At 41.5% G+C, this 72,089-nt stretch overlaps 2 protein-coding genes, 1 long non-coding RNA gene and 1 pseudogene across 3 annotated transcripts; 2 read left to right on the plus strand and 2 right to left on the minus strand.

Annotated features, from left to right (window-relative positions):
* Positions 1-10,433: 10,433 nt before the first annotated feature.
* LOC120592436 (uncharacterized) lies at positions 10,434-15,462 on the plus strand. The gene is made up of 2 exons (XR_005650117.1): positions 10,434-10,571; positions 13,793-15,462. It is a non-coding gene; the product is annotated as an uncharacterized LOC120592436 (long non-coding RNA).
* Positions 15,463-29,552: 14,090 nt separating this feature from the next.
* LOC120592431 (uncharacterized) lies at positions 29,553-33,577 on the minus strand. The gene is made up of 2 exons (XM_039850079.1): positions 32,428-33,577; positions 29,553-29,639 (listed from the first exon to the last, which is right to left on the minus strand). Exons 1-2 carry the CDS (start codon positions 33,136-33,138, stop codon positions 29,622-29,624), a joined length of 729 nt encoding a protein of 242 aa, XP_039706013.1. The 5' UTR covers positions 33,139-33,577; the 3' UTR covers positions 29,553-29,621.
* An 11,868-nt stretch (positions 33,578-45,445) lies between these two features.
* Positions 45,446-52,985, plus strand: LOC120592429 (zinc finger protein 792-like). Its single transcript, XM_039850078.1, is given in 6 exon segments — positions 45,446-45,675; positions 48,132-48,258; positions 48,789-48,911; positions 49,641-50,446; positions 50,448-50,479; positions 50,481-52,985. Coding segments are annotated over 6 exon segments (1,902 nt in total). The 5' UTR covers positions 45,446-45,645; the 3' UTR covers positions 51,265-52,985.
* A 4,923-nt stretch (positions 52,986-57,908) lies between these two features.
* On the minus strand, positions 57,909-58,027 carry LOC120592508 (uncharacterized; annotated as a pseudogene).
* Between the last annotated feature and the right edge of the window lie 14,062 nt (positions 58,028-72,089).

The raw sequence follows: 72,089 nt of genomic DNA on the forward strand, positions 1-72,089 counted from the left end.
TTATGCCCATCTTCTTTTTCCCCAGAGGCAGCTGTGTCCTTCCCATGACTATAACACTTCTTTCTTCTTTACTTTCCTGGCATATACGCCATGGGTTCCAGGGCCAAGCTGTGTGCGCTACTCAGAGCAGTGCATTACTCTATCAGCCCCAACAATTGTACTTTGACTCCTTGCAGGTAAGGGATTGAGAGTCAGGAGACTTGAGGTCAGCCCAGTGGATCCCATCTGGCTTGGCCACTCCCTGCTCGGATGGTTGTCCAGTTCCAGGACAGTTCTGTGATTCAAATTCTGACCTCTCTTTAGGCTGACATTTCCTGGGGTCTGCCTGTGCCGGGAATTAAAGGCACTGACACAGTCACTACTTGGCTGGGACCACTGGATTGTTGGTCCATTGGTGTCCCACTGAAATGAATGTCCTGCAAGACATTCTCCATAGGGATTTTTTACTTGTTTTATTTTGTTTCATTTATGTTTCACCTGTGCAGCTCCACCTGCCAGGCTTTTCCTTTAGGACTTGCATCTTACCTAAGTCTCCAAGTAGAGATAAGGGAAGAGCCCTGTGTGCCTCAATAGAGCAAGCATTGCTACAGTCATGGCAAGAGGTGTCCAGAAGGGATCAGGCCTTGCTAAGTGGGGGGTGGGGGAGGGCATGACATCAAGGACAAGGTTCAAATCATACCAGAACCTGTCCCCTGTTCACCATTGTTTGGGTTCCAAAGCTAATGTCCATAATTCCTCTATATAATTCCTTCCTAATCTTAAAACTTTACCACTTGTCATGTCTACTCTGACATTGGGTCCCTGGCTGTCCCCACCTCCTCCTGGTCCCCACGTCTCTCTTCACTGCTCACTCTGCTTGAGTATTCGTTACTTTTGTTTTGTTTTTTCAAAGCTTTATTGAAGAGAGGGGCAAGATGGTATAGAAGGTAGAGGCTATGCATGCCTCCTCTAGCAACCACACTGAAATTATAACAAAACTACAGAGCAACCAGCATGCAGAGTCATCTGAGGTCTTTCGGAACAGAAGCGCTACAACTAGGTCACCTCAAATAACAGGTCACGTCAAAACGATAGGAGGGGCCCTGATGCGAAACAGCCAGGTCCCACAACCACGTGTGGCAATTGAAAATCAGGAGGGCTATCTGGGCTACAGAGCCACATTCCTCACCTGAGGAGCAAGGAGTCCCAGCCACACACAGGGCTCCCTAGCCCAGCGTTCCAGCGCCAGGAGGAGAAGTCCCCACAACCTCTGCCTTGAAAACCAGTGGAGGTTGCTGCTGAATGACACAGAGGGCTTCAGGAAGCAGAGACTTTCCCACGTTCATCCTTATTTGCTGATCAACTCACTCACTCTGAGCACCGGCACTGGGGTAGCTGCTGGAGGGGTACCAGGGACATATAGGGAGGCACTGAGTTGTCAGGCTTCAGGGCTAGGGCTGCAGGGAAGGCTTCCTCCCAGATAGAAGTGCAGGCAGAAGACAATGTTCCTTTGTTGAGCCCTACCCACTCCCAGCCTGCAGCCGCAGGTGCCATCAACCTGGAGAACACAGGTCGCTTCGTCCAAGGGATTCCCTAAAACTCTAAAGCAGCAAGAAAAAAAGCAGTTCGTTACCTACAAGGGAGTTCCCATAAGACTGGCAGCTGATTTCTCAACAGAAACATTGTAGGCCATAAGGGATTGGCATGAAATATTCAAAGTGATGAAAAGCAAGGTCCTATAACCAAGATTACTTGATCTAGTAAAGCTATCATTTAGAGTTAAAGGACAGATAGTTTCCCAGACCAGAACAGGCTAGAGTTCATCACTACCAAGCCAGTATTACAGGAAATGTTGGAGGACTTCTTTAAGAAGATGAAAAAAGTATGTATCAAAAGTTTAAATAAGTAATGGCAATAACTACATATCTATCGACAAGTGTTTCAGATGGAAAAGAATTAAATGCTCCATTAAAAGATAGGGTCCCTGAATGGATAAGAAAACAACGCCCTTATATATACTGCCTATAAAAGACTCAGTTCAGATTAAAATACCAATAGAGATTAAAAGTAATGGGATGGAAAAAGATATTTATGATGGACCTAGAGGGTAGTGTGCTAAGTGGAGTAAGTCAGATAGAGGAAGACAAATGTCATATGATTGCACAAATATGTGGAATCCAAAGAACTAACAAACAAAATAAACAAAGAAAAATAACAGAAACAAACTCATAGATACAGAGAACATTTGAGGGTTACCAGATGGTAAGGGGTTAGGTGGGTTGGTGAAAAAGGGGAAAGGGATTAAGAAGTACAAACTGGTAGTTACAAAATATTCGTGGAGATACAAAGTATAGCATAAAGAATATAGCCAACAATATTGTAATAACTATGTACAGAGTTAGAGGAGTACTAGATTTTTGGAGTGGTCACTGTGAGTTATATAGATAAATGTCTAATCGCTGTTGTACACCTGAAACTAATAAAATAGTATATGCCAACTATAATTGAAGAATAAAATTATTATTAATGAAAAGCTTTATTGAAGTATAATAATTGACATACATATTAACTACATACAAATTGTGCATTTTGATAAATTTTAATGCATGATTATACCCATGAAACCAAAAATTGCCTTGTACTCTTTGTAAACTGTCTCTCTACCCACTCATCTTCAAGAAACCACTGATTTGCTCACTATAGTTTTGTTTTCCAGAATTTTACATTCATCTGGGAGCAGTTTAGGTAGGCAGTTTGGGTTCAGATCCCCTATGAAATTTCAGTCATGCAGGCAGGTTGGGCTGTAATCTCTGAAGACTTGCCTGAGGCCAGAATTCAGTTCCAAGTTCATTCATACGGCTGTTGTCAGGAGGTTGCAGTTCCTTGCCATATGCATCTCTCCAGAGCTATTATCTACGTATGTCTTTCTTCGAATGCAAGAGATCCAAGAAGAAAGTTTATTCAAGAAAGAAGTCACAGTGTTTTTTATAACGAACCTCAGAATTCTTATGTCCTCACTTCTGCTGTAGTCTAGGGTTCACATAGACCGACACCAGTAAAATATGGGACCGGGCTATAGAGGGCGAAAATCCTAAGAAGTATGAGTTTTGGAGGTGTTTGTTTTTTTATTTCTATTTTTTGCTTTTTAAAAAAATGTATCCAAAACACTGAAAAGAACAAGCCATTTTCAATTTCCTTATTTCAATCGCCCTCTTCTTTTACAGATACTTTTATCATCTCTACAAGGAGTTTAATTCTGCTGTATATCAAGAACACTTTTGGTACACCCCTAGTATCCATAATTTATTTTGAAAAAAAGCTTAATTTAATGTTAAAAAACACGATTAAATTAATGTTAACCCTCCTCTTACCTCACTGAGCATCTAGAAGTTTTCTTCATATAAAAAAAAATGGAGAAGTGGCCATTTTCATGCTATAAGTAATATGTCTTCCAGATAAGGAGTTAGTTCATCAAATTTTATTCTTAACAGGAAGGTAAATATTACCATATCAAAATATCTTTTTCTTCACTAAAATTGTAGCTTAGAAAACTATAAATGAGATCATGTTATTTTTGAATAGTAGACACCTATATTATCAAAGTAAATATCTAATGAATCACACAGCTCACAGAGAAGTATACTGAAAAGCATGATAAACGAAACTGGGCAATATATACAGAGCATTTACCATACCGAGGCAATGTTCTAGATATCACTGAAACATGGACATGATCCATCATTAAGACAACATGGAGTATGATAAGAGTTTAACAGCAAAATACTTGAATAACCATTCAAAACAACTGTAGGAAAGATAGCATTTTAAATGTACAAGTAAATATTGGTTTAAGAAATTATGGAAGGAAATTATCACTTCAGACTAAGGTCATCAAGGACAGGGTCAAGAATTTGAATTTGGTCTAAATTTAGTGCAACTTTGGATTTACACAGGAACCTAAAAAAAAAAAGAACTAGAATTTTAAGAAAAAATACTATATATAACTTTAGCAACAAACAACAATACGATAGATGAAATGAAGTGAAATGATAAAAAGAATACAACTAATTTTAGTATATCATTCCTATGTCTTGCAAATTTGCAGAATTTGTTTATTAGTTAAAATAGTTTTTAGTGGATTCTCTAGAATTTTTCATGTACAAGTTTATATCATCTAAGAACGGAGATAATTTTACTTCTTCCTTTCCAATAATGATGCCTTTAATATCTTTTTCTTGCCTAATTAACTTGGCTAGAACCACCAGTAAAATGTTGCATGAAAGTTTTGAGAGCAGCTATCTTTGACTTTTTCCTGATCTTAGGGAGACAGCATGCTGTCTTTCGCAATTAAGTATGATGTTAGCTCTCGATTGTTCATAGATGTCCTTGGTTAAGTTGAGGAAGTTATCTTTTATTCCTACTTTGCTGAGTTTTTTAACAAGAAAATGTGTTGAAGTTCAGCAAATGCTCTTTCTGCATCAATTGAGATGATCGTGTAGTTTTGTTTCTTATTCTATTGAGATGTTGTATTAAATTAATGAATATGTGGTGTTAAACCAACCTGGCAAGCCTGGAATAAGTCTCACTTGGTCACGGTGTATAATTTTTGTTGTTGTTGTTGCTGTGTCCTGTTTGCTAATATTTTGGTGAGGACTTTTGCATCTGTAGTTTTCTTCTGGTTTTGTTATCAGGGTAATACTGACCTCATGGAGTGAGGTGGGAAGAATTCCCTCATTTACAATTTTATGGAATATTTTGTGAATAACTGGAATTTATTCTTCCTTAAATGTTTGGTAAAATATAGTGGTGAAAACAGTTGGGCCTGAACTTTTCCTTGTGGATAGATTTTGTTTATGAATTCAATCACTTTGTTATTCAGATCGTCTTTGTCTTCTCCAGTTAGTTTCAATATTTTTGTGAGTGAGTTTCTAGAGATTTTTCCATTTCATCTAAGTTATCTACTTTATTAGCACACATTGTCTGCAGTATTCATTTATAATCATTTTTATTTCTCTAAGGTCATTACTAATGTTTCCTCTTTTATTTTTGATTCTAGTCATTTGATTCTTCTCTTGTTCTTGGTCAGTCTAGCTTAGTTTGTCAATTTTGTTGATCTTTTCAAAGAAACAGCTTTTGGTTTCATTGATTTTTTTCTATTATTTTCTATTCATTATTGTGTCAGTTTATGTACTAACTTTTCTTCTTTTCTTCCTTCTGCTTTATGTAGGTTTAGATTGTTGTTTTTCCAGTTTCGTAGGGTGAAATGATGCATTATTTATTTGAAATATTTCCTCTTTTTTATTGCTGGGGTTTACAGTTATAATTTCTCTCTAAGCACATTTTACCTTCATCTCATAAGTTATGGTATGTTGCGTACTTTGTCGTTTTTCTCAAAGCATCTTTAATTTCTCTTTGATTTCTTCTTTCACTTATAGGTTATTTAGGAGTGTGCTGTTTAATTCAATGTATTTTTGAGTAACCCAAATTTCTTTTATTAATTGCTAATTTATTCCATCATGGTTGGAAAATATATTTTATTATATTATTTACAATTAATTGAGCTTGTTTTATAGCCTAGAATGTGGTCTATCCTGAAGAACATTCCACGTGCACTTGAGAAGAATGTGTAGTCTCCTGTTATTGAGTGAAGTATACTATAGGTGTCTATTAGAGCTAATTGGTTTATGTGTTGATCAAGCCTTCTGTTTTATTTTTTATCTTCTGCCTACCTGTCCAATCCATTATTGAATGTGGGGTATTAAAGTCTCCAAAGAATATTATTGAATTGTCTTATTTCTCCCTTATTTCTGTCAGTTTCTGCTCTACGTATTTTGGTGCTCTGTTATTATGAGCTTATATGTATATAATTGTTTTATCTTCCTCATGGATTTACCCTTTTTTCAGTATAAAATGTCCCTCTTTCTTTCTAATAATGCATTTTAAAGCCTATTTTGTCTGATATTAATATAGCCACTCCACTTTTCTTGTGATTGCTGCTTGCTTAACATATCATTTTCCATTTTTCTACTTTCAGTATATTTGTTAGAATCTTAAGTGTCTCTTTTCAACTGCATATAGTTGAATCTTTTTTAAAAGCCAGTCTGATGATTTCTGCCTTTTGATAAGAGTGTTTAATCCAGTCCCATTTAATGTTATATAGTTAGTTTTATGTCTGTTATTTACTTTTTGTTTTCTATAAGTCTCATGTCTTTTTGTTCATCTATTTCCCTTTACTGCTTTCTTTTTCATTAAATATTTCTGTTGCATTTTAATTTCTTTAATATTTTTATTATATTTTTGAGTATTTTTCATAGTGATTTCATAGGGTTTATCTTAGACATCTTAGCTTACCCAAATAAGTTTCAGATTTATATTAACTTAATTCCAGTGAGATATAGAAACGTTCCATGATTGTGTAATTGTGTCTTCATTATGTTTTCTCGTTTCTGCTCCATCCTGGGCATGCCTCTTTGTACTTAATACTTTCAGTCTCACAAACCTCTGGATTTATTGCTCTCTTCTTGTGGACTGCGGGTTCAGGTGATGGGTTGACAGTACCTTGGTGAGAATAAGACTTGGTTAACCTGAGTTGCTGGACATTAGCCTGGGCTGTCTCATGATCATTTGTGCCTGGGACTGGCTAGCCCAAAGGCTGGAGGGGTGGCTGGAAAGGGGTGAGTCCTGCTTCCTATTAATTAGAGATGAATAATGACATGTCATCTTAAGTAACAAACTAGAAACTACGTCAACTCCACTTTCCCTTACTTAGGCCTAGTGATTCTGTTTTGAATCATGTGGTCTGTAAGAAAAGTTACCCTAGGGCAATAGGTCTACCTGTAGTTATGAAACCCTCCTGCAAGTGCTTTAAGTAAATAAAGTCATGTGAAATAACCGGTACGACAGAGTATTATGTAAAAAATTTCAACACTACTTACCACTTAGGAGGCTCCTTATTGAGTCAGAGAGTCAATGCATCTTGTTTTGATAAATATCACCAATGACTCCCCTAGAAAATATATCAGACTTATTCTCTAACCTCAGTGTATGCCAGATCCTTGTGATAACATTGCCAGTAATACGAATATAAAATAATAATAATAATAATGACAGCAATAGCTCTTACATCCTTTTCATTATGTTCCAGGTCTAGTGCTAAGCACTTTTTAGTCATCTCCCACAACGTAGGTAGTTTTATCTCATTTATTCACTGGAATTTAAAGAGTCAGTTCTCAATTGTGTCAGAGCATAGTTGTCAGAGCAAAATCCCCTACAGCGGTCCCCAACCTTTTTGGTACCAGGAACCAGGACACCTATGAGAACTAATGCCTGATGATCTGAGGTGGAGCCAAGGCAGTAATGCTAGCTCTGGGGAGTGGCAGCAAATACAGATGAAGCTTTGCTCTCTCGCTACTCATCTCCTATTGTGCAGCCTTGTTCCTAATGGGCACAGATCCTACCGGTCAGAGGCTCCAAGCGAGGGTTAGAGACCCCTTCACTGGAGGGCTTGTTTAAACACAGATGTTTGGCCCCACCAAAGAGTATCAGATTCAGTTAAATCTGAAGTAGGGCCTGAGAACTTGCATTTGTAACAAATTCCCAAGTAATGATGATGTGGTCTGTGGGATGAAACTACTGATTCCGAGAACATTTAAAATTACTATAGTGAAGAATTATCTTCATTTCTTCACCGCAAATCCTAGCTCAAAGAAGTGAAGTGCTCACGCAGTAGTACACAGGGAAGAAGATCAAGGCATGCGTCATATGTTCAAGGCCTTTATGGTCAAGACATTGCCCAAAGTGGTCCAGATATCTGTGTGCGTCTCCTTTAAGACAAAGCGATGCTACGCCCCCTCTTAGGAACCTTAGGACTCGGGTTCACGGAAAATAAGAAGTGAGCTCCTGGCTTCGACAGGATTGTCAGAAACTACATTACCCAGAAGGTAAGGCGTCACACATCCCAGGCGGGCGCTGGGCCAATGACGGAAAGCAGAATGGGGCGTATCCTATTGTAGTGTGGGCGGGATTTCCCGCGTCTTGGCTTGGGACTCCATTTGGTTGTGGTGGGTGTGTCCATGCGCGCTTTACCATCTGGAACGTACGTGGGCAGAACGTACGTGCTTCCCAGAAGGGTCTTCCAGACCCAACAAAGGACAGTGAGGAGCATAGAAGCCACCTGCACGTCTTCGTATGAACCGTGACCCTGCGTGTAACGGGGTTGTCCTCCGAGCGCTCTCCGGAGCTTCGGCACCAACTATTCGTGTCCGCAGTCCCCGGAGGCGACGTCCTGCGCCTTGTGCGTGGTCTGTACGAAGAACGCTGAGGTCTCAGGTCACTCCGGCCAGCGGTGGTGTGAGGGGGTCGTCCGAGCAGGCTGGACCGGTTTTTGTCGCCGCTTCTCACGGTGTCGCTCGCGATGGCGGCCCCGGCCGCGGCCCCGGCCCCGGCGCCGGCGAGCGGAGGGTTCCGCAGGCCGACCCGCGCTGGGGTCGTTGCTGGCACGGTTCCACCCCCTGTGATAGAGGGTATCCCTGGACTCCATTTTTCCATCTGAATGCTCTTGGTTCTACGGGTCCTCGGGAAATGGGGTGTGGGGGCGGCAGACCTAATCACTTCCGACCCAGGTTTCTGACTTCAGGACGGGGGATACAAGCGATTACCATCATTTCTGACCCAAACCTTGAACTTGTCGCTTCATCGCCCCCCACGCCCCCCCCCCCCCCTCTGCCTCCTTTCCCTCCGGTCTAAAATTGAAATATTAATTTTTCTCTCTCGGTTGAGAAAACTGGATCAGGTATACGTGTGACGTGCGTCCTTCAGTGCTTAGCACGACTCAGACAGCATCACTATGGGTGTGGTTTCTAGAGAGGTACTCCCCTGATCCAGCTGTCATCTGAGGCTCACTCCGCTGAGAGTCTGCCCCTCAGGACTCCCTGCCTCAGGCCTTGACCCAAATGAAAGCCGAGAGAGAGGATGAGATCCTGGAGAGCGGAGGCGAGATGGGAGCAGCGTGTTTGGAATTGCCGCTCCCCTGATAAAAGGTCCGAGGACAGGCTGGAAGACAAGACCATCACTGGATTTATCTTTGCAGATGCCATCCCTGTAGTTCAAGTGAAGTCCGCTTGCCACTTAACAGCAGTGAATCCATTTTCCTGTTTAACACATTACTTATGTTTGAAAAATGAATCCATTACAATAATCATTAATGACGGTGCATAGAAATGTGCCTCTTGGGATGTAAACAGACAACAGGCCCTAAGTTACTCTCCAGCATGCCACCTATTTGCTCTCGTCATAGTTCTGATCAGCTTTGGGACTTATTTATTCATTGTTCTTCAGCTGGCCTGCTTCTTAACTTCATTCTAGCCTCCTTCCAGTGTTGTTCAGAGAGGTCTTTCCCAGTTGTCCTATCTAAATTCCCCCACCCCCACCCCCAATCTTTGTAGTCATCTCACTCTGTTGTTTTCCAAGCCCTTAGGGGTAATATTTAGTTTCTTGTCAGTCTTTCCCCAATGAGCTCCTTTTCTTTACCCTAGCGGGGGGCCTAGAACCTATATCGGGTGTTCATTAAGTGGTTGATGAATGAAGACTACTCGCTAGGGCTCCAGTCATACTTAGGTTAAATCTAAACCCCCCACCATGGCTAGACCAGAGGTACCTAGGTTCAAATTTTGCCCCTTCTCATTAGACATACAACTCTGGGCGACTTGATTTTGAGCTTCTGTTTGCTGATTGTGAAATGGAGACAGTGATTATATTTACTTCATGGGCTGCAGAGTGGTTAATGAAATTCACAAACACATCTAGCAGTGACATGTGCTGGGCACTGCAGTGTTTGCTTTATGAACATTTTCAATTCCCACAACCACCTGGTGAAGTAGAAACTATCATATTTTTTTATTATTATTTTAGAGATATTTTATATTTAGAAGTATCATATTGATGTGGAAGTTGAAACTCAAAGAAATTATCATATGTTGGTTCAAAAGGCTGGATTTAAACCTTGGGAGTCTAGCTCCAGACCTAGAAACTTGAGTAGCTTTAACAGTATCTAAAGCCCTCAGGTACAGGCAAACAGTGTGTACCGGTGAGGCTCAGCTGTTATCATTATTGGAATTATCTAATAATATTATCAGTATTGGAATTATTATTTTTATCCAACTTTTCGAACATCTCAAAGCACTTACTGTCAGCTCGTCACAGTCCACGTGAGATTATTATTTTTTGTGTCACTCTCCATTGGCTTCACATATAGGAGGCTTTTCCCTCCACACCTTTGTATTCTGTCAAAGGCACCATTTACTTCTCTCTTGAGCCCAGCACAGAGCTCATTTCTCAAGACATACTCAGTGATTCTGGCCTTGAGTCTCTCTGGACTTTTGTCACTAATCAAGCTGTAGACTCTACTTTCAGTAGGTGTACGGCCACCCTACCATCTCTGTTTGACTTTCTAGGCATTGGTATCATTTGAAGATGTGGCCGTGACCTTCAGTAGGGAGGAATGGGGACAGCTGGACCTGGACCAGAAGACCTTATACACCTCCTGGTATACCAGGAGGTGATGCTGGAGACTTGTGGCTTCCTGGTCTCACTGGGTAAGGCCTCATCTCTCTCCCATGTTGGACCCACAATCTCACTCATTCCATCCTCTCTCTGTAAGCATGGCTGGTAGAGAAGACTTCAGCAACCCACCTTCCCTTCTCCCTACAGCCTCAGCATGTTCTGATATAACCTCCTCTTGCTTGGTTTCCCTGTGTGTGTGTCAGGGATTATTGTATAAGAAACAGTTCTTCTCCACGCTTTTACCCAAGTGTCCAGCACAAGCGGGCCTCCTTCTGATGTCCTTTTTCCAGATTCCCATAAGAGGAAAATGATTGCTTGAGCTTGATTGGGTCAACTGTCCCCCCAGCCCAGTTAGCAGGACCTGTGGATAATGGGAGGTTCTCCAAGAAAGGGGTGAATCAGTCAGACCAGAAGGTTGGTCATCATTGCTACTGGTTCTAAGAAACACAATCTCAGTTAAAAAACTTCTTTGGCCCCTGGTAGCTGCATAGTTATCCCTTATTTCCCAAGGCCTATGCCTTGTTTCTCTGCTTCTACAGGAGTTAATTTTAGAGGATGCACAGACACATTTTCAAATGGCAGTGATGGGCATCTGAGAAAGCTATTTCTCTTTCCTTTCATGCCTCTTGATTGTTGTTGAGAGAGTCTGGGCTTTGTGCTACATCTTTAACACCCCCGTGGCTGTTGGCTCATTTCCCTTCAGCAGACAGAACAGCAGCAGGGCTCACAAACTTGAGCAGGCAGCAGTAGCTTGCTGGGACTACGATTATTTTGATCTTACCATATTTTTATAGTATTCTTTCATTTAGCTCAACTGAATTAATATCTTTGAACTACTTAGAAATAAAACTGGGAACATAGTAAATGCTACATGTATATTTCTTATATAAAATAAATTAATAAATCTCAAATGTTCTTCCACGTAAATCTTAAACGTCCAGTTTACCCAGAAAGCAGTCTGAATACAAATTGAATGGAAGCCTGAGGTCTCCCTTTTCCCCGATGTCCAAATAGTTACCTCTGACAGGGCTCTCCCAGCATCATATCCATATAGTCTCTCCCAGGAGGTCAGTCATCATGGCAGTAAATACTGCGTTATTTTATCACAATTGTGATTAGTCTTTGAAAAGAAAAATATGGGGAATAGTATTCCGGGTGCAGGGATGAACACAAGCCAAGTGTCTGGTGGGCAGTGAGCTCAGATCCTTAGAGACTTGGTGAAACTCACAGCCTGTGGTTCAAGCAGGAGAACCTGAAGATTCTCCCAGAAAAAAAAAAAAAATGTAAACTGGATTGCGTTTTCGTCATCATGCTGTGAGTTCTCTCTCCACTTGAGGCTCAGCTCCTGGCCACATTCGTTTCCAGTCAGATGAGTTGTCTCCGCCAGGCCTGACTTCAGCAGATTTGATAGATTTGTCTTGACACTAAAATGCCAAGATCAGGTTCTGCTCTTCCACACACCTAAAGCTGAGGGACGGAGAGGAAACTACACCTGGTAGTGAGTTCCGACTGTTGGGGATCTCCTCTCTCCGAACCCTGAGAAAGAAAATACCTACAAAGAAAGAGTCCTGGTGGCTAATTGGGCTGAAATTTCAAAACAGAACCTAGCACCTATTCCTGAACAGGGGTCTCTCACACAGGCCCCATTTCAGGAAAGGCCTGTACTAAACTGTCTGCCAACTGCACTGCACTGAACCGCCTGCCTGCACTGCGTTTCTCCTGGCTGAGCCAACCCCTGTAAAGGAGTTCCTGGAATCCCATTTCAACCAGTAGAACTGAGACTTTCCCCATCCAATCCGAGCTGTGCAGCTATATCCTCCTTAGCATCTTCATTGACCAACCAGAGTGACTCCATTCTAACCAGTCAGGACAGTGCTTTTGAGATCAATCAAACTGTGAGATTTGGAGTCCTCAGGGACTAGGGGTGGGGACTTCTCTTTATATTAGTCAGCTCCCCCAGCTCTGTGATTCCCCTGTTGGAGCTATAACCCAGGTGCTGTCTTGGCTAAGCGGAAGGCCAAAACAGACCAGTGCTGTTCTGTGTGACTGGAGCCGTCTAGCTAGAGAGGAGCTGAGCTGCCTCATCCCCAGAGCACCTTGTCCCCGAGGCTGCTTCACAGCCATGCTGTTCCACAGCTCTGTTGTATCATAATTAAGCTGTATCACAACAGCTATTTGCACTGAATAAAGTCTCCCCCTTTACTGCACCCCAAACTGGGGACTCCTTTTGGCCTTGAGTTGGTGCCAATAACCATCAGTAGATACCCATGACAGAAGAAAGGGGAGCAGGAAGACGCTGATGGAAAGAGTCAACATCCGGAGGTTCACGGATTTCTTTAAAGAACAATACAGCATTTCATTTGAGCAGGAAATATATCTAGACTTTAACTTCCTTTGTCTGCACCATAAAAAGGAGCAGGAAAGGGAATGGGGTACAGGAGAACTGGCCATTATTTGAGAAGATAAAAACCATCTTCCTCCATAGTGCTGACAGTATTTCTACATACCCCATCTTTCTCAGCTCTTGGTTCAGAGGTTAGAACTGTGCCCACCACATCACCTGCTGACTCTTGGCTGGAGTCCTCTTCGGCGTCTGCTTCCTCCTCAGATTTAACTTTGCAGATCCCTTCACTATGTTCGTGATTTACTCATTACACAAATACTTTGTTAAAGTGCTAGAGATACAACAGGAAATAAGTTTACTGCATTTAAGAAACATACGATACAGTAAAATATTATCATTATTACTAGCACATAAAAAGAATTTACTTCGTACCTGGTGAATCTACTGAAAATGAGAAATGATACATCAACAGACATTTGGTAGGAGACTGAGAATTCCAGAATGACCAAAATAAAAATAAAATAAAAAATAAACCCCTCAGCTTGAGGAGGAGAATGGAGAAGGAAGAACAAAGACAAAATCCCCAGAAACGCCACCAAGCAGTGAGAAAAGTGGCCAGAAGTGGGATATTGCCACACCCTGGACATAGTGCTTAGAAACTCAGGAAATTTAGGAAAGCAATTTCTTGCTGTAATTCTGCCTGGCTCATTCTGCAAATTTCAGCATAACCATTTACTTCTCCGTCATTTTTTTACCTCTGTACCAATCTAATGTAATGCAGGTGGGTATTGCGAACATGAAATTTTGCACAAAAAATTGCATTGAGAACTGCAAAGTGGTATATAAATGGGAAAAGATAAATATTTTTAAAAGTCCCTCCTGACACTGCTGAATTCCTCCATCCTCCAGGTACCTTTTTTCTTGAATCTCAGCTCACTGGGTCCACCAGCAGCTGAGCTCTGCCCAGGTCACATGGCAGTTGTGGAGGGTGCTTCATTGAGCAAACACTCTGCAGAAGAGAACCATCACACTTCAGGCTCTCAAGCAGCCCGAGGTGGAGGTGAGGAGGCACCATTTCCGATCGGGGAGCACAGATCATGGAGCATCATCACTGAGCACCTGCCTGAAGAACTGCAATTTCTGTCTGAGGAGTTGGCATTTGACTTGGGTCTTTGAAGCATTTTGAATATGAGGTAACACTTTCTCGGTGTTTCACATTTTCACCTTTGCCCTGACTTCACTATAACCCAGAGGCCCCTGTGGTCTGAGGGTTTGCATTCCAGGAGGCCCCTGGGCGTGGGCTTTATGTCCTTCTCTGTGCACATGAGGTGGCGTGACACTGTATTATACGCACAGCTCCATTCATACACAAGGTTCTAAGAGCGTGGAATGAGCTGGGCTCAGCGATTCTCAACCTTGCCTACACATTAAAATAGAGGAGATTTTAACAATCTGGACCCAAAGATTGTTAAAATCAGAATCTCAGGGGTGGGCTTGCCCTTGTATTGGGAGTTTTTAAAGCTTCTGGGGTGATTCTAACTAGCAGAGGAGGGTGAAAACCACTGAGCTGGAGTGCCCCGCAAACTTCAATGTGCACACAAATTGCTTGGATCTTGACAAAAAGTAGATTTTGACTCAGCAGGTCTGGGTTTGGGGCATGAGATTCTGCTTTTCTAAGTTTCCAGGCGATGCTAATGCTGTGTGCAGGTAACCAGACCACAGTGGCAGAAAGGAGCTGCAATGCTGGCAGTGCTCCCACCCGACAAGGATTGCTGTTCGTCCGCCCTCTGATGGTCAAAACCTCCCTAGCAGCATCCAGGAGAGAGGAGCTGATGTGAGAAGCCTCCTCTAATGGATGTAATTTTTGGAGCCACCGACGTCTTCATTTCAGCCATGTAACCTAAGCAGAGCCGGGCCAAACCTCCCTGGACTCCTGACCTATAAAACTGTGAAATAATAAATGGGTATTGTTTAAACTGATACATTTTTAGAAATTTGTTTTGCAGCAATAGGAAACCAACACAGGGAATTTGACAGGCTTTACAACAGCAGGAAAGATGAGAATCCTGAGCCCCCAGGCTTGGCCAGCAACCCTGCACCATGTCTCTTCTCTAGTCCAGGCAGACGTATTTTTCAAAGATGCATCTAGTCTCATGTGCCCTACTTACCATGTGACCGGAGACTCTTCCATCAAGATATGAGATCTTCGGCCCCTCCCCTTGAATCTAACAGACCTGAGACTATGGTGGGAGTGACACTGGGTGGCTTTTGAGGCTAAATCATAAAAGATGATACGCCCTGCCTGGCTTTCTCTCTCAGGAAGATCCTCCTTGGAACCCAGGCACCGTGCTGTGAGGAAGCTCTAGCAGCCACATAGAAAGGCCACCTTTGGATGTCCTGGCCACAGCTCCAGCTGAGACCCAGCATCCATTGCCGACATGTGAGTGAGAGAGCCTTTAGAAGATGCCAGCTGCCTGTCTTTAGCTGCCTCAGCTGATGCCGAGTGGAGGAGACATCAGCTGTTCCCTGTCTAAATTGCAGATTTGTGAGCCAAATAAATGTTCTTTTAAACCACTAAACTTTGGGGTGATTTGTTATGTGGCAATAGGCAACGGGGACATTCTCATACTCTCTCCAGAGGACAATACACTGAATTTGACGAGGTATGGGGGTGGAGATGAGGAAACTCTGGTTTTAATTAATTACAGTTGAGTGACTTATTTTTCATTAATTACTATTTTTAAAAGATGGTCTCCTTAGAGATTAAGTCCAATGCTTATGACCTATTAGAAAATCGGCCCAAAAAAGTTTTAGAAAGATTGATATTTTTATAACTTTTCTTCTTTGCCATTTAATTCATTTAAAAGATTGTCTCCAACATCCTCAGATCTCTCCCCTTGAAACAGCAATAAGCTGAACATCTAAAACTCAACAGAAAACACCCAAATTGCACACCAGCACGTCTGAGCATGAGATCCGCACGTAAGAACTACCACACGTCAGACCCCGGTGTGTTGGGTGGTGGACTGGGAGAAATGAAGCTGCCTCTTGCAGCCGCCGGAGCTCCTTGCAGGAGGAGGGGGAGGAGTGATGGTGCGGTGACTTATCTGATCAGCCCTGACGGAAGTGCCAGGACTTCTGCACAGCTGGCAGCAGGGCCCAGTCATCAGGGCAGAAAGCAGAGAAGCAGGATGGGACCGCAGAGAAATAACAGTTGATTTTTACTGGCCGCAGTTACGAGCCACAGCCCCCAATTCCCAACCCAGAGGGCCCCACCCCACATACCCTCTGAGACCGATCACTGTGGAGCCCTAGGGGAATCTGAGCAACCACTACTGAAACAGTTTGCTAACACTGACGGGGACTGAAACTGAGAGTAGCAAGTGTGATTAAATTTCTACAAGAAAATTAAAAAAAAAAACATTATTTAGGCTTTACGTAAAGCAGGGATCCAAAAGGCTTCGACGCCACCTACTGGAAACCAAAGGAAAAGTGCCTTCTTTGCAGCAGGCTAAAGAGAGACCTTAATAATAAATCTTCTTTTTGGAAAAACAGTAGAACTGAAATATATAACATAAAACAAGAACTAGAGGCAAAATCCACAAAAGCCAACTGAAATAAAGAAAACAGAAACATAAGGACAAGGAAGCAATGGAAACACTGAGCTACCAGAAAGCAAAAGATGAAATGGCTATAAGAAGATCTCTTATTTCAATAATCACCCTAAATGTAAATGGACTGAACTCACCAATAAAAAGGCACAGAGTTGTCTACGGCCATGCCACCTGAACAAGCCCGATCCTATCATCTTGGAAGCTAAGCAGGGTCGGACCTGGTTAGTACTTGGATGAGAGACCACCTGTAGGAGTAAAAAAATAAAAAATAAGGGATTATAAGATGACAAGGTCCTTGCAATCTGTGAGGTCAGCCAAGGGTTGCCTCTCCTAAAAAAAAGAAAAAAAAATTTTAAAAGGCACAGAGTTGCAGAATGGATCAAAAAACAAAACCCAACCATATGCTGCCTCCAGGAGACACATCTCAGTTCCAAAGACAAATATAAACTCAAAGTGAAAAGGTGGAAAATGATATTTCAAGCAAATGGCATTCAGAGAAAAGCGAAAGTAGCAGTACTCATATCAGATGAAATACACTTCAAAATAAAAAAGGTAAAGAAAGATACTGAGGGACACTTCATAATGGTAAAAGGAATCATGCACCAAGAAGACATAACACTTATTAATATCTATACTCCCAATCAGGGAGCCCCGAAATATGCAAAGCAATTACTAACAAAACTAAAGGGAGAAACAGACCAAAACACTATCGTAGTAGGGGACCTAAATACTCCACTGTTGGATATGGACATATCATCCAATCAGAAAATCAATAAGGAAATAACATCCTAAAATTACACATTAGACCATCTGCACATAATTGACATTTACAGAGCCTCTCATCCCAAAACAGCCTTTTATACATTCTTCTCCAGTGCACACAGAACATTCTCAAGGATTGACCACATATTGGTACACAGAGATAGCCTCAACAAATGTAAGAGGTTGAAATCATACCAACCATATTCTCTGATCGTAATGCTTTGAAACTATTCTCTGATCATAATGCTTTGAAACTGCAAAAAGAAATCAGGAAGAACCACAAATACATGGAGATTAAACAACATGCTACTGAAGAATAACTGGATCAGAGAAGAAATGAAAAGAGAGATCAAGAGATACATAGAAACAAATGATAATAATAGCACAACATATCAAAACTTTCGGGACATGGCAAAAGCAATCATAAGAGGAAAGTTCATATCATTACAGTGTATCTCCAAAAACAAGAATGAGCCCAAATAAACAATCTAACGCTTCATCTTAAAAAACTAGAAAAGGAAGAACAAGTGAGGCCTAAAGTCAACAGAAGGAAAGAAATCATCAAAATTGGAGCAGAAATAAAAGAAATCATAAAAAAAATAGAAAAAATAAATACAACAAAGAGCTGATTCTTTGAGAAAGTTAATAAATTTGACAAACCCTTGGCTAGACTCACTAAAGAAAAAAAGAGAAAGGACACAAATAAACAAAATCAGGGTTGAAAGAGGGGAAATTATGACTGACATTGCAGAAATACAAAGGCTCATACAAGAATACTATGAAAAAGTATATAACACCAAATTTAATAACCTAGAAGAAATGGACCAGTACTTAGAAAAAATATAATCTTTCTAGACTGAATCAAGAATATCTGGAAAATCTAAATAGACTGATCAGCAGTATGGAAATTGAAACAATCATAAAAAACCTACCAAAATGTAAAAGTTCAGGACCAGATAGTTTCACCAGTGAATTCTACCAAACATTCAAAGAAGATTTAATACCTATTCTCCTCAAAATCTTCCAAAAAATCGAAGAAGAGGCAATACTTCCCAACACATTTTATGAGGCCAATATTACTCTGATGCCAAAAACCTGGTAAAGATAACACAAAAAAAGAAAACTACAGACCAATATCTCTCATGAACACAGATGCAAAAATCCTAAATAAAATACTAGCGAACCAAATACAGCAACATATTAAAAAGATTATACACCACAATCAAGTGAGCTTCATCCCAGAGGCACAGGGACAGTTCAACATATACAAATCAATTAATGTGATACACCACATAAACAAATTTAAAAATAAGAATCATATGATCATATCAATGGGTGCAGAAAAGACTTCAACAAGATACAGCATTCATTTATGATCAAAACACTTAACAAAATTGGTATAGAAGAAAAGTATCTTAACATAATAAAAGCCATATATGACAAACCCTCAGCCAACATTATACTTAATGGTGAAAAACTAAAAACCTTCCCTCTAAGATCAGGAACAAGGCAAGGCTGTCCACTATCACCACTGTTATTCAATATAACATTGGAGGTCCTAGCAAGTGCAATCAGGCAAGAGAAAAATATAAAAGGCATCCAAATAGGAAACAAAGAAGTCAAACTATCACTATTTGCAGATGACATGATTCTCTACATAGAAAACCGTAAAGACTCTCCAAGAACACTACTAGAAATAATAAGCAAATACGGTAAATTCTCTCCATACAAAATCAACATTCAAAAATCCATAGCGTATCTATACTGTAATAATGAAGCATTAGAAAAAGAAGTGGAAAAAATAATTCCTTTTGCAATTGCAACAAAAAGAATAAAATACTTAGGAATAAATTTAACGAAACATGTGAAGGACCCATATAATGAAAACTACAAGACTTTATTAAAAGAAATCTAAGAAGATACAGAGAAATGAAAAGATGTTCCGTTTTCATGGATTGGAAGAATCAACACATTTAAAATGACCATATTACCTAAAGCATCATACAGATTTAATGCAATCCCCATCAAAACCCCATCGGCATTTTTTAAAGAAATAGAACAAAAAATCATCAGATTTGTATGGAAGCACAAAAGACCCCGAATTGCCAAAGCCATCCTGAGAAAAAAGAATGAGGCTGGAGGCATCGCTCTGCCCAACTTTAAACTATACCACAAGGCAACAGTAATCAAAATGGCATGGTACTGGCAGAAAAATAGACACACGAACCAGTGTAACAGAATCGAGAGTCCAGAAGTAAACCCATATTTATATGGGCAAATGATTTTCAACAAAAAAGCCAAAACATACAGTGGAGAAAGGAAAGTCTCTTCAAGAAATGGTGCTGGGAAAATTGGAAGGCCGCCTGCAAAAGAATGAAACTAGACTGTTGTCTATCACCACACACCAAAATTAACTCAAAATGGATTAAGGACCTGAATGTAAGACCTGAAACAATAAAACGCATAGAAGAAAACATAGGAACTAATCTTAAGGACCTTGTATTTTATGAATTTGACCTCAAAGGCAAGTGAACTAAAAGCTAAAATAAATGAATGAGACTACATCAAATTAAAAAGCTACTCAGCAAAAGAAATTGTCAACAAGGTAAAAAGACAACCGTCTGAATGGGAAAATAAATTTGCAAGCAACACCTCTGATAAGAGTCTAATATCCAAAATATACAAAGAACTCATACGACTCAATAATAACAACAACAACAAAAAAAAACTGATCCAATCAAAAAATGGGCAGAGCACCTGAACAGACACTTCTCCATAGAGGACATACAAATGCCCAACAAATATATGAAAAAATACTCAATATCTCTAGCTATTAGGGAAATGCAAATCAAAATCACCATGAGATACCATCTCACACCTGTTAGAATGGCTATAATCAACACGACAAGTAATAACAAAGGTTGGAGAGGATATGGAGAAAAAGGAACCCTCATACACTGCAGGTGGGACTGCGAATTGATACAGCCACTATGGAGAACAGTATGGAGGTTCCTCAAAAAAACTAAAAATTGATCTACCACATGATCCAGCAATCCCTCTACTTGGTATTGACCCCAAAGATTTGAAAACCCATACCCATAAAGATATTTGCACACTGATGTTCACAGCAGTATTATCCATGGTGGCCAGGACATGGAAGCAATCGAAGTATCGTACGATAGATGATTGGCTAAAGAAGCTGTGGTACATATATACAATGGAATATTACTCAGCCATAAGAAGAGATAAAATACTGCCATTTGCGACAACCTGGATGGACCTCTAGATAATCATGCTAAGCAAAATAAGCCAGACAGAAAAAGTTGAAAATCACATGATATCACTTATATGTGGGATATAAACCTAAAAGCAACAAATGAACAGGACAAACAAACAGACTCAGGGACATGGACAATGGACTAGTGGTTACCAGAGGGTAGAGGATCGAGGAGGAGGGGAGAGGTAGACGGTGTAAAGGGTGTCAAATACAGGGAGTTTGGGGGAGGATGCAGTGGGTAAAGGGGATCAAATATATGGTAGCTGAAGGAAACTGGACTTTGGGTGGTAAACACACAATAGAACATACAGATGTCAAGTGATAACGTACCTGAAAATTATATAATTGTATTTACCAATGTTACCCCAATAAACTTAATAAAAAACAAAAAAAAGATCGTCTCCTTAAATAGTTCTCAAGAACAGTCTAGACCAGATGAAGGGAAGTGTAACTTTATGTATTTTTCTCCAGGTACCGTCTCATTCGTGGGAGGCAGACTTCTAACGGGGCCTCCTCCAATGATCCCCATCTCCTGTTATTCGAGCCTTTGGATAATTTCCTTCCCTTCAATGTGGCTCTGACTTCCTGACTTCTAAACAACAGAATATAGCAAAGGGAATGGGATGCCAGTTCCACAATTAGGTTACGAAAGACTGTGGCCTCTGTCTGCTAGCAGACTCTGTTGCCTTTGTGGCTGGCACAGTTTGCTGACACGAGCTGCCATGTTGGAGAAGAGGACCTTATAGCAGCGTCTGGCTGACAGCCAGTGAAGAACTGAGGCCCTCAGTCCAATGGTATATGAGAAACCGCTCCTTCCCAGTTGAGCCATGAGAAGAGACATCAACCCCCACTGGCATCTCGGGAGAGACCCTGACCCAAGCAAGAGAGCTGGCTAAGCTGTTCCTGGACTCCTGACCTACAGAAACTCAGAGATAAGTGTGTATTTTTCTAAGCCACTAAATTTTGAGGACAAGTTGTTATGCAGTAATAGATAACTGATGTATCACCCTTCTCCTAGCTGACTGTGTGTCATTTTTTAATCAGAATCCACATAGACCAGGGTTCTCACCTGAGTGTGCCAGCCGGAGTATTTCAGTTCCAGACTGGCCACTGGCTTCTTTCCTGGTGTCTGTAACTGTGTTTGTTGAGCTGATTTTGGAACAATTGACTCCATGCCTCACCCCTATAAATCTTCTCCCCTGGAGTCTGTGTCAGATTCTGTCAGATCAGGTAAAGCCTCAGGCACACACTTCACTCCTGAACCTTGCAAATTCTTGTACTCTCCCTCTGGGCCAGGCAGTCTTGGGCCCTACACGACAAGTGACTTCCTCAGGATGTATTGGCTCTTTCTGTGGCAAGAACCACTTCCTCCAAGTCATGAACTGTCTCTCATTGAGCTCCTGCCTCTCTTTCTCTGGCAGTTCTGGACCCTGATCGAAGGCCACTTATGCTTCTCCACACTGAAATCTGAGAAGTGTTACTCAGTGAGACTGATGGAGGAATTCTTGATTAGAACAGGCCAGAGGGCAAGAGGAGCAAAACTGGGACTCTGGAAAAAGAACTTTTGGAAGCAGGATAGTAAAAGTTGGGGCCACCTGGGTATTTCTGCTGGGCCTCCCTGCCTCCCCTCTCTGCTCCGACTTCTACCCACTTATATTATGTCACAACTTAAGTTGTTTCCCTCAGACAGTTTGTCTTCATACTCCAGATCCTTCCTTTTGTCTTCACATATTACATTCTTAATTTACATTCTGTAAACCAGAACCAAGTGATATGTACCAAGAAAAGCGGACTTGCTTTGATTCTCAAGTACCGGAGAAAAGAGCATTTTCCCAGGACTTTTGGGTTTACATCTGCAATGGTTTTCAGGACCAGCCATAGAAGAGGATGTTTTCTATACTCTGGAGCTAGGCATCCTGTACTTACCACCTAGTTACCATCTCACGCTATGAAAAAGGATTCAGCAAGACTAGTTTTGTAACCACCACACAGACAGCTGCAATCAGAGCCGTGGTGTCTTCTCCATCAGAGGCCCCCAGCTGAAGAGAGACTCTGAGAAACGTCAATGCACACTGCTCTGTGAGGAAATGGTCTGAGCGAGTTCTTCTGTGAGAAACAAGGGAAATGGGGGGCATGCAGTACAGAGGTTCCTGTGATGCAATAAAACATCACAGGCAACAGAAAATAGTGGTTTTTAGGAGATGCATTAGCGGATCTGTGTGCTAATTTTTTTGTGCATTTAACAAATATTTATTGAGTATCTACTAGGTATCAGACACTGTCTTAGTGTTGCAGAAAAGTTGTAAAAATCAGACCGGCAAGAAACCAAGCAGCACTCAGAGAGTTGGAGAACTCAGGTTTATTATGCCAGCGGTCCCAGAGGAGCTAGTGCTCTGAAGATCTGGGCTGCTATAGACAACCTATTACTCAGACATAACCATGGATATGAAGAAGTTAAAGGACTATGCTGTTTAAGTTGTGTATAGGAATTTTTGATCTTGTTTCTGCAACATTTCTGGAGGCCCCAGCAAGATTCCAACCAGGCCCCAGCTAGATTCCAACCTTTGAGCCGCTGGACTGGTAGCTCAGCCAGGCAGGGGCGGAGGGGCTCTGAGATGAACGAGGAGGCGAACCATCTGATGGTAATTCCGGGTTCTCTTTCGCACCAGTGCCCCGACTCCCAGGACAGCCAAGACCTTGACCGGACTCATAGGAGGGATGGACTACCTCACTAGGAGTAGCTGCAGGATAAGGTAAGGCCCCGGGACTCAGCCCCCTAGTCAGATCCCATCCCCGAATGGAATAGGAGCTTGATCACCTCCTAGTCTTCAGTTAGAAGACACACGTCAGGGTCTTCCCAGTGGGGGAAGACATCAGGGTCTCCCTAGCAGGGGAGATAGCAGGGTCTTCCTAGGAAGGGAAGACATAGGTCAGGGCCTTCCAAAATGGGGGAGGCAATGTTTTAACCTGGTGTGTGAATGAGTGAGTGAATGGGCAGTCTGGCTGGCTTGACTCAGTCAGGAATTTGTGGCTCCATGTCTGGGCACCCTTAAGGTCTCCTAAAGGCAATGGATCCAAGTGGGCTCATCTGCGACGCTGTATTGTATGGCATATGATCTAGGGCAGCATTGGACTAGTGTCTGATAGTAAGTTACAAAGCTGAGTTCACTACAGCCAAGCGTCTCCTAAGCTCCTTTGGAACACAGCCAGATGAGCACCTGAGTGGTCTCCTCTCTGGAGGAGGCACCCACCCTTGTTTGTCTTTGCGTCACCAACACAGAGTGGGATACACGGTGGGGGGCAATTAATTGATGATTCGGCTTAAGAATAGTCTATCTCCAAACAGCCCTTTTGACATAGGGGCCCTCTGTAGAATTATTTTCTTGAAATTTTAAGGTCTATATTCACCCTCCATTAGGAAGTTCCCTAAAGCAAATATGGGGGAAGTTTCCTCTAAGCCACCTGTCTTAAATTGTATGTTGAAAAAAAATTTTTTTAAAGGCTTCTCAGGGGATTACAGGGTCAAGTTGACCCCAGGAAAACTTCGTACTCTATAGGAGCTTGAGTTGCCTGACTCGGGAAAGAACAAGGAAGAGCCAGCAAAAGACCTCCAATTTATTTTAGCCAACTTCTGTACTATCATTGAAAAGGACCGCATTCTAACAGTGGCCTGTCAGGAGGCAGATGAGGCCTTTGAACCCCCAGGGCCATCCCCCTGGAACAGAGGTAGTACCTTTAGCTGATCCTGATTGGAATTATAATACCCAAGAGGGAATGGCTAGATGTGCCAAATTTCTAGAGACCCTCATGGGTGAAAGAAAAAAAAAAATACAAAAGCCGTGAAGTTTAGAACTCAAGAAAAGTATGAGAACCCAGCCAGCTTTTTAGCCAGCTGGAAGAATCTTTTAGGAGGTATACTAATGACCCCACTTCCCCTGCAGGGTTAGCTTTGTTATGCCAGCATTTTATTAGCCAGTCAGCCCCTGATATCGGATGCAAGCTTCAAAAGCTGCAAATGGGGCCACAGACTAACCAAATACTATATATTGCCTTCATGGTCTATAACACTTGAGATCTTGAAGAGGGAAAAAGAGAACAGAATAAAGAAAAATGACAAGCCAGGATTATGGCTGTTGCAATTGGCCAGGCCCTTGGTACCCGACAAGCGTCCCTTAAGAGACCAGGGAATAAGGAGACATTGAGTTCTTGCTTCAAATGCAAGAAAGTAGGACATTGGGCAAAGGACTGTACCTAAAAGCCCCCAAACTCCTGCCGCACATGCAAAGAAACCAGTACTAATCCCTGGCATTGGAGAGTTGACTGTCCATGCTCCCAGAGAGGAGGGCGGCCAGCCAACACCCTAGTAGCCCAGGACTGGGAACTGTGTGACTGAAGAGGCCCGGGGCCATCTTCACCGTCCTTGTCTGGGAATGTGGTCATCACTATCGAGGAACCTCAGGTAATTCTGGACATAATGGGTAAGCAACCTATTCTGTTCTCCCTGCATTTGCGGAAAAACCCTCCTCATGAACTATGATTATCATAGGAGTAGAAGGAGAAGGCAAGGTCATCCATTTTACTCCACCACTGACCTGCCAATCTGAAGATCACATCTCACGGCAGGAGTTTTTAATAGTTCCAATCTGCCCAGCTCTCTTGTTAGGGCGGGATATTTTAACTAAATGAGGAGCAATATTATACCTCGGGTATAGACCCCCCCAGACTTTTAATGTTTCAAGAATATCTATATTTGTCTGTGTTAAATATAATATGGTGGTTCAATTAAAATTCTAATTATGATGGAAAGGAAAATGTTTTTGGTAACAGAAGGTATAAAGTATGGAGATTTATTTTGAAGAGAATTGAAGGAAAGGTGTTTGTCATAAAGTTGGTTATTTCTGAATGAGTGGGGAGAGGCAAACTGAAGGAATGAGGAAAGTGGTAGAAGGTTTGTGAAGAGAAATCTTGAGAGAAATTTTATGTGATTAAGCTAAATAAGATTGGAAATTTAAATGCCAAAAGTAAGCTAATGCAAAATTTTTAATGTTTTTAGACTATTGGTCTGCTACTGATGGTATGGAAAAGTTTTCTGAGTAGGAAACAAAGACTCTGTACTTCATCAAAATAATTTGTTTTATGTTGTCTTGACCAGTTTTCTGAGACTTTTAGAGAATATACTAACATTGGCCCAAAATCTGAGGGCCAGACACTCCTGGCTATACATTTCAAAATTTGGTCTGTGCCCAATATTCAAAGGAAGCTCCAAAATTTGGGGCCTAGACCCAAACCTCACAGGCTGCCTTGGTGCCAACAGAATAGCCTGCTCCATGGCAAAAGCCTCAGACCATCCATGCCATGGGAGACGAATTAGGACAGGTCAGAGAAGCTATCATTGAAAACAGGGCTGCTATAGACGACCTATTACTCAGGTATAACCATGAATGTGAAGAAGTTAAAGGACTATGCTGTTTAAGTTGTGTACAGGAATTTTCGGTCTTGTTTCTTATTGATTTTAGGAGCTCAACAGATCAACAGATGATTGTTTCTGCAACATTAGTAATTGGTGCTACAGAGGAGGTTAAGACACGTAGAGCTTTAGGGGTTCAGAAAGAGTTGCCCCAAGATGTGCCTCTGTAGCATGAGGATTATTTTGAGCAACTGAGACCCTTCAGGCTCAAGAGAAACTTCTGTGCCCCACCCCCGCCACATCCCCACCCACCTCCCTCTACTACCCAGAAGAATTTAATTAGAGGCCTTGCACATAAAAAAAGTTATTACCAGAAGTAACTTTTTATGACCCATCTATAGAGCAGGTCAAACTCCTAATTACTGAACATCTGCTCTTTTTATCATCCTGCAATGACCTTTTTCCCCTCTGAAGCCATAAGGTACCTTACCTCATCCTTGGCTCAGAATGTCACATACACCTCATTTTAACTTTTGTATCTGAACCTATCATGTATGCAAGGTCCCTGACTTTCTCATGTATATGGGGCTCCTGTGTGCATGAAATTAAATTTGATTTTCTCTTGTTAATGTGTCATGTTGATCTGATTGTTCGACCAGCCAAAAGAACCAGGGAAAGGAAGGGGGAATTTTTCCCTATCCCCACAAAGCCAACATCTCAAATGCAGATCCATTCCAAATGGGGAAAAGATGTAACTATAAAGCACAAAACCATGAAATACTATACGTAAACATGGAAGAGTATTTTTTAAAATTATTCTCAGCTTTGGGATTGCCTTTCTATTTATAATGTCATAAAAATTTTTAAAGTTCATATTAAATAATGTTATAAATAAAACACAAATGACATACTGATAAAAATAATTGCTAGTCATATAACAAAGAGTTAATTCTCCACATGTATAAAGAGCTCCTAAAATCAATAAGAAAAAAAACAAAAATCCAGTTAAAAAATGGCCAAATACTATGAAAAAGTAGTTCATAGAAAACAAAAATCTAAGGCCTCTTAAACATAAGTACAGCCTCTATGGAAAACAGTATGGAGGTTTCTCAAAAAATTAAAAACAGATATACCTTTTGACCCAGCAATCGAACTTCTGGATATTTATCCAAAGAAACCAAAACAATAATTCATAAAGATCTATGCACCTCAATATTCATGGCAGCACAAATTAACATAGCTAAGATATAGAAGCAATCTAAATGCCCATCAACAGATGATTGGATAAAAAAATTATGGTTCATATATACAATGGAATATTACTCAGCCATTTAAAAAAATGAAATCCCACCATTTGCAACAACATGGATGGACCTAGAGGTTATTATGCTGAGTGAAATAAGTCAGACAGAGAAAGATAAATACCACATGATTTCACTTATATGTGGAATCTAAGGAACAAGAAGAACAAATTAATCAAAAACAGACTCACAAATATAGTGGACAATTTGGTGATGCACAAAAAGGGTAGGGGGGTTGAGGGGCTGGGAAAATGGGGTGAAGGGTTAAAGAAGTACAAATTAGTAGTTAATAGATGGTCACAGGGATGGGAAGCACGGCATACGGAATGCAGTTAGCATGAATATGATGGCTAGGTGAGGGACCAGGGGAGGGAGGGAGCAATTGGGAGGATCGTCCTATGAACTATAGAGATGTCTAACCAATGTACTATATACTTGAAACTAATTTAAATAAATTAATTTTTTAAAAAAACAGTATTTTCAATCTATGGTTGGGAGTCTGCAAATGAGGAGAGCTAACTGTATGCATTGTTCTACGCCATTTTACATAAGGGACTTGAGCATCCACAGATTTTAGAATCTGCTGGGGTCTTGGAACCAATCCCCCATGAACACCAATGGACAAGGAACGACTGTAGTTAAGTTTGAGAGTCAAACTTTATATGTGAATTTTCAACTGCACAGGAGTCAGTAACTCTAACCCTCACATTGTTCAAGGGTCAACTGCATAACTTTGGAAATCAGGGGAAACGTATAGTAGTTAGGGGAAATGAGCGAACTCATCTGAGGAAATAGAAAGACAAGAGGCTCCACAATTATACCGCAAAGGCCCCAATACGTAGCGTTTGGGTGGAGGAGGGGTGACAGGGAGATCAGGGTTGGTGGACAGTATCAATGCCTGACTTGTTAAAAGGAGTGATGTAGCTAGGGAGGCAAGAGGAAAACAAGGACAATGTGCTGTCTAAGAAGGTAGGAGAGGAAATAGGTGTAGGACAAAGCATTTGGGTCAAATGCTGCTGAAAGACAGTAAAATATTTCATTTTCTAGGTCATTTATTCATTCAGCTATCTATACCTTCTCATCAATTCAATAGTAACCCTCCAAATTTTCATTAATCAATAGGGTCATTATTCTTTTAACCATGCATCTTTTTAATCATGAACTGACTTATCCTTCATTAATTTAATCCTCACACTAACTGCTTTTTGTGCACTAGGGGATTAGGTGTAGACAGAGATGGAAGGACCCAAACTCACTACCTAGGAGAAAGTGAAGTGTTGGTTGGACAGTGAATACTGATGCCTTCTGCAAGAGTGTCAGAGCCAAATATATCCCTTATGATGGATGAGGAAAGCAGTAGGGGGCGTATGCTTCCTAGAGGAGGTGCCACAGAGCTGAGCCACTGGAATTTTGTCCAGGATTCAAAATTACGTGAGTGATGCCTGAACTGGGCCCTTGATGCCGGAACCGGACCCTCGATGCGAGGCTGTGGAGGACCGAGAAGCAATTTCCTAGAATGACGAATCTTCCTGGAATGACAGGTCTGGGAGTTGGAAGAGGCGACAAAGGGAGGAGCCTGGAATGGCGTGGGTTTAGGCCATTCCCACAAGTGTTTGTCTGCCAAATGGCCTTCCATACACATGCACTGTTTTCCAGAACAACTTATGGTTCAGAGAAGCTGAGACCCCACAAACTCATCAACTGTAGACCCCATACCAGATTACATTTTAGCTTTTGGTTCCTCCCACAATCACATTTAGCTTTATGAGCTCTTTATTTACTGGATTATTTATTCACTTATTCATTCAGAACATTTTTGTTGTGGCTATATTGTGTCAGCATTGGGCTAAGATTTGGAGTTACATCAATGAATAAGGTATGTTGCTGTGCTGAACGAGCTAATATAATGAAATGTTTCTTATCGCAGATAACATTAAGCACCTATCATGACTAAGTCCTTTATGTTTAATGTTTTCACAAATGCTGTCAATTATCTTTTCCCCTCCTGTCTCCCCTATTTTACAGTTTAAAACTCTGAAGTACAGGAAAACTAGGTGATCTGGCCAATCACACAGTTTTTATGAGGATCCGAAGCAGACTTATCAGACTCGAAAGCCCTTATTATTACGTGTTTTCTAATATGCGCTGGATCAAAATGTGGCCTTAACTCAGTCTGGACAATCTGTGCACTCCAGAGTTGGACCCAGAACTAGACAGAAGCCATTCCCCACCTCCACTCCACACAGGGAACCCAAACCAAGGCAGCTGAAGTTGTACCCTTGTGTTTTTCTCTTCCCGACTTTCCACCCAGCTGCTGTCAGTACATGCTTCTTCAGTGTGCACAACTTCCTCTGGGTCAACTCTGGGTGGGTTGCATTCAGGAAGTCTGCTGCTCCTGTCAAATTCAAGCAATGTTTTTTATTTGGTGGATCCTTTGGCATCAACTTTTTAATTCGAGAATCACAAAGGAAATGGTAACAATCAGTGGCATTTCTCTAGCGCTCTAGAATCTTCAAGTGTTCTCATATATAGTATCCTAATTAATGTTCTCAACAATTCTGGTGGTAGCTACTATTCTCATCTGAAACATGAGGAATCTAAAGCTTGCAGGGAAAAGTAATGGCCTGAGTGAAAGGTGAATACAAAATTAGAACTCAAATCTTCAGACTTTTTGGAACCAAACTTAACATGTTTCCATGTAAGAGGTCCTGTAGTAGAGAGAAAGTTTGAGAACAATATCAGAGGATCGGCAAGGTAAGTGAAAAGAGGGGGTGAGGGGTTCTGTAGAACAAGGGGAATCTTAAAAGTCAGTGGACATTTTGTGGGAGAGTAAATGAATAAAATAAGTGCAGAGAGAGCAAACATAAAGACATTTATAAAATGAAAATGAAGGAGCGATGAAATTGTAAAAGAGAAAATGAGGATTTATTTGGTGTTCAGAGACTCATCTCCGCTGTATAGGACGTGAGGGCTGAAGTTATGTATCACTGTATCTAGGAAGGATCATAGCATTTGGAAATAAGGAAGCTAGACCCCGTATCAATTCTGCCTTATTAAATAAGTGCCATCAGAGAACTCTCAACACATTACTCAGTTTCTTCAACAACTAAATGAACATAATTCATAAGGTGAAAGTGAAGATTAAGTACTAGAATGTCCATTCAAATACTTTATGAGCAATTGAATATGAGTGTCATGATTGTAATAACAATTCTCTCATAATCCTCCTAATTCACTTCCTATTTCATTTATTTAAATAGCTCCATATTTAAAGTCACTGCATAGGTATTGTGGTGGATATTGTGTTACCATGGTTAGACTAGAACTATCTTCCTCAGAAATCCTTTTCCTGGGTCATTTTGGGTGAGAGCTGGCCAGAAAAGCACTTTGCATGAGATTTGGGTGATGGAAGAGAAGCAGCGGCCATCACTGTCTGAGTCTTCATGGTCAAATGCAGTGACAGACGCAGAGACGCCGGGGGTTTCAACTTCACTCCATGTCCAGCTCTTCTCAGCTCTGACCGTGCTGACCAGCAGTGGCCCAGGCCCATCGCCAGGTATCTGACTGTAGACCCAGAAAGGCAACACTCTCTTATATGGACTTCTCCACCAGCTCCCACTTTGCAGTCACAGTTTGGCAGCAACATGCTCATGGCTTCTCAGATTGATGGATTGGTGACACCTCTGAAACTCCAGCTCCTCTTTCGGGCCTTCTTTTCCTAGCTCCTCTCATGGCTGTACAATGTCTAATTCTTATAATGAATCCCTTTCTCAGGATACTCATTGAGGTTCTACTTCTCTAGCTGAATCCTGACTGATAGGCAGTTATCAGTACTGTGAATGGCTCCAAGGGAACAGAACCTTAAGGATAGAAATCCAGAATTGATTCTCTGATGCGACTAGATCTAACCTTGTTCATGACTTCTTTTCCAGTGGTGAAGGAGACATTGGTTATCTATGGCATGCAGTGGCAAAACAATTACTAAAATTATTGCCTGTAGTAGTGTGGGTGCCTAACATTAAGTGCTGATTGCCAAGACATCCATTTCAAAAGATATCCAACTCAAATAAACATTTTGTCAGCTGTACGACACAGCTACTAGCAAAACAACTAGATAAGAAATGAGGTTCCCCACACCCATGAAGTTCCCCTTTCAGAAAACCCTGGGTGATGTAGATAACAGACCACTTCGGTGAAACTGCCTCCAGTCTCCTGTGCCCTAATTTCCACTCTTATGCTTCAAACTGACCAATAATGAGTGACCCCATGAAGCTCCAGACACCTCTCACTTAGACTTTAATAAATGCAGAGCCCCAGGTCTCCTCTCTCTTCCCTGCCACCCCACACCCCGACCCCAAATCTTACTGTGTGGGCCCTGAGCATGCAATGTATTCTCCAGGACCTGTGGGTAATAAATCTTGCTTTTCAAAGTTCTCTGATGGTTTTTGCTGAAGTGTGTCCTGCAATTATAATAAGAATCACAAAGGCCAGTCCAGCCACAACATTGGTCCTGGTGGGGGAATTGTCTAATAGGCTTACTACAAGTAATATGGGCTGGGTAAGGCTTCAGGTGTTCCTAGCTGTTAGCATCACCATCAATAGGCTGGGACCACAGGATCCCTATAATGAAGTGATTGAGGAAACAAGGTTCTAGTTGACCAAGTAATTGCTTCCAGAGAACATATTAGTGAAAATTTAGAAAAGGAGTGTAATGTGGTTGGTTTCGAAGTGTTGCTTCTAAGTGTAGAAAGAAAATAAACTCAAGATTACATTTGGAGCTCAAGATTAAGGTAAGAGACAGAAAGCTTCTATGACTGTCCTAAAGAAAAAAAAATATTTATCTCCTTAACTGCATGGTTGAGATTTCTGAAAATTAAACCCAAAGCCTAATCCCATGGATAGATGTGCAGAGAAAGAAATATCACTATAGTCAGGCTCCCTCCCAACACCATTAGCAGCTAACTTCTGAGCGACTCAGCACTTCTCCCCTTATGCAACCGTGTGCCGGGTACACATGCGCGGGCTTCCATGATCTGGCATGTGCCACTGTTGTTTAACCTGTGTATGAAAGTGCACCGCCACCCTGCACGGTTGGTGTGCCCCTGCTGGAATAAAGAGCTATGCTGCAGTTGCCTGCGGCTCCCCGCATTTTCCTCCTACTACCTGAGGCATGTACCACTTACCTCGGAACCTCGAATCTGCAGCAAAACACTTGGCATGGTCACGAGCAGGATTCCCAGGTGAGGGGGCTGTCTGCCCCACCCGAGGACAGAAGGGACATGTGGCCTCCACATGGCATGTGGTATCCCGTGGTGGTGCTTTGGTGACCTGGATCCCACCTGAGCCTTGGGAGACAGTTGATGGGTCCCCAATAAGTATTGAGAAGGCGCTCCACTCCCTGGAGGAGCAGCTGCTGGGAAACGCACAGGCTGCAGCCAGCCAAGTGGGCTGCGTGCTTTTAATGGCTTTGAAGCAGAACATGGACGGAGCTCTAAAAGAAGCCGCGCAGGTACAGAAGCTTCGGCAAAAGGCAGATGTCTTGGACGCACGGGTACAATTAGAAGCTGAGCTCCAAAGAGGTCTACCCTCAGAGTCGCCCTCTGAGGTAGGAGAAGACGTCCCAGAAGAAGTCCACCCTCAATTACGGCCCATAATACACCAAAAGGTAAAGCATGAACAACTCCTGTGTCCAGGTGGGTGCAAGCTGGCAGCCCCATGGTAACAGAATTCACCACGCATGCCCCGTATACACTCACGGAATTGCGGTATTTGGCAGTAACCCAGTGAACTATTGCTGGCCTGGTTGCTGCACCTTTGGGATGATGGGGCCCATAGAATCTCATGCTCTTCTGATGAGATGGAGAAATTGGCATCCATAACCATACAGCCCTCATTATGGCAGTGTCTGCAGAATAATCACTGCTTGGCCCAAAGGCAGGGGAACCACACCCTGCTGGAATGGCTTACTGCCACTGTGTGGACAGTTTAGAATGACACCAGGGAACTCCCAGACCATGTGAGAAAATGGCAAATGTATGCTGAACTAACGCAGATTATTCGTGAACTGGGCATGCAACAAGCTATGTTTAATTAGAATATGCGGGGACCAGATGATGAACGGTTTACCGATGGCATGCGGGACCTAGTGTTGTTGTAGCCACCAGCCCCCGATAGATACACAGATCACCAGAAATCAGTAAGTTATAGGAAACATACTCTTTCTTCAGCCAGGTGGTTCTGCCAGGGGTACGCAGACCCCAAATTAAGCAGCCCTGAAATGTAGAAGTACAGGGTTTTTAAGCCCTAAACCCCATTCTTCATCCTGTTTGAACACACAAGTCTATTTTTCTTCTCTTTACTAACTGTCAACCCACAAGTCGGTTGTGCAAGCGGTGGATACAGAAGCAGAAAGCTTATCGTTAGAGCGTTATGTTCCCATGGGCGAGAGCCAAACAGTAATTTTCCAGCCAGCACAGTGTTAGGGACCGCTCCCTCCACCTCTTTTAGCTCTTTGGTCACCTTCTTGGCTCCCTATGTGAGGAACCGTGTACCAGAAGTGACTACAGCAATGGCTGCTCTGGGAGATGTAGCGGGGAGATGCCGTGAGGTGGGGTGCAGAAATGTCCATACAGTAACACCCAGACCCTCGAGGGCCAAGAGGAAAAAGAAAAGCACCTATGCAGGGTAACCAGAATACAATTGTGGACTGATTTGATAGTTGCAGGATTCAAGACAAGACAAACGCCATTAATGCAGTATTTTTAGAGTTGTGGTGACAAGTGAAACCTGAACAGCAATTCAGGCATGGGCAGAAACCTCCCACGCAAAGAGCTAGGCCTGTGGTCTTGAAGGACTTTTTGAAATCCCAGGACTCTCTGTTGACACTACATGATTAGAGAGAAGGCCCAAGTGCCCATCTGGAGGGGATAGGTGGAGACCGGAGGCTGCATGTGGAATTGGTAATCCACTGGTCCCCACAAAATGTGCCAAAAGTCCCAGCACTGGTGGATACCAAGCCAACTATAGCCTCATCTGTGCAAATCCAGACAGATTCCCTGGACCAGCCACCTATACAGACAGCTACGGGAGTAAGACTATTAAGACCAAAGCTGTGACTGCCTCTTAGAATAGAACATTTGCCCCCGTGTCTGTGTAAAGTGTATGTTTCTCCGGTGCCAGAATATATCCTAGGGGTGGATGTGTTGCAAGAGCTCAATCTGCAGATCTCTGCTGGTGAATTCTGGTTGTGAGTTGGGGTGGTGAAGGCTAGAGTACAAGGACATACTCATCACCCCCCACAGAAAGTGCCAAAACCAAGGCGCACTGTCAATGTTAAGCAATATCACTTGCCTGATGGATATGATGAAATCGGGGCTACGATTCACAAATTGGAGAAAGCTCAGATTGTGCTCCCTACCCATAGTCATAATCCCCTGTGTGGCCAGTGAAGAAGACTGATGGCTTGTGGAGAATGACTGTGAACTATTAGGAAATGAATAAAGTGACTCCCCCACTGCATGCAGCAGTACCATCCATTCATGATCTAATGGATCAACCGACTATAAGGCTAGGAACATAGTACTATGTCTTGACTTGGCTAACACTTTTTTCTCCATTGCCTTCACGTGGGAAGGGAGACAATGGACTTTTGTGGTACTACCCCAAGGCTACTTACACAGCTCAACAATTTGCCATGGGTTCGTAGCTTAGGATTTGGCCACCTGGATCCAACCAGCAACGGTGGAATTGTTTCATCATGTTGATGATATCACGTTAACCTCTGCTTCCCTTACACATCCAGAACAAGTGGCACCGGTGCTGTTGCAGCATCTGAAAACATGTGGCTGGGTGGTAAATGCAACCAAGGTTCAGGAACCTGGCTTATCTGTCAAATTCTTAGGTGTTGTCTGGTTGGGTAAGACGAAAGGAATCTCTGATGCCATAATTGATAAGATACAAGTGTATCCACGACCCGCTACAGTTAAAGAATTGCAGAGTTATGTGGGCCTTTCGGGCTACTGGAGAGTGTTTGGGCCCCACTTAGCACAGGTAGCACAGCCATCATTTGGCCTGATCAAGAAGGGAGCTACTGGGATGAAACAGTGGAGAAGGTGTTTACCGCCACCAAGTGGGCAGTGCAACAAGCACAAGCCTTACAGGTAACAGATCCAGGTAAACCCTTTGAATTGGACGTGCATGTAAACAGCAGAAGGATACTGCTGGGGCCCATGGCAATGTTCGGAACAAACTAGAACCCCAGGGAGTTTTTGGTCCCATCTATGGAAGGGCTTAGAAAACTGGTACTCCCTAATAGAGAAGCAATCAGCAGCTGTATATGCAGCCTTGCAGGCCACTGGGACATTGACTGGCATGGACAAAGTGCAGGCAGGCACCGCTTATCCAATACGAGGTTTGTTATGCACATGGATACAGGCCCCCAAAATAGGGGTGGCCCAAACCCCTACCCTGATGAAATGGGGTGCCTATCTGGAACAATGGAGTATCATAGCTGCTAGCCTTCTGGCCATGGAATTACAGACAGTTTTAGGTCCTGTTGAGTTTACCACTGACAATTTACTGGATGCCGAAGTTCCTACAGATCAAGAAGTGTTCCCCTACAGAAAAGGGAAGCCACCTATGCTTGCTGATGTGTGGTACACAAATGGGTCCAGTAGGGGGCAGGGAGCCAAGTGGATAGTTATAGAGGTGCAACCAGCTACTAACCATATTTGTTATGATACAGGTACAGATCAAAGGAGCCAATGGGCTGAACTGCGGGCCGTATGGATGGTGGTATAGCCCATGAAGATGGCCCGTTGACTATTTGTACTGACAGTTGGGCAGTGTTTAAAGATTTGATGTTATGTTTGCCTATGTGGAAATGGCAAAACTGGCTAGTGGGTCATAGGTCCTTATGGGGACAAGCCATATGGCAAGACCTTTGGAAGACAGAACAAGAAAAGGACATAGCTGTATATCATGTTACGGATCATGTGCCCTTGGTGACTCCAGGAAATGATGAGGCAGATGTGCTCTTGTGTGTGCGATGTCTAGAAAAGGCTCCTGCCACTGATGTGGCACACTGGCTCCACAGACAATTGCAGCACGCGGGTGCCAAAACTATGAGGAAAATAAAACAATGGAGCCTGCCCCTGAAATGGGAAGATATCACAGAAGCCTGTGCCAAGTGTCTGGTATGCAGCTGGGATACACCACATCCTCTCTGCATGACGTAAGAGCATGCGCAAGTAACAAGGGAAAGGGTCCCGTGGACCATGTGGCAGATAGATTACATAAGACCTCTTCCAAAAGCTCAAGGGGTGTCCTATGCCCTTACAGCAGTGGATCCAGCTACTGGGTTATTGTTTCATGTCTGTGGCCAAAGACCAAAAACATGCTGTCCAAGCTCTCAAACGCTCATGTGCCTTTTATGGCAGGCCATTAGTGGTGGAAAGCGAACAAGAGGCTCATTTTACCAGGCAAGAAGTCCAAATGTGGGCCAAGCACACAAACATTCAGTGGAAATTGCATGCCCCGTATAATCCCCAGGCAGCGGGCATGACTGAGTGGTACAACAGGCGGTTGAAACGGCACCTATGGGTAACCGTCAACCCCCCGGGACTGCGATGTTGCGTATCCCTCGTGTGAGACGTGTTGTGGGGCCTGAACGAGTGACTTTGAGCTAGAGGTGCCTTCCCGGGAGAGTTGCTATTACATAGGGCCACGACCCCAATCCAGTTACAGGTAACTACCACTAAAACTGTTGAAGCCTGGTCATGGACTCAATGGTAACATACTCCTAAAAGGGGAGAAACAGTGCAATGGACTTGGCCATGGCGGGAAAAAAGGCCCCACGTTGCCAATAGGTAGGCCTAATAGCCCCACAGGGCAAGGGGCTAGAGGTAAACTGACAGGTCATTCCTTGGGTAACAGCCAACTGGCCACCACACATAACTGGGAGATATCCCACAGGAGAGACAAATGAAGAAGAAACAGGAACATCTGTGTTGTCACAGTGGCCTCTCATGAGTTCTCCCATATTGTGTCATGTGGACACAGTGGGATCAATGCCACAAGGGGAACGGGTATTGTACTAACAGCCACGCTGCCACCCCCCACCTCCAGCAGCAATGGTCTTATCACAAGATAAGATGCTAGCAAGCATCTTGCCCAATGGAAAAGACTTACCTGTTTTGGTACCCTTGTTCTCCTTTCCCTTCCGACCTTAGGCCACTTTACATGAATATCGTGGTTGATTGGGCATGTACCTATGCCACAGTTGTGAATGTCTCACACTGTTGGGTCTCCATGGAGTTTCCTGTCAGTGTGTCTGTAAGATTGCCCTGGTGTATATATGCAGCTGATGTCACAACATGGGATCAGCTGACCCCCTGGGGACCCCAGTCACCCAACTAGACTCATCTATAATCGAGTGGACACACAAAGAAGAACTCGGCATGGACGGGAGAAACCCTTACTAGGGTACTCAGTACATGATGGATGGTCATGGCTGACTAGTGAAGGGGTAGAGGTGACTGAGGATGTGCCCCATTGTTTTGAAAGAAACATGGGGTCCCGACTGTTAGGATGAGTGCCACAACTCCTATGCCAAAATATAACTAACTGTCTCATCCAGCACTCATTGGTGGACACGACAAAAGTATGGAGGCATCCACCCAAGTATGATTTTGCCCCAGGAAGCCTCTGATATGTGGGGCCCATGGATGGCTCTACATTCCCTCAAATTGGACAGGCCACTATACATGGGGATGCCCATATTTGCCAGCAACTATGTGGCAGGTGCTCCCATGGTGCTCCACAAATTGGAATGCGTATTATTCGCAACATGTCTATACTAAATGGACCCCACGGTGGTATTATCCCTTAGCCATTCTGCCTGCAGCAGGTGATGTGGTAGTTGAAATGCGAGTGACAGCTTTGGCAAAACATACTGCTCGAGCCTTGAATTATACTCCTTAGTCTACTAGATACCTTAGTCTGGTATCTAGTAGGTAATCTGGTATCTATTAGATCAGATTAGAAAAGTAGCATTGCGAAATCGTATGGCTTTAGACATCTTAACTGTGGCCCAAGAAGGCCCTTGTGCCGTTCTCCACACTCAGTGTTGTATTTACGTTCCAGACCACCCGCACAATAACTCACAAGCCTTGGCAGGTCTCTCCCAAGAAATATGGTAAGTCCAGCAGCTCCCTGGGGATCTTCTGCAGGAGTGGTGGGCAGGCCTAAAGTCCACTTGGCACTGCGTCTTAGCTCTCCTAGGAGGTAGCACCTGCCTCTTGGTGGCATGTTGTTGTTTCCTGTATTGTTGTTGTGGCATATGGGTACAGAGCTCTGCCCTCCTGCAGCGATCACTTGCCAAGCCTACATAGGTGTAAGGGAGGGACCCCGAAGGGGTGAAGTGTGCGGAGAAAGAAAAGTGGCTGTTGTCAGGCTCCCTTCCAATACCCTTAGCAGCTAACTTCCAAGCGGAAGTGACTCAGCACTTCTCCCCTTATGTAATCACGTGCCTGGTATGTATGTGCAGGCTTCCATCACCTGGCAGTGTGCCACTATTGTTTAAGCTTTGTTTAAAAAGGCACTGCCACCCCGCATGGTTGGCTGTGCCCTTGCTGGAATAAAGAGCTATGTCACAATTGCCTATGGCTCCCTGCATTTTCTTCCAACTGCCTGAGCCATGTACCCCTTACCTCGGAAACTAGAATCTGCAGCAACACGATAGCCAAATTACATAAAAATTGAACCCCTAACTCTGCATGGCCTTGTGTTAAAGGCATCTCAGAGATTTAAAATTCCATGGATTATTGGAAAACAGCTAGTTGACACAGGAATATTTGAGTGCTGTAGGTGAGTTATGAGAAAAGAGGAAGGTAAGAAATTTTGGTAAATAGCTTGGTGACTCCACTTAATTCCCAGAGACTGGGACCCAGAAGAATGGCCCTCTTATGTACAGGGGGCCTTGGCTGAGAATTTGGAGAGGACAGTGAGAAGTCATGTGATGCTGGCATATAATACAGGGGTCAAGTCTGGGATACCTGTGTGGAACCAGAACTGATGCCGTTATCATCTGAGGCAGTTATAGTGGAGAATTTGTATAAAAATCTGTTTTGAAAGGAACAACATCCGAAAAACTAGCATAAAAGAAACTTGATTACTAGCAACTTGATTGCTTTAGATATTTTCTTTCCTTTTTTATGTAATGATTTTATTGTAATGATTTTATGTAATGATTTTATCTTTCTTTAATTCAAAAAATTTTTAAAGTATAGTTGGCATACAATACTATATTAGTTTCAGGTGTACAGCATAGTGTGATTCGACATTTACATACCTTATGATGTGATGACCACACTATATCTAGTAACCATCTGTCACCGGCAAACTTATTACAATATCATAGACTATATCCTCTGGGCTGCGCTTAGATACATTTTCTCATTAAAGTTCACAACAGGATGTTTGGAGGCATCTGCAGATGAGGCATTTGGAGGCCGAGGCAAGCTAATAAGCAGCTGAGCCAGGAATCAAGTCTGTGCCTGATTCCAGACACAGATATCAACTGTCACTGCACTTCGCCTCAGATAGCATCATAACATTCATTAGAAAATGTACAAAATTACACTAGTACGTTAAAATAAACATTAATCTGGGCACTATAGTTTATAAAAATAGACTGAAAAAGAGAGAGGAAACCTAAAGAACTATAACCCCCAAAGAAATTTTAAAGGTAATGAAAGAGGTACTATTTCTTATCTCATAACACAAACAAAAGAGCATCGATGTAAGCACTTTAACTTTCATGTTCTTTAAAATTTTTAGAAAAAATTTTTGGTACTTGAAAAGGGATTTCTAAATTTCAATGGAAAGAATAATTGGGAGGAATACTGAGGGTCCAAAATTCCCACTAAACAATGATGTACTTACTTCTCCCAGTATAAAGTTGAAAACCAGCCTTTCCAGTCAAACCTTAAACAGATCATGCAACAATCTGAGTCTACCTTATCAGAAGTAATCTCTCAAAGTCACCATCCTCCTCAATGTTACTCCCTCATTCACACCAACCTGAAGACATGCCCACTTCCCTCCTTTTCCTCTGCTTGTCCTTCCACTCCTCTGAACTTGACCCTGCCTCCCACGCCACTGTGTTCTGACCCCCCCTTGTACACGCCTCTCCCTGAACCTGTCCCCAGGTTCCTATAGATTTTTGAGAACCTAGTCTTGCTCACCTAGGATGCAGACCCCATGGAAGAGACAGGAAGGGAAGGACCTCAATTGCCAAACAAGTCATTATGAAGCCTTGGTCTCCATCTGACTTACAAGCTGTAATAAAAGACTTCCCTGGCCCGTGAAAAAAATAGAGAGGAATTTTTGACACAACTCAGATTAGTCTTGGGGGTAAATTCTGCAGGTTTTCAGAACTTTACCCATTAGTCCAAACTCTTGAGAGTCCTGGAGATGCCAACTTATGGTTCGAAAAGGCCAAATGGATCAGAGTCATTGAATGTTTACAATGAAATAAAAATACACCCAAGGTCTATCACAGCGTTAAGGAAATTGGAGACAAGCTCTTGGGTTCCACCTCTACAGACCACCCATGTAAAACAGACTGGTCAAGATTCAAGAATGCAGGAAACAGAGAAGAATTGCTCTTTAACAAGAGGCACTATTTAGAAAGGGTCTGGAAGGATTACTTGGGTCTAACCCTAGATGATCCTATGCTGTCTGCTTTAAGAAGTCACTTTGCTAATAGGTTCCATATGGAACTGAGAGAGGCTATTCAAAAACCTAGTCTTAATTGGCAAAATGCTCTTCTCTCTGAGATCCATGCTTAGTGCAGCACCATGAGGTTTTGCAAAACTAAATGTTTTGCAAAAACTAAATGCAAAACCTGGCAAAACTAAACCCACACAATGCAAACTCATGGCTCTTTAACTTAAATCACTCAAGGGAAAGTGTCCCAAAGCCTCAGGGATAGTCTCCTTTTCATCAAGATCTTTAATAGGGATGTACATGCAGAAACTGCAAGGAAAAGGGCCATTGGACCTAAAGATTGTCCAATTTTAAAGAAAAGAAAAGAAAAACAATCACAGGAGTCCACATGATTCCCCTGTGAGGAATCTGCTCCTGCCCCCCTCCCCATTCCCTTGAATTCACACTGGGTGAAATTATAACTTCAAAGGGCACCCCCTCCATTTCTGGTAAACACTGGAGCCACTTACTCCACCCTCACTCAACACCTCACAACTCCCCACTGTAATTTCTCAGAGAACACAAGTCACCTCTGTAGTGAGGTTAGATAATTTACCGATTTGTCTCTTTTAAAACCTAACCTTTTCGTATCTGACTCCATAATGCCCAACATAGCTTCTTGTTGTTGTTGTTGTTGTCATTGTTGTTGTTAAGCTCCACAACCCCTTTTAAGCTATTGGGCAGAGATTTAATATTAAATGTTAATATTTCACGTTGCTCCAAGAGACTAACCTTTGAAGTCTAGACTCTCTGCCCCCCAACTCATTTGCCCTCTGACAGCTTTCATGGATTACCCAAATCTTCCCAAACTTTCACAGCTCCTCAGGCCCTTGCTAACACACACATTCAGGATGTACTAATTCATATTCCTGACTCACATTAACCTAAAGAAATGACAGATGTAGGACACATCTGAGAAGCAGAGCCTTTAATAAATGTAATTTTGTACATTTTCTAATAAATTTGTTATAATGCTGTCTGAGGAGATGAAGTGCAGTAACAGTTACACTTTATGTCTGGAATCAGGCACAGACTTGATTCCTGGCTCAGCTGCTTAGTAGTTTGCCTCGGCCTCCAAAAGCCTCATCTGCAAATGCTTCACTATACCTCTCCCTAAACGAACTCAATACCCTAAAACCTGAAGCAATTATGGTCTCATACCTATTACTCATGGATTCCTTGACAAGGGGCTTCTTATCTCCACATCTAGCCTCCACCACACACTGATTCTACCTGTAAGGAAACCTGATGGAAAGGGTTACCAATTGATCCAACAATAAGGAGCCATAAATAAAATTGTAAAATCTATATTGCTTTTGTTCCCAAACACCAATACTATCTTTGCTTCTATGCCCTCTGACACTGTGTATTTCATCATTGTTGACTTACGCTCTCCCTTCTTCAGCATACCCCTTTATCCTAACTCCCAATACCTAGTCACCTTTATATGAGAAAAACAACTGTATGCTTGGACACTCGTGCTCTAGAGATTGTTGGAAGCCCCACTTATCTTGGCCATACAATAAATGTAAATCTAAAGAATTTGGTGTTCCCTCGAAATTCAATCTTAATTCGATATGTGGATGAACTTCTTTGTTCTACTAGGTTCAGCAACTCATAGACACTCAATACTCATGAGAAACTCTGGCTTGCAAGGAATATAAGGTTTCAAGGGACGAAACACGACTTTGCTATCCTCAGGTGCAATTTTAGGACATGATATCTCCCTTGAGAGAAAAACCTTATCCTCAGAACTATCAAGACCATCCCTAATTACCCTTTGCCTGAATTAAAAAGACAACTCTAGGACTTCCTAGAATTAAATGAATATTGTAGGAGCTGGATTCTTAACTTTCTGCTATACCATTCTCTTTATATGGCATAACTTAGGACATTGTGTTTGATCTTCTACAATGCAACTCACTTTCCATAATGCTATTTGAATCCTTAAAAACCACCCTTTTTATCTGCCCCCACCTTGGGGCTCCCAAACCATTCCTTGCCCTTTCCCTATTTATTCAAGAGAGAGAAGGGCATGCCTTAGGTGCCCTAATTCAGAAGCATAACGGAAACCAAAGGCCCATTGGGTATTTCAGCCTCACTCTAGACCCTAGAGTTGAAGCTTTCCCTTCTTGTTTTTGAGCTGTTGCAGCAACAGCAAAATTGGTTCAAGCTACAGCAGATCTAGTACTAGGTCATACCCTGAAATTAATGTTCCCTACATTGCCCAAATCCTTCTCCTAACTGAAACACCCAATATTTCTTTACCTCTCATTATCTCTCTCTTGACATTCTTTTGCTTTCTCCTTCTCACATCACTATCTCCTGTTGTTCAAAATCTTACCCTTGCTGTTCTTCTTCCTTTCCTAACTAAAGGACAGCCATCTACACTTTAACCATTTCTCATCCTGACCTGTTAGTGGTTCCTCTTATAGACCAGACCTCACCTTCTTTGTTGATGGATCTTATCTCCACTCATGGCTCAGGAGGAACTTTCTAGGAAGTGCAGGATATACCATTACACATTTCCAAAACCCTGTTGAGTATGAGTCTCTGCCTGACACCAAATCATCCCAGTTAGCAGAACTTACATTAATTCTTGCAAAGGCCTGTACTTTAGTGAACAATTAAGACATTAAGAGAATTAACGTCTACTTAGTCAGCAGATATGTTTTTGAGTTAGTACATGACTGGTATGTTACAGAAATCCAGGAGATTTAAAACTGCAACTGGAACACCAATTAAAGATAAGTAACAGGTGGCTATCTTCTTAGAGGACTTACTATTACCAAAAGAAGTGGACTTACTTTAAAAAGAAGCTCCTATGGGCATGACCTGCCCACCATGACCTCCCCAGTTAAGAATTTACGATCAGATCATCCTGTGAAGTTACTTACTGTCCATAGAACCCTTTTATTTTTTTCATCCACACAAGTTTTTACCTTTGGCTTTAACTATCCTGCATCTTACTTTCTCTCACCTTCATGTAATTTCGATCACATTCCCTCCCTTATGCCACAGTTATAAACAACAACAATAACAAAATGCAAAACTGTCCTTTAGAGCATTTGAGATTTTACTTTCTGGCTACGTCATCAGGTTGGCTTAGATAAGTTCTTATAAAAATTCTCTACAGTTTGGATGTTCTTACAATGACACACTGTTAGCTCCTATTGCAGTGGTCTCAAAATTGCAATAGTGCCCCTGAATGAAGTCGGCCTTACTATTCTTTAACAAGTGTTTTGAATAACTTTTAATGCCTGAGAATTAGAGATGAGTCATCTCTTGTCACACACTTGAAACCATGTCAACTTCACTGTCCACTTATGACAGGGCATTTAGCCCTGGTATTCTCAAATGCTGAACCATGTAGCTTATAAAAATCCATCCCTTGGGCAATAGGCCCACCTGTAGTTTATGAAACTCTCCTGCATGATGTATTTTAAATAAATAAAATGAAATAGCCAAGTGGTAAATGTGTGCTTTCATGTAAAAATTATCAATACCTATGCAGCTACGTGCTGATTCAGAGTTGTTGTACTTTACATTTTGACAAATATTCTAATTACCCTGCAGAGAGGTATCGCTGACTTTTCCTCCCACAGCAGTGTTTGTGACTTTGACGATGATAATAGTAACAACAGTTCTAAGTATCAAGCAGTAACTACGAGTCAAGCCTTGACTTATCATGAGGCATACAGTGTTATTTTCCCTATTTTGTTTACAGGATTTAATGAGAGTCCTTTTTCCCAAACTGCAGTACCTGGCGAGCTTGCTGACACACAGAAGGCTGGGCCCCACCCCCGAATTTCTGATTCTCTTTTGGGTTGTTGCCCAAGAACTGGTATTTTTAATAAATTCCCAAATGATGCTGATGTTACTGGTTTGAGAAGCACCGAATTAGAGCAACATTTACTGCTAGCACACAGATCCCGCAAATTAGATATAATGTTCATTTTCAACGTGAATCTAGGTCTCTGGGTGTTGAGAAGTGAAGAGGCTCACTCACCTACGCCCACAGGCAGAAGTGAGTCTTTTATAGACCTCGAGGGCGGGTGGGACTTGGCGCCAGCGGTCACAGAAGTCTGCGGCCAGCCCCTTTAAGAGGAAACGCTCGCAGGGCAGCTGGGCCAATGTCATGGAGAAACCGCAAGGTCCTCTGTCGTCCCCAACTGCCCGGCCGGATGCTAGATGGAAAGCACACAATCCCGGAGGCTGTGCTTGTGCGTCACCGGCTGGCGCAGGGCCAATGACAGCCCAGGAGAGTGGCGTTTCCTCGGACCGGAGAGGTGGGGGCCGGAGAGGTGGGGGCCGGAACTTCCTGCGTTTCGGCCCCGAAGTCATTTCCCTGGCGGGTCTGTGCTCCCGGGGCCGTGGCGCGTTGCAGGCGTCTTTTCCGGGCCAGGACCCTCCTCCGCGCCTTCGAACGAGCCTTGACCGCCTTGACGCGACGTCCCCAGGGTCCGGACTGGCCGCGCGCTCTCCGCGCGCCCAGAGTGGGCGCCCCGGGCCCAGTGAGCCTTTTACACCCGGGAGACCGAGGCTAGGAGTGCGACCCCCAGCCCAGCTCACACCTCGCCCAGTGCAAAGCAAGTAGGTTGAGCCCACGACACCCGCCTCAGTCACCCGCCTCGATGGCGGCGGCGTTGAGGCACCAGGCGCAGGTGAGTATCGGCTTCAGGCCCTCAGCCGCTCAGACCCCCACCGGCAGGAGCCTGGCGCCCGGATGGAAAAGATGGGCGTGGTCTACGGCTCTCGGCCTTTCTCATAGCTCTGCTTTTGAGTCTGGGGGCCTAGCGGGGAGTCACTCCTAGCCTAGGGTCCTTAATCCAGGCCAAGGATCATAGAGCGGTTCTTATTTCTGAAATTTAATGGGATGAGGTAGGAAAAGGTTTCCTAGGCCCAGAGTCCAGTGCACATGCCTAGAATTAGATTGAGTTGGGAGTGTCCAGCGAGCAAGTGGGCCTCTATTCTGAGGGTATTCGGAGCCACAGAAGTTGCACAGCAGAGGAGGAAAGTGATCTAACTCAGGTCTTATCCCTGTGGATGCAGAATGGAAAACTGACTGTGGGGTGAGGCTACTGCAGTTGTCAAGGTGAATAGTGCAAGTGGCTGCAGACAGAAGTGATCGGATTCTAAGTCTGTGTTTTAAGTAGGGCAAACCAGATTTTTTGATGTGGAGGGTGAGAAAGAGGAGGGATAACTCCATGGCTTTGGGTTTTAGCAGATGAAAGGATGTATTAGCCATCAGTTGAGATGGAGAAGTTGCTTAAAGGAGGAATTTTCAGTGGAAAACAGAAGTTAGGTTTTAGACATGTTGAGCTCTGATGTTCCAGAGACCCGAGTGGAAGTGAAGAGTGGGCAGCTAGACACACAGTTATGGTATCCTGGGGAAGTAGTTAAAGTAATGAGAGACTGAATACACAAAGGGACAGAGGCCAAACCATATATACAAATAGAACTTTGGTCCACAGCCTACAGCATCTTGCCCAGGAAACCAACCCTTTATCTATAATAAACAGCCCGGTAAGCCAGCCTGCTATAAGTCAGACTTGCAAGAAGTCAGATTACTATCTCTAGTGACAATCAAGAAAGATAAACAACAACCTTTGTAATAACTGGTCCCAGTGGCCAGGGCTTGATTAATAACTGACAGCCTCTCTGACTTTTCTTCCTTCTTCCAACTTAACCTTCTAGAGGTCAAATGTGCATGCTAGCCAATCACATGGGCCTCCTCGCTTCTAGTTAGCCTGTCTACAGCTCCACCATGCCAATAGGGCCCAACCGAAGCCATCCCTTTGTCCACTCTAAAGCTTCCCCACTCATCTGCCTGCCTTTGAGTCTTCAAAACCTAAGCAACATTGGCTGAATCCTTTGTTAAAGCAAGCCCAGAATAAATAGGCTTTGCTTTTCTTACTTGGTTGCTCTTAATTTATTTCGACAGTTAAATACATCCAAAATGTGGCATCTGATCTCTGGACAAGGGTGTAGCTCTGAGTCTGATTTAGGAGGGTGACCCTTCAGGTCCTGCTGGCAATGACATTAGGAGGAAAGAGAAGGGTGGGGCTTGAGAACTGAGCACAGGGCTTCTTGGTTAGGGATCATCGTTGGCTTGTTTGGCTTCATAACCACAGACAAGGAAAAGTGGTGGTGGCTGTGGTGGTAGCTGTGGTGGGGGGGGCAGGGTTTTAGGGGAAAAGGGGTCTGGCAGGTGGCCAAATTTCCCTGGAGACGTAGAGGTAAGAGAAGTTCTGAGGTTTAATCATAATGGTAGTAATATTACAGTGAGGCTTGGGCTGGTGCTTATTCCCCATTGTTCTCACCAGGCCCTGAGTGGGGCCTGTGGATTTTCAGTCACTCTGGGAAATGAGGTCGGGGCAAATAGGGTCAGCTGGGGGAGTCACTAGACGCAGGGTAGATATGGGCGGGAGGACCAGAGGGGTTGGTTTTGGAATGAGTGTGACTGATGAAGGCACAGAATGTGGAACAGAAGACGAAGGGGTCCTGGGGATCTGATTCTGTGTGTTGTTCTGGGTGGCTTAGATTGAAGCCAGGAACAGGGCCAGCTGAGGAGGCCCCCCAAATCAATAGTGGGTATTGTCCTTGGCAATGGGAACATTGAAGGTCTGAGGCAGCATGGGGTCATGGTTGCATTTGCCAAGAATTCTCTGGATACTTTGTGCAGAGTGACATGTAGGAGATCATGGAGATGGCTGTGATGGCGATGCAGTGGTGAGGTGCAGAGTTTGAGGGAAATGCAATCCAAAAATGATATGTGTTAGAGCCCTGGTACTGGGGATTATGGGAGAAGAATGAGCCCACATTTCCATCTGGGAGGGATGCCATTGGTGACATTAGGGGAAGGGATCCATAGAAGAGGGGTACTGGGCCCTACACTTCAGGCCCAGAGCTTATCTGGTGTCTCTCTGCCCACCTGCCTGTTGGTGCTGTGGGCTGACCCAGCAGTTATATGAAGCTTGAGAAAAAAGCACATGCCAGTGGAACCAGGACCTGGGATCTCTTCTGAGTTGGGGAGCTGGAGAGGAGGGTTAGCAGGGGACAGACAGGGAGTCCTGAGGAGAGAAGCTGATCGTGGAATGAACTGTCCCCATCATGGCAGGTCTGTGTGACCTTTGAGGACGTGACCATTTACTTCTCCCAGGAGGAGTGGGGACTCCTTGATGAGGCTCAGAGACTCCTGTACTGCGACGTGATGCTGGAGAACTTTGCACTGATAGCCTCACTGGGTAAGGCCTTCACACTCAACCCGGGTGTCCTGAGCTCTCTCTTCCTGTCCTCTTTTCCCAAGAGGCAACGCTTTCCTTTCCACTCCAGAACATGGGCTTTGCTCCCTTCCCCACTTCCCTGGTATATGTGCTGTGGGTTCCAGAGCTGAGCTTTGCACAGAGTCCCATCCTATTTCTGAGCAGCCCCAACAGGTGTTGTCTCAAAAACCTGTAGGGAAGGGGCCAAGAATGAGGAGTCTGGAAATCAGCTCAGTGGATCCCAGCTGACTCAGCCACTCCCTGTCTGGGTGACCGCCCAGATGTGTGACCGTTCTGTCCTGCTCCTTTCCTTTAGCTAACGTTTCCTAAGGCCCGAGTGTCAGGAACACTAGGCACTGATGTGGTCAGTATTTGCTGTGACCACTGGATGTTCCTGCCAGAGCTCACGTGTGTGTTCTTTTTTTAATATTTTGTTTTCTTTCCTGGAGTCTCTGGTGGGGTAGTTCACTTGGGCAAATACTAGCCATTTACTTGCCCTATCTTTTCCTTAGGACTTACATCTTTCAGGCCCCACATAGTTGCCCAGCTGGAGATGGGGGCAGAGCCCTGGGTGCCTGACAGAGTGGACATGTCTTTAGCCATGGCTAGAGGGGCATATAGTGGGCCTGGCTCTGGTAAGTGGGAGATGCGGAACATGCGACATTGCTACTGTCTTCACATCCTACCTGCAACTTTTTTCGTGTTCATCCTTGTTTTGGTGCCAAAGCCTATGGCTGTATCTCTATTTTACCTTTTCTTTCCCATTCTTTTTTCTTTTTTTTACTCTGTCTTTTAATTTTTTTTTATTTTATTATTTTTTAAATTTATTTATTCATTTCACATTCTTGACAATTGCCCATTGTCTTTTCTACCTTGACATGGGGCCCCTGGCTGCGCCCCACCTTTCAGGCCTCCATATCTTACTCTTTCCACAGCTCCCTCTGCAGCACTCTCCAACAAGGGCCTACACTTAATGTCATGAGATGTGCACATTCCCTTTAATAGTCCTTCAACACCAGCCACCCAGTTGCAGTCAGATTTTCCTGAGCCTAGACATACCCTTCTGCACAGGCCTTGTGTGCTACAGCAGCCAGGGCCTTGCTGAAAAGGAGAAGTTGGAGACCCTGCCTTTCTGCCCAAACTACACCCCATCCTTGTGTCCTTGGTCCTAGTAAGACCTCTTGTGTTCTGTGACCTTGCAAGGCAGAGCCCGGCAGAGCGGGCCATTCTTTACCCTGACCTTAGGCCTCTCATCTTCCCAATAATCCCATGGACTCATTCCTGGGTTAGACATGCATTTGTGATGGGGCTGTTTTATTTTATTAAAGTTAACATGAACTTCACCAGCATTTCTTTACTTTCAGATGTGTTCCGTGAAATGGAGGGTAAGAAGTCACCTTCTGAGCAAAGTGTTTCTGTAGAAGGAGTGTCACAAGACAGGAATCCCAAGGCATCTTTATCTACTCAGAAGGACTACTTCTGTGACATGTGTGACCTACACTTGAAAGACATTTTATATCTGGCTGAACACCAGGCAACACATCCCAGTCAGAAACCGTACATGTATGAGGCAAATGGGAGAGAGTTTGAGTTCGGTGCAAACCTTCACCAGCAAAAGATGCAGCAGGATGTAGACAAGTCTATTGGAAGGGGGAAGGGCAGGGCCTCCCTTGTGAAGAGCTGCAGAGATGACACATCGGAGAAACCTTTCACATTCAGCGAGGGTGGGAAGGACTTTGTGGCCACATCTGGCTTTCTGCAGCATCAGGTCCCTCACAATGCAGAGGAGCCACAGCAGGGCACCGAAGCTGTGGAGGATTTTCACACTGTGCAAAGCCATAACAAATGCAGTGAATTTGGGAACACTTTCAGTAACAAACCCACACTTGATCAACACCAGAGAACCCACACTGCAGAAAGGCCTTATGAGTGCAGCAAATGTGGTATATTCTTTAGCCACACTGCTGGCCTCTTACAACACCAGAGAGATCATAATAGAGGAAAGCCTTATGAGTGCTGTGAATGTGGGAAATTCTTTAGCCAACACTCCAGTCTCATTAAACATCAGAGAGTCCACACTGGTGAAAGCCCTCATGTGTGCAGCGAATGTGGAAAATTCTTTAGCCGAAGCTCCAATCTCATTCAACATAAGAGGGTTCACACTGGAGAAAAAGCCTTATGAGTGCAATGAATGTGGGAAATTTTAGCCAGCTCAACCTCATTCATCATAAGAGGGTTCATACTGGTAAAAGTGCTCATGAGTGCAGTGAATGTGGGAAATCCTTCAACTGCAATTCAAGCCTAATTAAACATTGGAGAGTTCACACTGGAGAAAGACCTTATAAATGCAATGAATGTGGGAAATTCTTTAGCCACATTGCCAGTCTCATTCAACATCAGGTAGTTCACACTGGTGAACGGCCTTATGGGTGCAGCGAATGTGAGAAAGCCTTCAGTCGAAGCTCTGATCTCATGAAACATCAGAGAGTCCACACTGGTGAACGGCCTTATCAGTGCCCTGAATGTGGGAAATCATTTAGCCAAAGCTCCAGCCTCAATAGCCATCGGAGACTTCACACTGGTGAACGGCCTTACCGGTGCCCTGAATGTGGGAAATTCTTTAACCAAAGCTCCAGCCTCAATAATCATCGGAGACTTCACACCGGTGAGCGGCCTTATGAATGCCTGGAATGTGGGAAAACCTTCAGACAAAGGTCTAATCTGAGACAGCACCAGAAAGTTCACAAACCAGACAGGCCATATAAGTGCAGTGAATGTGGAAAAGCCTTTAGCCAAAGGCCTACCCTCATTCGGCATCAGAAAATTCACACTAGAGAAAGGAGTGCAGAGAATGTGCTACCTCCTTCAATTCAAGAACACACACTAGAGAGAAGCTCTGAGAGTAGTTTTTATAAGGGAGCCATCAGCCAGAAGTTGAACCTTGTTCATCCAAATATTCACACTGGGGAGATTCCCTATGAATGCTAGATATGTTGGAAGCTTTCTGGAGCTAAATTGCATTTTCAGACCATGGACTTTACCAGAGTTTTGTCACTGCTGGTGTTTGTGGCAGAAGCCATCTTAGCTCTACCCACTGGCAGGTCTCTAGAGTGTATGTCAGCTGCTTCCTTGCGCTCAGGGAATGCAGACCTCTGTCCTCTCTAAAAGGGAATGCAAGTAGCCTGTGGCCATTAGAGTGCCTCATTCCATTCCATTGCGACTGGTTTAGCTGTGCTCATGACCCATCTTTGGCCATGAAGACTTGAACTGGGTTCTGCTGGCAGCTTGCTGAGGTTTCCCTTTTTGAAGAACATTGTTGATCTCATATGATGCTCATGGTGAATTTATCCAGCCACTGTATTACCCATTCCAACAACTACCTATTTTAAATTGCTCTGGTTTCAGTGATAATAAGGGTCTCATTGATAAAGCCACCTTTAATCTTCTGTGTTCTGATCACTATGTGTAATGGATTGAGACCAGAATTAGGGCTACCAAATGAACAGGGTTTCCAAATTTGTTGCCTCAGAAGGAACAGTAGAATGGCAGAGAACAGCAGGATGGCAGAGAAGAGCTCTCAGTCCAGATTTGGCTTCAATTGTATTACTATGCAAGTCCTCCTAGGTAAAATGGTAGGGCTTTTGGCCTAATGTGGTCTGAATGGCATAAATGTTTGTGGATTAGAAATTACCCTGAGTTGGAGGCATTTGCGACAAACTCTAGTGCATCTGAGAGCAGTACAAATTTGCCCCCTTGTTTTCAGGGGATGCCTCATATTCCCTAGCTGTGTTGAACAGACACTGTTTACCTGGCACCTGCCATGGAGCCATACACCTTGAAGTCTAACATCTGGTATACAGGTTTCTCTAACTGTAAGACTTACTGGGCCCAGTTGGGATCATAATTTGTATAGAAACACTGGGCAGGGGTGATAACAGGGAGTAAATGAGACTGCAGCAAACTAGAGAGAATGTACCTGTTCTAAAACTGCATCCTCAAATGTTCCCTTGAATCTGACTGTGCAGAATTCAAACTTTGCAGAAATATCCAAGACCTCCAGACCTCTGTCCTATTGGCAGAGTAAATAATCTAAGGGTTTTTTTAATTATTGCAGGCTCACTGCACTATTCATCTCAAGGTCATTGCTGCAATGGCAGGAAAATGGTGATTGAGAAGAGGTAGATCCTGTACTCTAGGGATAAAATATTTGTGACAGCCACTTTTGCTGCCAAGGCAAGGAGAGATAGTAGAGTCAATATTAGGTTGCCACATCTTCCAGTTTTCCATAATGAATGGAAATCAGGTTTTTATGTGCAACTATTTCTTTTAATGCTTTGTTGAGATAAAATTGTCAGCAAATAATTGACTGTACACATTTGATGTGTACTCTTTGATAAGTTTTTAAATATGTGTATACTCAGGGAACCAACACTGTTGTCATGATGAACCTATCCACCACTCAAAGCTACCTCATTCTCTATTATTCCTCTTTGCCATCCCCAGGAAACCATTAGCCACATCCTAAGGAATGTATTGGTTTACCATTTTTTCAATATAGTCTTTTCTACAATTTTATGCAATCAGAATCTGAAAGTATTTATATTCTATTTTTTGTCTATTTTTTGTCATACAGCATAATTATCTTGAGACTCTTGCATGCCGTGTGTATAAATAGTTTATACATGCATGCTGAGTAGTGCTCTATTGAATGAATCCACCATATTTGTTTATGTTTTATTTTTTAAATTAAAAGTCTAATACACATAAAATTTACCATCTTAACTATCTTTAAGTGCACAGCTTAGCAGTATTAAGTACATTCATATTGTGTGACCATCACCACCATTCACGCCCATTAAATAATAACTCCAAATTCCCCCCTCCAACTGCACTCTTTTGCATGTGGATATCATCTTACAATGGATTGATCTTAGCACTCTTGTCAAAAATCATTCCATATAGTGAGGGTTTATTTCTAGGCTCTATTCTATCCCATTGATCTATACGTCTGTCTTTATGTGAGTACCTCACTGTTTTCATTAATGCAGCTTTGTAGTAAGTTCTGAAATTGGGAAATGTGAGTCTTTTGACATTGATCTTCTCTTTCAAGATTGTTTTTAGCTATTCATGGTCCCTCGAGGTTCCACATGAATTTTAGGATAGCTTTTTTCTGTTTCTGCAAAAAAGTTATTGGGATTTTGATAGGGATTGCATGAAAGCTGTAGATTTCTTTGGTAGTATCCACAACAATCATCCAACTCATGTACATGGGATGTATTTCCGTTTATGTCTTCATTTCAGAAATGTTTTGTAGTTTTGTAGTACAAGTGTTCACCACCTTGGTTAAGTTAAAGCCTAAGTATTTTTTCTTAAGTTAAAGCCTAAGTATTTTTTCTAAAAGGAATCATTTTCATTTTCCCACTCAAATTCTATGTTTAGAAATGTTTAGGAATGCGACTGACTTTTCTATGTTGGTTTTATATCTTTGCTGGATTCATTTATTAGTTTTAACAGTAATTTTGTAGAGCCTTGAGAGTTTTCTACATATAAGATTATATTATCTGTGAACAAAGATAATTCTACTTTTTCCTTTACATTTTGAATGCTTTTTATTTCTCTTTCTTGCCTAATTCATCTGGGTAGAACTTCCAGTACTATATTGAACAGAAGTGGTGAGAGAGTCTTTAACCACTGAGTGTGTTGTTAGCTGTGGGTTTTTCTTATGTGGCTTTTATTATGTTGAGGCAGTTTCTTTCTGTTCCTAGTTTGTTGTGAAAAGGTATTGAATTTTGCCAAATGCTTTTTTCTGCATCAATTGAGATGATCATATCTTTTTTCTCTTTATTCTCATTTATTCTGTTAATGGAGTATATTGCATTGGTTGATTTTCATGTATTGAACTATCCTTGCACTCTAGTATAAATCCCACTTAAACATGTGTTTAATCCTTTCAGTGTGCTGTTGAATTTTGCTATTATCTTATTAAGGATATTTGCATCAGCGTTCATAAAGGATATTGGTCTATACTTTGCTCATAACTTTTTCTGGTTTTGGTATCAGGGCAAATAAATTAGGAAGTGTTCCCTCTTCGAGTTTTTGGAAAATTTTGACAAAGATTAATGTTCTTTAAATGTTTGGTAAAATTCACCAATAAAAATGTCAGGTCCAGAGATTTGTTTGTTGTTTGAAGGTTTTTGATTAATCATTATCCTTCCTTGTTATAGATTTATTTAGATATTCTCTTTATGATTTGGTTTTGATAGATTTGTGTGTCTAGAAAATATCTATTTCATCTAGAGTTTCCAAGTTTTTTATATACAATTGTTCACAGTACTCTTTTTATTTCTGTAGGCTTGGTAGTAATGTCCCCACTTTTATTTCAGATTTTAGTAATTTGAGTCTTCTCTCTTTTTTCTTAATCATTCTAGCTAAAGATTTGTCAATTTTTGCTAATCTTTTTGAAGAACAATCTTCTGGTTTTATTGATTTTTCTCTGTTGCTTTTTATTCTTTATTTCTCTCTGATCTCTTATTTCTTTACTTCTAACTTGTGATTTAGTTCTTTTCTAGTTCCTTAAGTTGTAAAGTAAGGTAATTGATTTGAAATTTTTTTTAATGTAAGCTTTAAAGGTGTAAGCTTCCTTATTACTGCTTTTGCTGCATCTCATAGATTTTGGTATATTGCATTTTTGTTTTATTTCTAAGTATTTTCTAATATTCCTTGTGATTTCTTCTTTGTCCCATTGATTGTTTAAGAGTGTGTGTTTAATTTCCACAAATTTGTAAATTTTTCAGTTTGCCTTTTTTTATCAACTTCTAACTTCCCTTTGAGGTTGAAGATATTTTGTTATAATCTCTATCGTTTTAAATTGATTAACCCTTAATTTGTGGCTTAACATGTTCTCTCATGGAGATGTCCCATGCGTACATGAGAAGAATGTGTTTTCTGCTGCTGTTGGGTAGAGTCTTATGTATGTTTCTCTTAGATCTAATTGGTTTCTTGTTCAGACCCTCTACATAGTGATTGCTTTTCTTTTTTTGTTTTCAGTCTGTTTGTTTTATTCATTATTGAAAATGGGTTATTGAAGTCTACAACTAATGTAGAATTGTCTGTTTCTTCAATTCTGTCAGTTTTTGCTATATAGTTTTTCTTTGTTGTTAGGTACATAAATGTTTATAATTGTTATATCTTCTTGCTGTATAAAACCTTTTATTATTATATTAAGATGGCCTTCTTTGTCTCTTATAACCTTAGAAAAATTTATGTATTTTATCTGGTATTAGTATAGCCGCTCTTACTCTCTGTGGTCATTATTTGCATAGGATATGTTTTTCCATCATTTCAGTTTCAACCTACTCATGTCTTTGGATCTAAAGTTAGTCTCTATAGACAACATATAGGTAGGTATTTCTTTTTTTTCTTTTTTTTTTTATTCCGGCAATCTCTGTCCTTTGATTGGAGAGTTTAATCCATTTACATTTAAAGTAATTCTTGATAAGAAGGGATTTACTTCTGTCATTTTATTTATTTTCTATATGCCTTATAGCTTTTTTGGCCCTCATTTTCTTTATTACTGTCTCTTTTGCTTTTTATTTTTTAATGTGAAACATTTTAATTGTCTTCTTACATCCTTTTGTTTATAGTCTATAGCTGTTTTGTGATTACCATAAGGATTATATTAAAAGTTCTAAAATTATAACACTCTAATTTGAATTTAGATCAGCCTAACTTCAATAACATACAAAAACTCTGCTCCTATACAATTCTGACCCCAACTCTCAGTTATTGGTGTCACAGAATTATATCTTTATACATTGTATGTCCAAAAACAGACCAATACTTGGTTTTTAAAATGCACTAGTTTCTTAAATCATGTAGAAATTTTAAAAATGGAGATACCAACCAGTTACAATAAAATAGTTTTTACCAAAGATATTTTTTCCTTCATGTAGTCTGTATTCTTTCAAGTTAGTCATTGTACTTTCATTTCAACCTGATGGACTCCCTTTAACATTTCTTGCTGGGCAAGTCTAGTGATAACAAACTCCCTTCGCTTAATTTTTCCAGGAATTTTTAATTTCTCACTTTTGAAAGACAGTTTTGCCAGATATAGGAATCTCGGTAAAAATGTTTGTTTGTTTGTTTTCTGCACTTTGAACATACCAGCTTACTACCTTCTGCCTTCCAAGATTTCTGATGAAAAATCTGTGGATAATCTTATTGAGTATTCTTTGCATGTGACAAGTCGTTTCTCTCTTGCTCCTTTCAAGATTCTCTCTTTGTGACTTTTGACACTTTGATTGCAATGTGTCTTGTTTCAGGTCCCTTTGAGTTCACCCTTCTTGGAGTTCATTGAGCTTCTTGGATGTTTATACTCATGACTTTTGTCAAATTTGGGGAATTATCAGCCATTGATTGTGTGTGTGTGTGTGTGTGTGTGTGTGTGTGTGTGTGTGTGTGTGTGTGTGTGTGTGTTCGTGCTTGCTTCTACTTTATTTTTAATTAGCCCACACATGAAATTTGAGTCATTCCCCCATACTTTTCATACTTCTCTACATAAAATAAGGAATAGACTTTCAGAATAAATTTTTGTGTTATTTTTTTCAGAATTGTATGATAAATGCATAGTGTGAAAAATACAAATCCAAGGACTTGTGAGTTCCTTTGCTTGGCATGCTGCTCTTGCTGTTTTAACAGAACTTTGGTTTTGAAAGACAAACTTAAAATCTCTATCAAATATTTCTTTTTTCTTTTTCTATCCTGTAGGAACAAAAGGAACCCGTATATGATTTTTTATTTATTTTTAGAGGAATGGTGTTTTTTATTTTTTGTTGGGGTGACCTGATTTTTTTTTTAATTCTTATTCCCCCACCTCTCTCTCCTTTGACAACCAGCAGCTTGCTACTTATATCTATGGGTCAGTTTGTTTGGTTTTGTTTATTCGTTTGTTTTGTTTTTAGATTCCACATGTAAGTGAAATTCCATGATATTTGTCTTTCTCTGTCTCTGACTTTTTTCACTTAGCATAATACCCTCTAAGTTTATCCTGTTGTTGCAGATGGCAAGATTTCATTCTTTTTTATTGCTAAATAGTATTCCATTGTATGTATATATATATATGTATGTATATGTATATGTGTGTGTGTGTGTGTATGTATCACATAATTATCCATTCACCTATTAATGGATATCTAGATTGCTTCTATATATTGGCTATTAGTAGTAATGCTGCAAAGAACATGGGGTAAATATATCTTTTTGAATTAATGTTTTTGTTTTCTTTGGTTAAATACCCAGAAGTAGAATTGCTGGATCACATGGAAACTCTATTTTTAATTTTTAGAGGAATCTCCATACCATTTTCTATAGTGGCTACACTAATGTATAGTCTCACGAACACTGTATGAGGGTCCCCTTTTCTCCACATCCTCATCAGCACTTGTTATTTGTTGATTTATTGATGATAGCCATTCTGGCAGTTATGAGGTGACATCTCATTGTGGGGTTTTTGTGTTTGTTTTGGGGGGAGGGTTTTAGGCAAGGGAACCCTTGCTTGACCTCACAGATTGCAAGGACCTCGTCAGTTTACAATCCCTTATTTTTTAATTTTTTATTTATTTTATTTTATTTTATGCCTACAGCACCTGGTCTTCCTAGATGGTCTCCCATGCAAGTACAAACCAGGCCTGACCCTGCTTACCTTTCGAGATCAGGTGGGATTGGGCTTGTTCAGGGTAGCATGACCGTAGATGTCTCATTGTGGTTTTAATTTGCATTCTCCTGATTATTAATGATGTTGAGTATCTTTTTATATATCTGCTGGCATCTGTATGTTTTCTTTGGAGAAATATTTATTCAGGTCCTCTGCCTACTTTTTACTGGGTTGTTTTTTCATTTGTTTGTTTGTTTGTTGTTGTTTGGGGGAGTCTTATATGACTTCCTTATATATTTTGGATATTAACCCCTTATCCGATGTGTCATTTGCAAATATCTTCTCCCATTCAGTAGGTTGTCTTTTTGTTTTATTCAAAGTTTCCTTTTCTGCACAAAAAATTTTTACTTTGTTATGTCCCATTTATTTATTCATTTGTTTCCTTTACCCAAGGACACATATCTAAAAGATTGCTAAAGTCAGTGTCAAAGAGTTTACTGCTTATGTTTTCTTCTAGGAGTTTTATGGTTTCAGGTCTTTCATTTAAGTCTTTGATCCGTTTTGAGTTTATTTTTGTATATAGTGTAAGAAAGTGCTTCAATATAATTTTTTTATACATATTTGTTCAGTTTTTCTGACAACGCTTGTTAAAGATACTGTCTTTACCTTATGGTATATCCTTGCCTCTTTTGTCATAGATTAGTTAACTATATAAACAAGGATTTATTTCTGGGATCTCTATTATATTCCATTGGTCTATATATCTACATTTAGGCCAATACCATACAATTTTGATTACTGTAGCTTTGTAGTAGAGTTTGACATCAGAGAGTATGATATCTCGCTTTGTTTTTCTTAAGATTTCTTTGGTTATTCAGTCTTTTATGATTCCATATAAATTTTAGGATTCTAATTGTAAGGACGCCATTGGTATTTTAATCAGAATTTCACTGAATCTGTAAGCTGCTTTAGATAGTACAGGCATTATTTCAAGTTAACTTTCTTCCCCTTGCTCACTTCTCTTTCTGGGACTCTCACAAAGTGTGCGTTGTTACTCTTAAAGGTGTCCCAGAGGTGCCTTATATTCTGTTCACTTTTCCTTAGTTTTTTAAAAGGTTTTCTTAAGGTTTACTGATCTTTTTCTTCCGTCTTCTCGTTTCTACTTTTGAGTTATTTATAGCTCCAGAATTTCTTTTTGATTTATTTTTATGTTTTCTATCTCTTTTGTGATATTTCCATTTTGTTCATACATCATTTTCTTTACTTTCTCCATGTCTTCTTTTATTTCTTTGATTATCTATAAGGCAATTGTTTTAAAGTCTTTGCCTAGTATATCTGCTGTCTGATCTTTTCAAGGAACAGTTCTTGATGACTTTTTCCTTTTCGAATGGGCCATACTTTCCTGCTTCTTTGTTTTTCTTATTTTTTGTTGAACACTGTACACTGGAATCTAATAATTTCATTAAGTCTGGAAATCAAATTCTCCACCTTCTTCAGGGTATGCTATTTTTATTTTATAAGTTTCTCAATGTTGTAGGCTGTCTCTGCTGGGGATCAGCCAGAGGTGTAAAGATCATCTGAGGTCTTTTCTGAGACTGTGCCTTTCTATGTGCAGTAACCTTCTAAATTCCCTTGAATATGTGGTTGCTTTGGAATGTCTTAGTCCAAACTATCTGGCTCCCAAAAGAAGAAAAACAAGGAAATGAAGGGGGATATGTGCTGGTGCCTTAAATCCCCTGGAAATTGCTTAAGGTGGAGAGGGGCTTGCAACAGTGAGATGAAGGTTGCACAAAGTGGTGGCTGTCCACTTCTGTGTCTTCACCTCTGCAGTCAGAAGCAGCAATCAGATCAGAGCACAGATCCTCAATATTTGGAGAGCAAGGGCTCACCTGGCTCCCACAAACTATATGCAAGCTAACCAGGGACATATGCACAGCTGCCTGTCACAGGTCAACGATATGGGGAATGGGTAGTTGCTACAGTGCTAAGGGCTGAAATTTACCAAAATTAATTGAATTTACTGTCTAAGCCTTCTTCAGGAAGTTGTAAGCCTTTGTATAGGCTCCAGAGTTATATTAGACACATTCTGCAATACAATTGTTGTCTAGGTGAGGAGATGAATTCCTGGTGCTTCTTTATCATCTTCCTAGATTTCTTACTCAAATGAACCACAATTTTTTAACCCTTCTGTTAAATGACATCTGGCTTTATGACTGTTAAGTTATTATGACAGTGATTGTACAGGTCTTCATATGGAACTATGCTTTCATTTCTCATTTTAATATCTAGCAGTGCAGTGCAAAACTTAAAGTGCAAAATTAAAAATTTTTGGAAACTGCCAAATTGTGTTCTAAAGTGGTTATTAAGTTATATTCTCCCCAGCAGTGAATAAGAAGTTCTGTCTACTCACCAACAATTACCATGATCAGTATTTTTAATGTTTGCCATTCTAATAGGCATGTAGAGTAGACTCTCATTATGGCTTTACCTTGCATTTCTCTAATGCGTATGATCATGAGTATATTTTATGTGTTTATTTGTCACCTATCTATCTTCTTTGGTGAAATGTCCATTCATATCTTTTACCTGTTGTTAAAATAAATGTTGGTTGATATTTCTATTATCATTAACAAGAATACGGTGACACAGCAAAGAAGCCTGTTGAAACTTCAGTCATTCATCAATTATGTTAGTAATTTGCTTAATGGGGTAATACTTTTTGAATACTGAAGGAACATTTCCTCAAACATTTGTGCTGTTCCCAGTGGAAAACAGACACAATACACAATAAGTTTAATCTGAATTGTTAGTATACTCTTGACTTCCTTAGATCTTCACAGCAAATGAAATAATAAATCAATCTCTAAGGTGTAGTGTTTACCACACAGCCAGTTTTAAGCTACAACTTTAAGTCTCTGAAGTGAAGTTGAGAAAAGATGTGTATTAACACACCATTGTATTCTATTTCTACTATAGAAATATAATCGACATAAATAACCTTTAACACATAGATAACAGTAACATGTAGCAATTAGAAAATAATGAGTTTTGAGTATCTATTAACTTGAAAATAAACAGTATAACTGAAGTCTAAACTACATATATTAAGATATACAATTTGATAGATGTTTACACATATAAAATTAAAGATTTCCTCGTGCTTTGTAATTTCTTTGTCCCTACCTGCTCATGTTCGGGAAACCACTGATCTGCTTTCTGTCACTATACATTTGTTTACATTTTTTAGAAAATTACATTAACCTGAGAGCAGCTTAGATAGGCAGTTATAGTTCAACCTCCTCCATGAAACCGCAGTCAAGCTGTCTACTAGAGCTGCAGTCTCTGAAGATGCCTGAAGCTGGAAGATTCGATTTCAAGCTCTTTCCTCTAGCTGTCGACAGACACTTCAGTTCCTTGTTGCATGGGTCTTTCTTTCTATAGAGATGCTCATCGCAAGGGTTCTCTCAAACCAAGTGATCCAAGAGCGAAAATATAACCTAACATTGGAGGTGATATGCCCTCACTTTTGCCGTACTGTAGTGTTCTTATAAATGAACTCTGGTAAAATGTGGAGAGATACACAAAGGTGAGAAGTAGGGGTTTGGGAGCAATCTTAGAGTCCTCCACTATAATTATACGTTTTTCCATTTTTGGCAGTTTAATGATGACATATTAATTTTCAAATATCAAAGCTTGCATTCCCGATACACTCTACTTTTTCTTGATATGTTAACCTTTTCCTGTATAACATTGGATTTAGTTTGCTAAAACTTTGTTCAGGTTCTGCCTTTATGTTAGTGAAGAATATTGGTCTGTGGTTTTCTTGTAATGCCTTCGTCAGGTTTTGGTTTCAGTATAATGTTAGCATCACAGAATAAGTTGGGAAGCATCTCCTACTTTTCCATTTTTTTGGAATGGTTTGTGTATAATCGGTATGTTTTCTTTCCTGAATGTTTGGGAGAATTCACCACTGAAGCACTTAAGCACATAGTTTGCTTTGTGCAAAGGTTCCTATTTCCAAATTTAATTTCTTTAAGAGATACAGGGCCGCCCAGTTTCACAGAAAGGACTTGGCGATGGACACCTGCTTCAGGCCCGGCACCGCGCTGCTGGGTCATTGCGGGGTTAGGTGGTGGAGGGGAAGTGTATGTGGAGGAGGGGACATGGAGCTCCCATGCGCAGAATGGCGGCTCTACCTAGTACCAATATCACCTGCATTGGGAACCCGGAGGCGGCCTCGGTCTCATCCTGTCCTTAGAACAATGGAACTGGGGGTGCGAGTTGGTTTGGCCATGTTCATCGTGGGGGCGCTGTTGATGCTGTAAGTGCTGAAGGCCGCCGGCGACAGCGAAGGCTTGGCGACAGCGAAGGCTTGGCGGCATCTTCAAGCAGAAATCTTCCTGTTCTTCTGGAAAGCCCCACTACTAAACCAGCACCGAGCACCCTACACGCGCCTTACAGCCCTACAAGTGAAACTTCCAACAGCACTGTGAAACCGTCTACAACTCCAGCTTCCTCAGTCTCAACAAATCTGACTTCCACCACCTCAAAGTCTACACCCAAAATAACAAATATTTCACAAAACACATCCCAGATGTCAACATCCGCGACGACCATAACCCACGATAGTTCCGTGACATCATCAGTAACAATCACATCAACTATAAATTCTAAAGAAAATAAAGGATTAAAATTTGATATTGCAGCTTTGTCAGTAATATTGCTATCTATTTTTTCTGTTCTTTACATTGAATGCAAAATGTATTATTTGAGAAGAGGCATTGGATATAGAACCCTTGATGAAGATGTCATAATTTCAGGAAATCCAAGGACCAATGGAAAGATTGATGCAACTCTGCCAATTAGTTTAAAACAATATGATATTGAGTGACAAGACCAGTAACTGGAAGAGCTCACTGAGGGGCACAATGCCACCTGGACATACAAATAAGAAGCTTGTGACGGCACTCAGGATGTTGATAGTATTTGTCACTCGCACAAAGAATTTCAGTGCTACTCAGGGCTGATAGATACTAATTACTAATGCCACAGCAGAAATTTTACGTGTAAACCGTGTCTTAAGCCTAATTTTAGTTTGTGTCTCTTCAGAAAGCATCAACATTTTATACGTTTTAAAGCTTTAGTACTTGGTTTCGAAACAAAATTCACACGCCCCCCAAAAGAGAGCAAATAAAAGCAGAAACAATACTTGGGCTTAGGTTTGAAAGCCACTAAAGAGCCTGGATTTTTATGAATAACTTCTTTTGAGCTTTCAATGGCATTTAATATTTCTTTTTTCTCTATAATTTCAGCAAATTGCAATGCTCAACATGATTTAGTTCTTAAATAAGAAGTCAGAATATTTGCAACTGTGAGAATATTATTGCCACTGGCAATTGCTTCATTTTATATTCCACTATTATATATTTAGTTAATATTTTTGAGATGTAGAGCTTCTTTCAAAACCTAGAAATGTTTAATGTAGTGTAAACATCCCTAACTTAAAAAAAAAAAAAAGTCCCTTATGTGATTTCCTAAACAACATTTAGAATGCCATGTAGTCAGAACTATCGATTACTGCTCTGTTTATTGCCAGGGGTTGTGCCCCTCCCTTCAGGCTACTAAACTCACAGGATGGAAATGCTGCATTTTCCTGCACTGTCGATTTTGCTCAAAAATTTTGGGAAACAGCATTTTTATACTAAAACACCAATGTATTCTGGAATAAATTCTTAGGAAGTGTTAAAATAGGAATTTTTTAAGACAGGAAAATTCCTGCTTCCTTATTTGGGTACTCTTTAGACCAGCAGTCCCCAACCTTTTTGGAACCAGGGACCAGTGCTCCTGTGAGAATCTAAGGCCTGGTGATCTGAGGTGGAGCTGAGGGGTGATGCTAGCGCTGGGAAGCGACTCCAGATACAGATGAAGCTTCACTCGCCCGCCGCCACTCACCTCCTGCTGTGTGGCCCGGTTCTGGCCCATTGCCTAGGGTTTAGGGACCCCTGCTTTAGACCACTCCTCTTCTTCCCTTGCTGAAGACAATGCACTTTCATACGTATTATGTTAACAGAGAGAAAAGGCATAGTATTGTACGGACACCAATATTAGCCAACATATATTGGAGTGGTTTCAGTTTTATAGTTTATTTCAGCACTCAAACTCAGGGGCAAGTTTTGACAAAAGTGGCATTTAGTCACACTAAACGCTAGGATAGTATTTTTATCTTAGATTGGTCAAAGTAAATCACACCAACTTCTAACAGTCTAAAAATGAGCTAAGATGTCCCATTGAACATGCACCTACATTTAATAGGAATTAAATGTAACTTTTGTGATCAGCTTTTGGTTTACAGAGAATATCATATATCAAGAATTTTGATATAAAAGGGTCAAGTCTCCTCAATGCATCATGGCCAAATGATGCAATGAATATGGATGATAAAAATTATTCGAAATATGGATATGACAGGATGTATGTGACACATGCAGTGTGGAAGAAATATTGTAAAACATATGTTTACATTAGTTGGAAAAAAAATGTGGGCTGATAGGTAATTTGTCTATTACTAACTTAGCCTTAACTGACCTTTCAACTACTGCTTTCATTTCTTTGCAAAATAAATTTAAGATACATCTTATAGTATCGGGGGCCTTTAAATTTAAGTTGCTTTGTCCCCTGCGTTCTTGATATTTCAGTACTTCAAATCAGTCAGAACTTTGTAGACAAGCCTGAAATTTTTTTGAGTACTTGTTTCTTCAGCACTTTGAAATTTTTTTGAGTACTTGTTTCTTTAGCACATATATATATATAACTTTTTAAGTAATAAACTTCATTAAACACCTTTAAATTTTTCTGTGCTTTGTGTTTGAAATAACTTAGTTGTCTTTTTCTGTATATGTGTTGTATAATTTGTTACTTCTAATACCAATACTACAGTACAGTCTGAGGTTTTTGTTTTTTGGGGGGTGGGGGTTGTTTTTATTATGTCCAAAAGAGAGAAATTGTGATGCAAACCAATATTTTGCTTTGGAGCACTTATCCTAAGTATACATTTATCTTCCTAATTATGTTTATTTAAACAAATGTTCAATTGTATTTGCATTCCTTGAGAATGTATTTACTTGAGGATAAAAGCATCCAGTTGTATAGCTAAATATTAGGCAGAATTCATGCAATAACTTTAAAATTTTCTTGGATAATCCATAAAATGAATAATTCAAACACATACAAATGAGCATTGGCAGTATATTACAGTGATAATTTTGTTTTTCAGGAAAAAAATTGTAAGCAAATTTGCCTATGGATGTTCAACTGCTCCAGCATTATTTGTTAAAAAGGCTTCTGCCTTCATTTACTCGATTTTGTTAGTTTGTCAAAAATCAGTTAGCCATATTTGTGTGGGTCTATTTCCGAGTTCTCTATTCTGTTCTATTGACCTATCTGTTTATTCTTGAATAATACTACACTGTCTTGTTCACTATAACTAATAACCCTTGTCATCATGTAACCCTTATCATCAGGTTTCCCTCAAATGGGGTCCCCTCCAACAAAAGCTCTAAAATATGTCCAAATTAAAACCAACAGGCACATAAGTTAGTGTTCTTAGAGGTTCTTTCACTGTTGAGGCCGTGGCAATCTCTTCTCACGTGTTCTGAGGTCTCTGGACCACCTATGATGACCACATATTTCCTAAGAGCTTCTGATGCAAGAAAATGGCTATCCTGGCCCTGCACTATACCTCATTAAAACAAAATGACTGGCTCCATACTGGAATCTCCTGGAAACAGAGGCTCTTACAGACCTTGAGCCTGTGACCCTACATACTCAGTTGACAATTATGCTTTAGGGCATGGGAACAGCACCCAACAAACTTGGCACAATTACTGAGACCTCCTTAATACAAGATGGAGCCAAACCTGGACTCTCTGGAATATTCTACCTATGGGGAGTGGGATCGGGGAATGGTATCACCTTTTCTCATTACTTTTCCAGATGCCATAGTGCTAGAGGAGGTCACTCTTCAAGACCCCTTGGCTTCCTAGGGGGTCCCTTGAGATTAACTGAATGAACAGCAATGAGAGTTCATAGACTATATGAATGGCACTGCCAACCAACATAAAAACGAATCGTTTTTAATTTTTTTAAATCAGTGGAATGTTGCTGCTTCCTTCCCTTACCCATGATTTCCCTGACAAAAGACGAGACACATGGATCAATACAACTGGTCAAATTTCAGGTAGTCATCTTAGCATTGGATGACCTGACCAACAAATGGCCCTATCTTCACATTTATTACAAACCATTGGACCATTGCCTAAGAGTTGTTGCCTTCAGAGTAAAGATCTCTGGAATTATCTTCTCTAACAGATACCCAAAAATATAAATTACAATCATGTGTGTCCCTACTTGTCCCCATCCCACAAAGGCTGGAGGCCAGATAGAGGTGCATACTCTCCTAGGACCCATTAACTATAGGTTGTCCCTTGGGCCAGGCAAACTATAGGGGGCCCATTTGAATCTAAACTTCCACCAAAAAAGAAAGCGAAAACAAAATCCATCAAGTGCAGTTTCACACTGTGATGTTGAATGTTGGTCTTATTACTACAAGTGTGGGTGTTTTCATTGGTCTGCAATCCAAAGGCCCATACCCTTCAAATAAGCCAGCATTTCAACCAGACGTGATTACTGGTGAGGCCTATGTGCCATCAAGCTTGGCTAATACAAGCCCTCTAACCCCAAAATTTTGCCTGCTTGCCTGTCACCAACCAAAACAACAATGGAAGAAAAGGACCCATAATAATTGGCCAAATCAGAGGGCTTGCTACAGGCTATGCTGGAACTCCAAACTACTAGCCTCATAATAATCCTTATAGCCATAAAAACAAAACCACGTCCACTTAAAAATGATACCCATGCTGCCCTACCCAGGAGCTCATTGCTGGAAATGACTTTGTCCCCTGTGCCAAAGACAACTTCACCCCTGACACTAAAACTTCCTCTCCAATGACATCCATGGATTGCTTCGAAAGCACAAACGGGACGCAGAACACTTATTGCTTTTCTCCCTTTGGAATTAGGGATTCTATTATTTTTCCTAAGCTCGCCATCTGCTTAGCACAAGATCCTGGAATTCTTGCTCTCTGCCAACATGGACATCCCTACACTCCACACCTAGAAAAAATCTCACCAGTCCTGCAGAATAACAAAACCTGCATTGTAAAAACACTTCTACTTTATTCTTTTTCATAGAAAAATTTAGCTCTTCTAGGTCCTTTCATGTACGTTTTAGAATAAGTGTGGTTTTATCCAGAAAAAACTTGCTGGAATTTTGATAGGAATTGTGTTAAAGCTATAGGTCGTTTGGGGAAAAACTGACATTTTTACTATGTTGATTCTTCCAGTCCATGAATGCAGTATGTCTGTCCATTTATTTTGATCTTCCTTGAAATATTTTATTAGTATTTTGTAATTTTTAACATGCAGCATCTGCATGTGTTTTGTTAGGTTTCTACCTATTTCAGATCTTTGGAGTGATTATAAATGAGACTGTGTTTTTAATTTCAGTGTCCACGTTTGTTTTTAGTATATGGAAATGCTATTAATTTCTATGTGTTGATCTTATACCCTGCAACTTTGCTGAACTCACTTATTTGGTTTAGAAGTACTATTACAAATTCCATGGAACTTTCGACATAGACCATCATGGACTGAATTGTGTTCCCCCAACATCTATATGTTGAAGTGCTAACCCTTAGAATGTGACAGTATTTGGAGATAAGGCCCTTAAAGAGGTAAATAAGTTAGGTGAACTTGTTAGGGTAGGCCCTAATTCAATATATCTGGAGTCCTTATAAGAAGAGATCAGGTTTTACAGAAAGAAGCACATCAAGGAGAAAAGGCCATATGAGGACATCGCATGAAGGTGACTATCTGCAAGCCAAGGAGAAATCATACCAGCTGATACCTTGATCTTGAACATCTAGCCTCCAGAACAGTGAAAAAATAAATTTCTGTTGTTTAAACTACCCAATCATGATATTTTGTTATGGCATCCCTAGGAAACTAATACAGACCATCATCTCATCCGAAGATGGAGTGTTTTATTTTTTTCATTCCAATCTCTATGCATTTTATTTCCTGTCTTGCTTATTACAGTGCTAGGATTCAAGTTAAAATAAGAACAAGAGTTGTCTGGTCCGAAATCCATAAATTGTTCCTCATCATAAGGGCAAAGCATTCAGTCTTTCAGTATTAAGACTGATGTTTACTTTAGGTATTTCAAGCTGAGGGATTCCCTTTCTATTTTTAGTATGCTGAGGGTTTGTTTTTTTTTTTTTAAGAAATAATGATTAGATGTTGAAAAATACTTTGTGATGTAAGCTATTGTTCTGTATTTCTAATTTAATTACATTACAGTCAGAGGACATGACTTGAATCTTTTAAATGTATTGATTCTTGTCTTATTGGCCACTGTGAATAACGCTGCTACGAACATCGGTGTGCACATACCTTTTTAGATATGAGTTTTCAAGTCTTTGGGGTAAATACCCAGTAGAGGAATTGCTGGATCATACGGTAGATCAATTCTTAGCTTTTTGAGGAAACTCCATATTGTTTTCCATAGTGGCTGTACCAATTTGCAGTCCCACCAGCCGTGTATGAGGGTTCCTTTTTCTCCTCATCCTCTCCAACACTTCTTATTACTTGTTCTGTTAATAATAGCCATTCTAACAGGTGTGAGATGATATCTCAGAACTGTTTTAATTCTCATTTCCCTAATAGCTAACGATGTTGAGGATCCTTTCATATGTTTATTGACCATTTCTAAGTCTTCTTGAGAGAAGTGTCTGTTCAGATCCTCTGCCCATTTTTTGATTATATCATTGGGTTTTTTGTTGTTATTATTAAGTTGTATGAGTTCTTTGTATATTTTGGATATTAGACCCTTATCGGAGGCATTGTTTGCAAATATATTTTCACATACGGATGGTTGTTTCTTTGCCTTATTGATGATTTCTTTTGCTACGCAACTTTTCGGTTTGATTTAGTCTCATTCATTTATTTTTGCTTTCACTTCCCTTGCCTTTGAGGTCAAATTCATAAAATCCTCTTTGAGTCCAAGGTCCATGAGGTTAGTTCCGATGTTTTCTTCTATGCAATTTATTGTTTTTTATACAGATAATGAGCACTTTCTTTTTAATCCACAGATGCACCTCTCTCTTGGATCTTCAATCTTCTATCATTACAGATCTTTCACCTGGAATCACTTTCTATCGCCCTTAACTAGAATACCTTCCAATAAGAATTTTGTTTCATGAAGGTTAATTTTACATTAAATTTCTCATTTATGACTTAAAATAGTTTTATTTCATACTCTTTCTTCTAAGATACTATTGCTGTGTATAGAAAGTTAAATAGCAGTTATTTCTTCAGCATAAGAAGAGGCAGAATATACAATACAGATGAGAAAGAGGATTGAAGGTATCAGACATATGTGTGTAGTTATGACTGAGGTTGATTTCAGACTTATAACCTCCAGAAATGTGAGATAATAATTTATACTTTTCAGTTATGGTACTTCGTTAAGGCAGCACCAGAAAACTAATACAGAGTGTCTTAGGCAGCATTAGATCCTGGTTGCCTTTGCTAAACACTCTCTGAATGCCAAGTACAAAGTTACTTGTGGAGTCTTTGGATATGGCTCTGGTGTAGGACAGGGGTTGTGTAGCAGTGGTGATGGGTGTTTACGGGTGGGATCTAGAGCTGTGAAGGACAGGCAATCTAAAGAGTGATATGCATGTGGAAAGCAATCATTCACTGTTGGTCCCAGGACCCTGGTATTGGGGCTGAAGGAAGAAGACTGAGTTCATATTTGTTTGTATCTGGAAATTATGATCTTAGTGAAATCAAGAGATAGGATAGGGCTTTGTATAAATCACCTTTTTTTCTGTATTTGTGATGCTTTGCTATCTTGGGGCCTTGCTGATCCTGAAGAGACTGCCGTTCTCAAAGCTACCTAATTTCTAGAGATAGAGAACAACTTAACTGCGAGTGAGTACCAAACAATATGGGTCCATACCCCCACCCACCTCCTTTTATCAGGATTCTGCAGTCTGGAACATTATCCCTCTACCCTAAATCATCCCAGTGTCAAGTGCTGGACGACTAGGTATCACCCCACAGCCAGGAGCTTGTCAGAATTATTCAAACTATTCAATGCAACATCTCACCTTGCCTACCCTGATTTGCCCATTCTTTCCTTCCTGTGGAAATCACAATAGTCTCTGGCCCTTCACTCCTTCTACTTCCTGACTGACTCTGGTGTTTCCCCATGTAGATTTGCATGGCTTGCCATGCTCCCTGCTTTGGGGAATTGTAAGTAAAAAGCTCTTTCTTTAAAGGCAGTCGACTCCATGTCTGTCATCTTACCATACCTTATTAAAACGAATCCCAGGTATGTTTTTAAATACCCTGCATACAAAGCCCAGAACTTTGTAGTTATCTGCCTTCCTGTCCAGCGTCACTGTGGATTGACACAGTGATCAATGGAGTATGAGATGAGAGTGAACCCCAATGGCACCAGTGTCTGGTATCTCCTCTGAATTGGGAAGTTGGGGAAGAGAATGAGCATGGGATGGATGTATGAGAGGAGGGACTGAAGCCCAATGGAGAGAAGCCGATCATGGAATCAATTGTCTCCATTATGGCAGAGCTGTGTGACCTTTGAGAATATCACCTTTTAAGTTTTCCTGGGGACAGTAGGAACTTTTTGATGAAGTTCAGAGAATCCTGTCCTGTGAGGTGATGTTGGACAGCTTCGCACCTATAGCTTTACTGGATAAGGTCTTCACATCTACCCCAGTGACCTGAACTGGTTCATGCCCATCTTTTTTTTCCCCAGAGGCAGCTGTGTCCTTCCCATGACTATAACACTTCTTTCTTCTTTACTTTCCTGGCATATACGCCATGGGTTCCAGGGCCAAGCTGTGTGCGCTACTCAGAGCAGTGCATTACTCTATCAGCCCCAACAACTGTTACTTTGACTCCTTGCAGGTAAGCTGTTGAGAGTCAGGAGTCTTGACGTCAGCCCAGTGGATCCCATCTGGCTTGGCCACTCCCTGCTCGGATGGTTGTCCAGTTCCAGGACAGTTCTGTGATTCAAATTCTGACCTCTCTTTAGGCTGACATTTCCTGGGGTCTGCCTGTGCCAGGAATTAAAGGCACTGACACAGTCACTACTTGGCTGGGACCACTGGATTGTTGGTCCATTGGTGTCCCACTGAAATGAATGTCCTGCAAGACATTCTCCATAGGGATTTTTTACTTGTTTTATTTTGTTTCATTAATGTTTCCTCCCTGTAGTCTATGGCAGAGTATTTCACCTGGGAAACTTCACCTGCCATGCCTTTCCTTTAGGACTCGCATCTTACCTAAGTCCCCAAGTAGAGATAAGGGAAGAGCCCTGTGTGCCTCAATAGAGCAAGCATTGCTACAGTCATGGCAAGAGGTGTCCAGAAGGGATCAGGCCTTGCTAAGTAGGGGATGGGAGAGGGCATGACATCAAGGACAAGGTTCAAATCATACCAGAACCTGTCCCCTGTTCACCATTGTTTGGGTTCCAAAGCTAATGTCCATAATTCCTCTATATAATTCCTTCCTAATCTTAAAACTTTACCACTATCATGTCTACTCTGACATTGGGTCCCTGGCTGTCCCCACCTCCCCCTGGTCTCCATGTCTCTCTTCACTGCTCACTCTGCTTGAGTATTCATTACCTTTGTTTTGTTTTTTCAAAAGCTTTATTGAAGAGAGGGGCAAGATGGTATAGAAGGTAGAGGCTATGCATACCTCCTCTAGCAACCACACTGAAATTATAACAAAACTACAGAGCAACCAGCATGCAGAGTCATCTGAGGTCTTCCTGAACAGAAGCGCTACAACTAGGTCACCTCAAATAACAGGTCACGTCAAAATGATAGGAGGGGCCCAGATGCGAAACAGCCAGGTCCCACAACCACGTGTGGCAATTGAAAATCAGGAGGGCTATCTGGGCTACAGAGCCGCATTCCTCACCTGAGGAGCAAGGAGTCCCAGCCACACACAGGGCTCCCCAGCCCAGCGTTCCAGCGCCAAGAAGAGAAGTCCCCGCAACCTCTGCCTG

This window comes from Pteropus medius, unplaced genomic scaffold (assembly GCF_902729225.1).
Source record: "Pteropus medius unplaced genomic scaffold, Ma_sr-lr_union100, whole genome shotgun sequence".
Classification (NCBI taxonomy): Eukaryota; Metazoa; Chordata; class Mammalia; order Chiroptera; family Pteropodidae; genus Pteropus; species Pteropus medius.

Bases quoted from the DNA above. Each gene is read 5' to 3' on its own strand.
- LOC120592431 (XM_039850079.1), bottom strand. From the start codon at position 33,138: ATGAGGGCTGTATGGTTATGGATGCCAATTTCTCCATCTCATCAGAAG.